The sequence below is a fragment of the Anastrepha obliqua genome, chromosome 5 (genome assembly GCF_027943255.1).
Source record: "Anastrepha obliqua isolate idAnaObli1 chromosome 5, idAnaObli1_1.0, whole genome shotgun sequence".
Taxonomy (NCBI): Eukaryota; Metazoa; Arthropoda; class Insecta; order Diptera; family Tephritidae; genus Anastrepha; species Anastrepha obliqua.
Genome location: NC_072896.1, coordinates 40,362,172 through 40,434,260, shown reverse-complemented (window position 1 = coordinate 40,434,260; position 72,089 = coordinate 40,362,172). Strand labels below are relative to the sequence as shown.

At 37.1% G+C, this 72,089-nt stretch overlaps 4 protein-coding genes across 9 annotated transcripts in view; 2 read left to right on the top strand and 2 right to left on the bottom strand.

Annotated features, from left to right (window-relative positions):
* The window catches only part of LOC129249363 (protein rolling stone-like), a 13,072-nt gene extending 12,940 nt beyond the window's left edge, over positions 1 to 132 (bottom strand). The window contains exon 1 of one of the 2 annotated variants that reach the window (XM_054889152.1): positions 19 to 132. In XM_054889152.1, coding sequence (XP_054745127.1) covers positions 19 to 132 — 114 coding nt within the window. Of the gene's footprint in view, positions 1 to 13 lie in introns of both variants that reach the window. The other variant, XM_054889151.1, reaches the window with a different exon arrangement.
* Positions 133 to 33,328: 33,196 nt separating this feature from the next.
* Positions 33,329 to 52,338, top strand: LOC129247940 (protein rolling stone). Of its 5 annotated transcripts, none has more exons than XM_054887323.1 (5): positions 33,329 to 33,345; positions 33,794 to 34,323; positions 48,165 to 48,525; positions 51,466 to 51,649; positions 51,797 to 52,338. In XM_054887323.1, the coding sequence occupies exons 2-5, from the start codon at positions 34,222 to 34,224 to the stop codon at positions 51,984 to 51,986; spliced, it is 837 nt and encodes a 278-aa protein (XP_054743298.1). In that variant the 5' UTR covers positions 33,329 to 33,345; positions 33,794 to 34,221; the 3' UTR covers positions 51,987 to 52,338. The 5 variants fall into 5 exon arrangements, with proteins under 5 accessions (XP_054743298.1, XP_054743296.1, XP_054743295.1 ...); XM_054887321.1 differs by lacking the exon at positions 33,329 to 33,345 and adding an exon at positions 33,493 to 33,632; XM_054887320.1 differs by lacking the exon at positions 33,329 to 33,345 and adding an exon at positions 33,493 to 33,649.
* Positions 52,339 to 58,139: 5,801 nt separating this feature from the next.
* On the top strand, positions 58,140 to 59,554 carry LOC129249226 (uncharacterized). The gene is made up of 2 exons (XM_054888912.1): positions 58,140 to 58,494; positions 58,553 to 59,554. Exons 1-2 carry the CDS (start codon positions 58,162 to 58,164, stop codon positions 59,462 to 59,464), a joined length of 1,245 nt encoding a protein of 414 aa, XP_054744887.1. The 5' UTR covers positions 58,140 to 58,161; the 3' UTR covers positions 59,465 to 59,554.
* On the bottom strand, positions 59,548 to 60,531 carry LOC129249227 (uncharacterized). The gene is made up of 2 exons (XM_054888914.1): positions 60,352 to 60,531; positions 59,548 to 60,279 (listed from the first exon to the last, which is right to left on the bottom strand). The coding sequence occupies exons 1-2, from the start codon at positions 60,366 to 60,368 to the stop codon at positions 59,742 to 59,744; spliced, it is 555 nt and encodes a 184-aa protein (XP_054744889.1). The 5' UTR covers positions 60,369 to 60,531; the 3' UTR covers positions 59,548 to 59,741.
* Between the last annotated feature and the right edge of the window lie 11,558 nt (positions 60,532 to 72,089).

Genomic DNA, 72,089 nt, shown 5'->3' with positions numbered 1-72,089 from the left:
TCCACTACTTCACCTCACTTTTGACACATTAAATACTCGCTCGAACAATAACCAAATCACTGTGATGCCGATGCGCTGACAATGCCAGAGTTTGGCCAACTGTTGCCAAAATATTATTGAAATTGCTTGCATTGTTTTCCTGAACATTAGTTATCTAACTTATCAACAGCTATATCAACGCCAACGTTATCTACGATAACCGTAATGTAACTGTCACAATCAGATAATTGTTGATGTTGAACTGCTCTTGTTGTAAAGTCTACAACAAGCCGGCTGATGCGCGGTAATCTAACTAAAATTTTAAACCATAATAGCCAATAAATTGGAATAGTATCAGACCCAGCTGTGCCAATTCTCAGGAATTTAATTCGGTTCGTGGAATTTATAATGAATTATTACTGCACATAGCAACATCTTACAAGAGTTTAATACTTGTTTAACGGCTGCAGTCGTGGTCGATTAACGGTCGGTTTCATATGAATTAAATATTAATACATATATGTATGTAGGTGCGTTGAGTGATTTTTGTGGGTGGAGGTAAGTCATCTATAGAAACTAGTTAGGTAAGAGTTTGGGAACTATTTGCCTTGGAGGAATAACTAATACCAATAATAGTTGCCAAGATTAGTATAATAATAAAAAAAAGATGGTAATAAAGTTGTTTAATATTTAAGATATTTATAATTATAGGGCCCGGCACTCGAAGTGTAACCAATTAAAAAGACCATAAATTTAGTTTGGAAAATTACTTTTGCCTTGACTATGGCCTTGAGACGGTCCATAAACGAATCGCAAGCTGCCCGAATGTGACTTGCAGGTCTTTTAGCTACTTCGCGAAAAATGGCTGTTTTCAGTGTCTCGAGACTGTTGAATCTTTTAGTTCGGACCTTGCAAAATGTCGCGAAGAGAATAATCCATCAGACTTACGTCTGGTGAATTTAAGAGCTATTGTGTGGACGTTATGAAGTTCGGAACGTTTTTTTTTAGCCATTCTTGGTTCACTCGTGAGATAGTGCCGAGCCCTGTTGAAACGTTAATGGTCTGCCACCGAAATGTTTGTCTGCTCACGGCTTCAAATCAACCTCCAGAATACTTTCCCGATAATATTTTGCATTTACCTCGACGCCAGGCTCGATGAAAGTGATTGGAGAGTGTCCATCTGCGGTTACAGCGGCCCAAACCATTACCTGTGGCGGATGCTGCCCCCTGGTGGCCAATCGATGACTGAAATTCTCGTATGACCGGTCGGTCAAATAAACCCTATCGATTTGGGTTTACGAATTTCTCAAATTAAAAAAAAATCCTCGTCAGAAAATACAATGTTCGGAAATTGATTGATTTTGGCCAAGCGAAACAACTCCTTCGCTCTCTCAAGTCCGACTTGTTGCTGCTTTGGTATGAGATCATGGGTCTTTTGGATCTCGTAAGGTTTGACTTTGAGATAATTTTTCAGTATGCGGCGGATGCGACGGTCAGATATTTCCAGTTATTTCGCTATTTGGTTGGCACTTCGTTGGAGATTTCACTCAAGTCGCTTCTTCAGTTTTTGAAAAATTTCAAGTTGATTCCAGTTTTTAAGTTGTGTGCAAAATATGGCGAATTTCAATGTAAAAGTACCGTTTTCTTTTATGTGCTTATTCCTAAGCGGAGACTTAAGCGATAAAATGTAGGGAAAACACTAATTTTGAATGACTCGCTGGAGGACTTCGGTCGGTATCTCGTGAATAACTATTTACTTACTTTAGTAATGTATGTTTCCAATGCCTCAATCAAATCTGGTTTATCCGCAATGCATTTAGGCTTCACATACCCGCACAAATAAAATTCCAAAAGTGTGATAAATCGCGGCCAATCCCCTAGTCCGAGACGAGAAATAAATTGCTCATCGAATGGCAAGTAGCGCCGTCTTGTTGGAACCAAATGTTGTGGAGATCTCGGGCTTCAATTTCCGGTATCAAAAAGTTGTTTATAATGGCGCGATAGCGTTCACCATTCACTGTTACATTAGCGCCAGTTTCGTCTTCAAAGAAATATGGGTGGATGATTCCTCCAGCCTATAGGCCGCACCAAACGATTGTTTCCAATGGATGTAATGGCTGTTCTTGAATTGCTTCGGGTCGCTCTTTAGCTCAAATATGGCAATTTTGTTCATTGACTTAGCTATTAAGCCAAACATGGGCTTCATCGCTGAACAAAATTCGGGACCCAAAATGCGAATATCCGGTGAATTTTTCAAGAGCCCAACGACTGAAATTATGACGCTTTGGAAGATCGGCTGGCTTCAGATCTTGGACTAGCTGTATTTTATACGCTTTCAAACTAAGACCTTTGTGTGAAATCGCCCAAGTAGTACTATAAGGTAGGCCACGTTTTTGTGATGGGCGCCGAATCGATTTATCCAGGTCTTCGGCAAAACTGTCATTTACAGCCCCAATATTCGCTTCACTTCGGGCGGTAGGTGGTCTAAGCAATCGAGTATCATCCAATAAGGTAACATTAGTGCGTCCGGTAGGACGGTCATGTACACATAAGTTGCTCTTTTCAGCGGTCAAAGTTCTAAATGTGAGTAAATTTATAAAGTTTATTTGACGTCATATATTTCATAGGAATCGGCCAGTCATCATTGCAGCTGTTCGTAAAACTTGCAAATTGTTACTGGTTTTGCGTTCATGTTTTTTTTAATTTTTAGTTTTTTTTTTGTGAGAACTAGTTATCGCAAATTAAATTACTGGATAATTTTTACAAGAACAAACCTAAAATTATGTACATAAACAGTATTGACATTATCAAAATGTGCGCAAACCCAAACTTTCGCTGTGAAAAATTTGTGTTATGACACTTGTATGGAACTTGACAAGTGTGGAGTTTGCGCTTAAACACACTAGCGGCAATAAGCCCAAAAGTACGCTGCAGTGGAAAGGTTTTATAACATTATACTTAAATATACGAGTAGTTCGAAATAAAAAAAATGTTACTGTTTTGTAGAAAATATAAGGAAAAATTGTAAATATTAAAAAGTAGTACTTCCAAATTATATAGTAACTTAATAAATATTTCAGCAAATAAATACAACGATTTTAATAAACTGTGGGGGAAAAATTTAATATCTAAAAACTTTCACCAGGAATGTCAAAGCTTAAGCTACTATGAACCTATTAGAGATTATTTAATGGAAACGGATGAAGGGAGCTACACAATAACTTTCAATAAATACTAATAGGACTATGTTTAAGTTCGTGCGGTTTTTTTTCGAAATTTGAAACTTTATTGACGTAAAATGGTTACAAATTTAATATTCAAAGTATTGTCCATCGCTTGCTACTACTTTTCCCCATCTTTCTGGCAATTCACGGATTCCCTTTGTGAAAAATTCGGTCGGTTTTGCCGCAATCCACGAATCGATCCATTTTTTGACTTCATCGTAATTACGGAAGTGCTGGTCAGCCAGGCCATGTTGCATCGATCGGAAGAGATAGTAATCGGATGGCGCAAGGTCTGGACTATACGGCGGGTGGGGTAGGACATCCCATTTGAGCGTTTCTAAGTATGTTTTGACCACTTGTGCAACATGTGGCCGAGCATTGTCATGTTGCAAAATAACTTTGTCGTGTCTATCGGCGTATTGCGGCCGTTTTTCTCGCAGTGCTCGGCTCAAACGCATCAATTGTCGTCGGTAGACATCCCCCGTAATCGTTTCATTCGGTTTCAGTAGCTCATAATACACAACACCCAGCTGGTCCCACCAGATACACAGCATAACCTTCAGGCCATGAATATTCTGCGCCGACGTCGATGTTGAAGCATGGCCAGGGTATCCATACGTTGCTCGACGTTTTGGATTGTCGTAATGGACCCACTTTTCATCGCCAGTCACAATTCGATGCAAAAAACCCTTTCTTTTGTGCCGTTGAAGCAGTTGTTCGCATGCCATAAAACGGCGTTCAACGTCTCTTGGCTTCAATTCATACGGCACCCAATGGCCTACCTTTCGGATCATTCCCATGGCTTTTAAACGTTTGGAAATGGTTGATTGATCAACTTCCAAAGTTTTTGCAACCTCTTCTTGCGTTTGAGCCGGATCTTGATCGAGCAATTCCTCCAATTCGGTATCCATGAACTTTGGCGGCGCACCCTCGCGTTCTTCGTCTTCCAAGCCAAAATCACCACTTTTAAAGCGTGCAAACCACTTCTGGCACGTTCGCTCAGCTAGAGCATGCTCACCATAAACTTCCACCAAGATACGATGACTTTCGGCTGCTTTTTTCTTCATATTAAAATAATGAAGAAGAATTCCCCGCAAAAACACATTATTTGGCACGAAATTCGACATTTTCAAGTGTAGTAAAAATATTGTTGTTTACGCTTCAAATAAAAAACTTATACTGACGTTTGTGCCTTACGACAGTAGCTCTCCAATGAATGTTTGGAAATGTGGATCGATGGAATAATAATCAAGTTACGCCATCTGTTGTAAAACCGCACGAACTTACCGATAGACCTATTATTTTATTATAACAGGTGGCGCTAAAGTAATCCTCCTATCAGAAAATGCTATAAATTTTGCGATTGGCCCCAAATGTCAGTTCGGTTTTGTGTAGTAAACACATGCGTAATACACGTTAATAAACAATGTTACGCTACACTGCTCCAGAACGCGGAATATTTCTGACTATTTATTTCACCAATAATCGGTCGATGACTTTGGCACAACGTGAATTTCGTCGCAGATTTCCTCGCCGTCCAACGCCTAATGGCGAAACACTGCGACGTTTAGCCGCTCGCCTCGAAGAGACTGGCACAACACGAGATGCTGCCAGGCGTGGCAGACCCCGGAGTAGCCGTTCTGCAGAGAATATTGCTGCTGTAGCCGAGGATGTCATGGAAGCGCCGTCGACATCGACCAGACGACGTGCCACGCAAATGGGTATCATGGTACATGATTTGAAGATGCTTCCGTACAAAGTCTAGACGGTGCATCAGCTGTTAACTGCTGACCGCCAATCGCGTCTAACATACACTCAAGCCATCCTTAACCACCACCAAGAGGAAGATGATTTTTCATCAAAAATAATCATAAGTGATGAGGCCCATTTCCATCTTAGCGGGTACGTAAATAAGCAAAATTTACACTTCTGGGGCTCTGAAAATCCGCGTGTAACCCACGAAAAGCCATTACACCCGCTCAAAGTCACTGTATGGTGTACTGTTTTCGCTGGAAGAGTCAACGGACCTTTTTTCTTCGAAGACGTCGCGGGCCAAACGGTTACTGTGAATGGTGAGCGCTACAGAGCAATGATCAACGAGTTCTTTTTGCCGCAACTTGATGAATTGGGATTGGAAAACATGTGGTTCCTACAGGACGGTGGAATGGCACACACTACACATGCCACAACCGATATGCTGAAGGATGCATTTCCCGGGCGCCTAATCTCCCGTTTTGGCGATTTGCACTGGCCAGCAAGATCGCCTGATTTTACCGCTCCATACTTCTTTTTGTGGGGCTTTTTGAAGTCGCGGGTTTATGTCAACAAGCCTCAGACTCTTGCAGCTCTTAAAGACAATATCCGTCAAGAATGTGAGGACCTATCGCCGGAGGTTTTGGCCAAAGTGATGGAAAGTGCCATAAAAAGGGCTCAAATGGCAATCAACTGTGGCGGCGGCCATTTACATGACATCATATTCTCGACTTGATGTAAAAAAAATTAAAAGACCAAATAAAAATAAACCACAAGAAGAATCAAAGTTTTTCATTTTTTTTTTAAATTACAGCCAAAAAACATCGCAAGGTTACTTTTGCGCCACCTGTTACAATGTGGCGCAAAATTAGTCACCCTATCGGAAGATTTCTAATTTTTGCAAATGACGTCGTACGTCAATAATATTTGACACTTGTGAGCTAGACAGCTGCAGTAGGGGTGGAAAAATATCGACGATACTTCAACGGGTTTGCTTTTATAAGAAATACTATCGATGGTTTAAGACGATCGATACTATTGAAACTACCCTAACTAAGTAAATTGCAATCAAACTAGGAAATTGATTTTAAACACCTAATTTGCAAAGACAACGGCTAACTTCGCACACACATATTAATTTGAGTAGACTGCAACAATACCAGAAATACCTTTGCGTTTCAGGTTCATCTATCGAAGCAGAGAGGATATTTAGTAAAACCCGGTTAATTATCAATGATAGACGCACCAAGCTTAAGGCAACAACAGTCGACAAGCTGATTTCTTTTCCAAAAAAATATTCTTTTTCAAAAGCATGTATGTAAACAATTAGTATAACACATTAAAACCCTTAATTGGTTGATTTAAATTTGGTCGATAGTATCAATATATCGATGGGGGATACAAGTATCGGCAAATATATAGAATATAATCAATACTAGAGATAGTTTTGTACCTCTAAGCCGCAATATACAAACAGACAAGCAATGGAGCGCGAGAAGTAAAGAATGCAGATTTCCATCATTCAAAATAATTTTGTTTTTATTTATTAAAATAGTTATTCAAAAACAGAATTCATTAAGATAATTAGATTTATACCACATTGTACATAAATATTTGAGGAAAATAAACAGAATTTTCATTAATATAGAGAAATATATGAAATGTAAAAAACCAATTCTGTTGTATAAGGTATTTACATTCGGTATGGAATGTTGGTACAACTGTCCTCTGTAGTGTCGCAGAGTTTGAACGTGGTCTGTCAATGAGCTTATTTTTGGCATTTAATTTCATATATCAGTCAACCGATTGTGTGCTCTGTGATTTTCACTATGGATAAAAATTTCGAACAAAGAACTTGTCTTAAATTTTGTGTTTTGAACGGGATTTGGTGTGCCGAATCGTTGACAACGTTGCAGAAAGCCTATGGCGAGTGTGCTTTATCAAGAGCAAGGGACTGCAAGTGGTATACGGCTTTTGCAGAGGGCCGAGAAGTCGTGGAAGATTTGCCCCGATCTGGTCGCCCATCAACATCTTCAATGGATGAAAACGTCGACAAAGTCAAGGAAATGGTGCTGTAAAATCATCACTTAAGTTTGAAGGAGGTAGCTCGTGACCTTAGCGTGTCTCACGATTCAATTCGCAATATTTTACACCAACAATTGGGCATGAGACGCATAGCTGCTCGACTCGGTCCAAAAGAGTTGAATTTCTTTCAAAAATTTCATCGGAAGCAAGTGAATTCGGGCCCAACATTTACCCAGCGCATCATAACAGGTGATAAGACGTGGGTATATGAGTTTGATATGCAAACAAGTCAACAGGCGGCTGAATGGCGCTATCCACATGAGCCGAAACCCAAAAAAAAAACAACGTCAAAGTCGTTCAAAAGTGAAAGTCATGCTACTCGTTTTCTTTGATTATCATGGTGTTGTGCACTCGGAATTCGTTCCAAATGGTTCTACGGTAATTTTTTTTTTTTTTTTTTTTATTTCCCTTTTTAAATTATAATCTGTTAAATTTTAACAATAAGTAATTATTTTTAAAGTAGTATTGGAATTCTTTGTTCTCTAACCAATGCTAGATAAACATTCAATTTTGCTTCAGATTATGCTACATTATATTATTATATTATATTATTATTAATTATTACTATTATTTATTATTATTATTATTATTTTTGTTTTTCTTTATTGTTTTGTTAAATTGTAAGTTCTGTTGGAGTTAATCGTTTTAATCTTCGTTTTCCCGCTTTCTCCGATTGTGGTAGTTTGCGCATTTGTTCATTTTGATGATTTGTTAGTCGTTTTATATGCTTGATGCTGTATTTTCTAATTGTGTCATCTATTGTGTCGATATTGAGGTCGCTGTGGATCACGTCGTTTGGTATATACCAGCCTGCTTTTGTTATTGTTCGAAGTATTTTAGATTGCGTCCTTTGAATTATTTTGATATTGGTTTTTTTTTGCTGTGCCCCAGATTTCAATGCCATATTTCCAAATGGGTGAGATTATAGATTTATATATCACTACTTTGTTGTTAAGGCTTAGTTTTGAATTTTTAGCCAACAGCCAATATAATTGTCTGAACTTGTTTTTGATTTCATTTCGTTTGTTTTGTATATGTCGTTTCCAATTTAGTTTTTCATCTATAGTTATGCTAAGGTACTTTGCACTAGGAAGGATTTTTATTTCATTGTTTTTTATTGTTAATTTATGTTTCTTAGGCTTTCTGTTTGTATATATTACTTGTACCGTTTTATCTTTGTTGACTTCTATTCCCCAATTATCGAACCATGATACGGTGTTATTTATTGTTTGTTGAAGAATGTCAGTCGCGTTTTTTTCTATTTTATCCGATGCCATTAAAACCGTGTCATCCGCGAATGTGGCCATCATGCAATTTTTTGTGGTTGGGATCGGTATATCTGCTGTAAATATCAAGTACAATAGAGGCCCTAGGACACTACCTTGGGGTACACCTGCTGTCATTTGCATCATGCTTGAGCATTCGTCTTCGAACTTTATAAAGAAATGTCGGTTTTCCAGATAACTTTTGAGAATGGTGAAGTGATTCCGTGGTAATATTTGGCTGAGCTTATGTAGTAGTCCTTTATGCCAAACCCTGTCAAAAGCTTTTGCAATATCCAGGTAGACAGCTATGCAGAACCTTTTATTTTCCATATCATTTAATATTTTGTTTATAACTCTGTGGACTTGTTGCACAGTTGAATGCTGTCGTCTAAATCCATATTGATGGCTTGCTATTATATTTTATTCTATCAGAATTTTGTCTAATCTGGCAAAGAGTATTTTTTCAAACACTTTTGAAAGAATGGGCAAGAGACTGATAGGGCGATATGATGTCATTTCTGATGCACTTTTACCTGGTTTGGGGATTGCCGTTATTTGTGCAACTTTCCAGAGGCGTGGGAAGCATTGTGTCCTTAATATGCTGTTGAAAATTTGTCGTATATATGTAATTGCTACATCAGGTAGTTCTTTTAGTATTTTACCATTTATTAGATCGAAGCCCGGTGCTTTTTTACTGTTCAGATTTTTCAAATGATATCTGATTTCTGCTGAGGTTGTCATTTTCATTCTCTTTTCTGGGTTACTCGTATTTACATTTTGTTCAATGTGCTGGTTGTCTTTTTCGTTTGAGAATATTGTTTTAAAGTGTTCAGCTAGTGTGTTTGCCTTCTCTTTATTGGTCTTTGCCCAAGTTCCGTGATGTGTTTTGATGGGAGGTTTGTGTGGAACTGCTTTGACTAAGTTTTTAGTTGCTTTCCATAGGGAATAATTGTTAACTGCCGTGGCCCCCAAGTTATGTATGTAATTCTCAAGCTTTTTATCCTGGTGTTGTTTTAATAATGTTTTTAATTCGGTTGTTGATTTGTTAAGTTTTGCCTTATCTTCGGGATGTTTAGTAATTTGCCACTTTTTACGGAGTTTCCTTTTTTGTTGAATTTTTTGTTTGATATGTATTGGAATAGACTCTTTTTGTTGAATTTTTATATTTGGTGTCGAAAGGGTGAGGGCTTTGATGATGGAATCGTTGAAAAAAGCTATTGCTGAGTCAATCTCGTTTTCCGTTTTCAATGAAATATTTATAGTCAATTGTGCTTCCACACTTTGTCGGAAATAATTCCAGTCTGTTTTATTATTATATAGTCCTCTAAAAGTTTGTTGGTGCAGAGATCCAAGAATTGTCATTAGAAGTGGGGAATGATCCGATGATAGCTCCAAACACGACTTAATGGTGATATGGGATTGTGGAATATTTTTAACAATACATAAATCAATTAAATCTGGTTGTTTTCTGATATCTGTAGGCCAGTAAGTCGGCTCTCCGGTGCTTATGAAGTGTGCATTATTTTCTCTTATAGCGTCTAGTAATTTTCGGCCTTTCGAAGTTGTTAACCTTGATCCCCAAATAGAATTTTTTGCATTGTAGTCACCTCCAGCGATATATCGACTTCCTAGTCCGTTTAAATATTCCAGGTATTGATCTTTTGTGTTAATGAATTTTGGCGGACAGTATACTGCTGATATTGTTATTGGTCCATTTGAGCTATTTATTGAAACTGTCGTTGCTTGTATGTTATTTTTTCTATAACCATCAAGTTCGTGGTATTTAATTGTTTTTTTGATGATTATTGCAGTTCCTCCGTGAGCCTTGTTATCTGGGTGATTTGTGTAGTGTATGTTGTAATTGGGTATATTTACAAAAGTTTTATGAGTTGCATGAGTCTCGGATATTAGCATAATATCAATTGCTTTGTCTAGAATAAAAGTCTTGAGTTCTAGTTCGTGGCGGTAAATAAAGAATATTATTTGGAAGTTGTGCGACGTTTGAGAGAGAATTTGCGTAAGAAACGGCCAATTTGTGAAAAGAACACTCACGGATCTTGCACCATGATCACGCACCGTCTCACAAGGCTCATATTGTGAACACTTTTAACCAAAAACTCGACAAATATCCACCGAAAAAATGGACGATTGTCAGAATTTTTTTTAAATGTGTTTTAGAACTTTTATTCAAATGAGGCATATATCATACTGAAGGGTAACTCTCGAAGAATATATTTTTGGTGTTTTTATTTTAAACAAATGTTATTATTTATTGTTGATATCGCCCCTACCCTGAAACGCCGTTTTTTAAATAATTATTGTAGAACATTTTTTTAGTGAATCTGAACGTTTCATTTACCCAACAAAAATTTTTCTCAATATGAAAACCGCTTTGCATCAAAAAAACGTTTTTTGAGGGGTTGAAAAATTAAAAAAAAAATTAATTCCAGCGAACTTTGCAAATACATATTTATAGAAAGTGAACCGTTCGGATTCACGACGTTGTAACATCGAATAATTAAAAAAAAAAATTATGCAAATCGGTCAAATAGTTTTTGATAAATAATGATCACCGCGACGGTAATTTTCAAAAAACACGACTTCGAGATAATCGTGTCTAAATTTTGCGTGCACTTCATTTATGGATAATTTGCGCGCTTCCACAGTCTGTAACGGTCATTCTAGTGCTCCGATCTTTACGATTTTTTATATTTATATGAATTTATATTTTTAAGATGATGTACTTTTAGAATATGCCATAAAAAAAATTTCGAGTTTTTAGTCCAACACAAGGTATGTATATAGTATAACCCCTTAAGTAGAATTCGCTGAAGGAGCAGATCTCTTCAAACACGTTTAATAGGAGCTTTGATGACTGGACTAATCGTTGGCATATGTGTATTGCTTCGAATTGAGCCTATTTTGAAGGCGAAAGGCGACAAAATAAATTTTGATGATTAAACAATTATAATATTTTGGGTTTGATTGAACAATTCCTGATACTTTTTTGACAGAATGTAAATGATTAAAAAAATGAGAAATTTTAGATTTTTGCTTTATTTCTGCATCTTAGGGATGTGTTAAAAGATCAGTAAGCAATTCAACACCTTGAGATCGCTGTGATATAAAGAAAGATCATTTAATTTACTTATAGCGTCAATCTGATTTTCTAGTTGATCTGCAGATGAGTTGGCCAGTAATTCTTGAGAAACAATTACCAACTTGGATTCGGTTCTGAATTAAACAACTGCTGATCTGAGCAACTGCTGATAGTGTAAGCTCAGCCTGTGAGGTTTAACCGCCATCGTTATTAGGGATACCTGTTGTCCTTAAACTAGCATTTCTGGAACAATTGAAAACAATAGACTCACTCGCTCCCACGCGTTGTTTGTGAAATAAACCACTTCTAACAAGTCGCTTCAACAATTCATGAAACGATGAGGAACTCATAGTGAGCTTTCATGTATTGCTTTCTCGCGAAGATCGTAAATTTATGTTAGTCTTTAATAATATTTAATTAAATTATTTTCTGAATGCCCCTTATAAGGGAACTAAAATGTCTTTGTTGAGGGAAAAAGTGTCTGCGGCCTGTTATGGAAGGGTTATCACCTCAAGAGAGAAAAATTTTAAAATCCATTTGGTTTTTTGTATTATTGAAAAAAGTGCGGGTCTCAAACAGGCAACAAATTATGAGAATCGGTTGAAATTCTTTCTTCACACATTGTGGATCGGTTGACAATTTTTATTTCATCCTGTTTGTCGCCGAGTAAACATAGACCGCGGAAAGAAAATAATTGCTATGTGATATTTATTATGAATCTTACCATTTTTTCGCTAATGTGTACGCTCCAAAATCTCAAAAGAAATTACAAAAATCGTCGAACGCAACCGATCGTAAGAAATACTATGTTTTTCCCAACTTTTAATCTGTTGAAATTGCAATCTATTCTTACCTTGTTGCCTGTTTGTGGCCTGCATATTGGGAGGTACCGACTTAAGAGAGGTGTTTGAAATCCTAAGTTATCCGTTACTTCGAAGTGTAGGTCTTATATTTTGAGTTATCCTGTTATTTCAATAAATTTGATAGGGACAAATACGTTATCAAAAGTGTAACGTCGCGGTAAACAAATTGCCTTCTTTATTTCTCTTCACACTACGTGGTCTTGTATAACTGGCTAATGCATTTATACAGTGATGGACAAAAGTCTACATGTACCCCTTGTATTCGTTGGTTTGAAGTTTATTCAAGGGATTTTTTAGTTTATTTTGATTAGAAAAAGTTTCGAATAAAACTATGTACATGAACACAATTTTCAAAAAACTTTTTGGACTTTCAAACCAACAAAAATAAGTGGTATATATAGTAGTATGTAGACTTTAGTCCATCCCTGTATTTAATCGATGACTTCTCGATTGTGTCGGTTTGAAATCGGTACTCTTAAGTAAAAGTCTCGATACTAGAGAAATATCATCATATTTGTATTACTATACTAATAGCTAATAGTGCGCACACCCACCGACGTAAACACATGATCGTGTCAGCTGTTACGATGAAACTAATGAGAGGCCCTTGTAAATGAAAAATTACCACCCTTCCGTATCGTAGTATCGCAGATTTTATCGTAGGATTTTGGAAAACTCTGTAGAAACGTGATTGCTCTCTCACCACCCAGTGTTGTCAAACAGTACACTTCGAAATCATTTACAAAATAAACTTAGAAAAATTTTAATTTTTTTTAAATAACTTAAAAACAATGTTGAATAATGTTAATTATAGATAAATTTTTTAAAATTAAAATGTTTTTAAAAATTATTTGCATTTGTTGGTTTTTGGCTTTAGTTTATTAAACAATGATAATGTGGATGGGTGTAAAAGTATGTAAGCAAAAATATCAATTGCGACATTGTGTAGATCCAACCAAACACAAACACACACAAACCGATATATTGAGTAATTATGTAACTAAAAGAACGAAGTTGTTCTCTACGGGCTGCCGTAAGGGAGTACGATACGTCGGTCAGTGTGCGCACTATAATAGTCAAGAAGGGTTAAGGCTGATAATAGGCTGTTCAGTCAAAAGTGGCCACTCAAGTGATAACAGAGTGTTAGTATCAGCTATCGATTGAGCTAATAATAAAATTGTGTTTCTTTTGATAAAGCGGCAGCCCCTGCCTCCTATGAACTTAAGAAAAAGTAGATTAGTAGATAGATTGAAATTGTACAATGATCGCTGACGATTAATACCGAATATTAGGTGGATTGTTGCCATAGAGAAAGTATTGGCGGATTTATCGTTCGAAATGAAATTTGATAACGAAGTTTGTAATGAAAGCGAAAAGAAATCCGCACGACCGCCGTATCTGCTACTAAAACAACAACCAATTACGTACTGATTCTTGCGGTCACACCTTAGCGCAAAAGAAGTGAAGCATTTAGAACTACCTTTTAGGTGGAAAACATGCAACATTTCATGCTGCCAAGTCCAACTGGGCTATTATTATTATTTTACTTATTTATTGGTTGACCGACTCGCGGGCATGTAACATAAATATAACATCGCATATGAAATCCCCTGATGACTTGCACATTTGAAATGATTGACCTTGAACGTTGTTAATAGACATAGAGAAAGGAAGACGCAGGGGAGCTGCAGTCGTGTGAAATCAAACTTCATGCCGCTGGTAATAATAAGAACAGCTGCCTCGATGACATTCGCTATCATTTACTCCAAAGCAATTCCTTCTCCGTTGCACAATCGGGTTGGACTAATGTTCCGCAAGAGATTGGTCTGTTTATGTAAAAATTATCCTGTAACTTGCCATAATTTAATTTCCGAGAAATCGCTCTCAAAGAAAAACATATCAAAAAAAGTATATGAACGCAAAACCAGTAACAATTTTATATTGTTGGCGGGAAAAATCACAAAATTTTTTTAGTTGAGTTACCTCGAAATCAATTTAACATCAGTCTTTGCTCTGACACCAACGAAGTAACAAAAGTGGTAGCTATGCAAGAATGATGGAAACAAGATTGCGCCCATCAGAAAGTGCGTGACGTCACTTTTGCCAAATTGTGCAGTGTTGCCAACCATTTCATCTTTATCTTCACAATGAATTTAAATTTTTAATTTAAAGCTACCGAAACTATAAGTTAAAAAAAAACTTTATTATTAAACAAAAGAATGTTAAAAATGGTCACTCTGAGAAGATTTTAGTGTTAATGAAAATTTGTTAGTTCTTATAAAGTTTGGTATTTTGAAAGTGTAAATTTAATTTTTTGCTCCTTTTAAGCGTATGCAAGAATGTTAAATAAACTATAGAGGTGTAATCGTTTCTTCCGGTCCTCAGTCCTTAGTGGGACATAGGGCAATTTATCATGCATACAAAGTTTTTTAAGTAGTTTAATAAAAATTTGGTATTTTATTTTCTTTAGATGGGCATTTGAGCGCGTTTTTATATCCAAAGCTAGGCAACACTGCAGTAGCGATAGAGGGATTTGACTGCTGAAAGCAGATGAACACCAACAACAACTGCAATCGCGGGCAATGCGACAAGATGTTAAAAAAAGTAAAGCTAAAGCGGCCGCCGTAGCCGAATGGGTTGGTGCGTGATTACCATTCGGAATTCACAGAGAGAACGTTGGTTCGAATCTCGGTGAAACACCAAAATTAAGAAAAACATTTTTCTAATACCGGTCGCCCCTCGGCAGCCAATGTCAAACCTGCGAGTGTAATTCTGCCATGAAAAAGCTCCTCATAAAAATATTTGCCGTTCGGAGTCGGCTTGAAACTGTAGGTCCCTCCATTTGTGGAACAACATCAAGACGCACCCCACAAATAGGAGAAGGAGCTCCAATTATATATATAAGGTTATTCAATAGGTGCGCTTCAACTTTTTTCCGATAGGGAGGGCGAACGACGCAATTATTTTTTATTTTTCGCTTGTCATTTGTAAACTTCATTAGTATACGTTTCATCATGGAACGCTACGCACTTGAGCAACGATTGCAAATCGTGCAAATTTTTTATGAAAATAATCGTTCTGTTGCTGCTACTTTAAGAGCATTACGGCCATTTTACGGTCCATTTAACAAGCCGTCCCGTTTTGGGGTTATGTGAAGTCATTGGTCTACAGTAAAAAGCCGGCGACGATTTGTGAGCTCAGAGCCAATATTGAACGCGAAATTGCTGGAATTTCGGCCGATTTATGCAAAAGAGTGGTCGAAAATTGGGTTCAACGATTGGACTTCGTAAAACGTGCACGCGGTGGTCATGCAAAAGAAATCGAATTTCATACTTAAATGTATATGTTCAAGCTCGATAATAAAAAAAAAATTAGTTAAAAAAGTCAAACCGTTTGTGTTTTATTCAAAAAAGTTCAAAAGTTGAAGCGCTCTTACTGAAAAACCCATTATATATATAAATAAAACTGGGTGAATTATTGAACTAATTTTTAAAAAATTTATATTTTACAAAATTATAAACATTACTTTTAATTAGAATAGGCTAGAAAAATGTCATGAAGAAAGAATTAAAACTCCGAGTCTAATTAAAAAAAAAATATGCTAAATCAAGTTATGAAAATGGTAATCTGGCCATACTGCTGCTAAAACGGCGTAACTCATTGTCAAATTCGTTGAGCGCAAAGTAACGGTAGCACGATAAGCGCCATCTCATTATTCTTTCCATCATGTCTATAAACCACTGTTTACGGCTCTTGTTCGTTCTCACTTAGAGTACACTGTTATCATTTGGAGACCTTACGACCAACTCTCGATTAATATTATATAATAGAGCGCTTTCAAAAATTTTTTTCTTAAGCAGGCATTACTTCCCTACGATTTCAGTCGTCTGTTCCATCCCACAATTCTCAGCTAAAGCTAATTAATCTAGAATCTCTAGAAAAGAGAAGGACAGTCCTTTCCTTTTTGTTTATTTTCAGTGTTGTCAATTGCATCATCGACTGTCCAGGTCTACTTGAACGGATAAGCTTTAATGCTCCCCAAAGAAGTCTTTGCAATTTTTATGGGGAACACTTTAAGACTAAATTTGCGAGTAATGCACCTATTGCTCGCGCACTTCGAGACTATAATTCATTATCTAATACCAGTCTGATAGATTTTGCTTTATCCAGCTCTAATTTTGTAAAAAAATTAGTTTTAGTTACTTAATATTGTATCTATATTGATTGTTAATATAACAGTTGCTAAATTTGGCTTGCCAACTTTCACATCTGGGTCTAGTCTGTAAGGTAGTTTGTACTGTCGATTATTAAAATAAATAAAAAAATAAATAAATAAAATAAATTGGTATTCAGGTACTTCAATTTTTATTGAATTTTTGAATAATTTTATTTTATCATAGAAACATAATTATATGAATTATATTTTGTCATAGTGGAGAGCGAAAATTCCAATTTTTCTTTGTTTTGGTTTTTTAATTTTACCCGTTTCACCACTGTGCAGTGCGATTATTCTGAGCTCACCAACACACTCGCAAAATCAATTTCGCCGGGTTTTGTTATACATATATTCCCCTCGCTTGCAAATTCTTGCTAAAAAAATACTCTCAGCACGAATTTGACTCAGTAAAATTACGCTCCTCGCCAAGTTTTGCAATTTGTTTGCGTAAACAAAAGCGATTTTGTAATAAGTTTGTACAACTTATTTGCTTCGCGAACACTCCTACGTGTAGAACAAATGCATCATAGCTCATAAAAAATCGCGCTAGACCAAACTCTTAAAGATTTGCGGTCAAATGCGCAATGTTCAGTGCCGCTCTTATTTTACTATCTAACAGCTTTTGATAAACTCTTCCCGGGATACGTAGATCAACATGAGCTAAATGCTTGCCTCAAAGCAGAGTTCGGCAAAATTGACTTTGCGAGAGTGTTGGTGAGCACAGAGTAATCGAAATACACAGTGGGAAAAAGAGTAAAATTTAAAGACCAAATTTACCAGCAATGAAAAATTAAAACTGCTGTACTCCACTATAAAATATAATTTATATAATATGTATTTATAATAAAATAAGAAAAATTTACTTTAATAAAAATTAAGTAATTGAATGAAGTACCATTTACATTGCACTTAATCCCTGTTTACTTAAAAGAATTTAAATTGTCGAGAATGAAACCGTATTCATCAAATCGTAGTTTATTCAATATTAATATTTATACTTTCTGCACAGTTTCTTGTTAGAAGTATAATTTTTAAATGGCTTATATTATATTTTATATATTTATTTGCTTAGAACAAATAAATTTTAAATCAGAAATAATTTATTCGCGAAACTGCGTGGAAGGAAAATGTGATAATATCTTAAAAGAAAATTTTTTGAGTTAGGGATACAAACTGTTATCTTAATTTCTCCAGAACTCAGAAAAATCGCTTATATTATAAAAATTTAACTCGCTGCGTAGGATTAATATTTCTAAATGAATTTGAAAATCATACTTGCTAATATCACAAATAAAGGGGTGATCAAATAGATCAATGCAGTTCTGAACTTCCTCAATGTCTTCAAAAGTGTTCTCAAAATTGAAGAAAAGAATTTCCAATTGTTTTTTTTTCTTTTCAGTAAACAAATTATCGCTCCGCAACCCTTGAAAACTATCAAAATCTCTATGAAAAATATTGTAATGTCTACTGAAATTATATTCAGGCATTTCTTTAATAGATGTGTGGCACAAAAGGCACTGCATATCACAAAACGCATTTTGAATCATAAAATATTTGTCTTTCAATCATTTTATTCAGACTATATCCAAGTATGTCCACTGTTGCATAAGAAAACTACCAGCGCAGCCGTCACTTTTGTTGCTTCGTTGGTGTCAGAACAACGACCGATTTTAAGAGCGTAAAAATACTTGTGCTGAGTGTATGGTACTGCTCGCACGAGTAAGCTTACATAGCGCATATTGGGCGTGAACAATGCTTGCGCTCAAGCCCATTCCATTCAGAAGAATTTTGTGAATGTGGCTGTTATACGTTCGGGTCCAACGTATGTGATAATATAATCTAGGGGCAATGGCTCAGAGGCAAAATTAGCGTGGTAATGACAGAGCCCGACACCTCCTGTTTATTTTTCAAGCTGGTAGCAAAAACTATGCGCCAGGTAAGACCTTTCTATGATACTCACCTACAGACTTATAAAGAAACAAGCGGTAATTTGAATACTTGTCAAATAAATCCAGTTTACCAATAAGTGATTTCTAAGGTCTACTTGTGATGTGATGATAAGCGAAAGTGCAACCTGAATTTATTTTGGATAGTTGGGATTTTCTTCTCGATTTTCCTACTCACCGCACTATGCCGGGAATCTTCTTTACCGCCTAACTCTCTGTTAGCATGCAAGTACAATGTGGCGCAAAACTAATCATCCTACCGGAAGATTTATAATTTTTGCAAATGGCGTCGCACGTCAATCATATTTGACGCTTGTGAAATAGACAGCCGCAGTATACAAACATTTGTTTTTTTATTTAGTAAAAAATTGATTCTTATTGTAAACTTGATTCTTAAGTAAAACTTATTGATGATTAATTTTGCGCCAGCATTAGCTCGCCAGACTTGTTTTTGTACTCAATTAGCACATTTTAATAAGTATTCTTGGACCGAAGAAATTAAATAGCATCAAATACCGATCTTAACCCCTTCAGACCTGAATTATTGTTAATGGATAATAAAATTATTTTTTTACTAATTATTAGTAAGAAGGACATCATAAAAACAAATGTGTGAAAAATCATACATACATATTTATTAAGTTTTCCAAATTTTCCGGCATGTGCACAATTATGCACATTAGGTCCCAAGTGTTCTCAACAAAGTAAAATACAAATATTATAAGGCTTTAACCATTATGTGCATAATTCCGCACATGAGGTCCGAAGGGGTTAAGGTAGACGGACCCAACTTGGATGACTTAAGTTTTTATCGGTAAATTATGGCGATCTGTATTATCTCACCTAAAATTTAGTTCACATAACGGTTGTCAGGAATCGAGTTCGATATAGACGTACATACAAATGCACATATACATATGTTATGTAAGTTAACACGTACCAGTCGCATTTGCTGCGATGCTCTCACGGTTGCCCGTTACACGTGTCGGTACATTCTACATAATTTCATCGTATAGCGTAACGGGAGACATTTAATTTCATCACATAATGTAATGGGAGACCTTGGCAACTGCATTCTATAATGCACCCGTGGGAAGGTAAGGCCAATGACGGTGGCCAGCAAGCAACGGATACAACGATGAGGCAGTCGAGTTCGGGACGAGTTACTAGAAAGCAGAATTAGGTTTAAAACTGAAATTCTAAATAAAGTTTAAGAGCGGAACCTTAATAACTTGTGTTTTCTTTTCGGCGGCTGGCGTATTAATTTTTTTAAGGGGTTATATACCTTGTGTTAGACTAAAAAATCGAACTTTTTTATGGCATTTTCTAAAAGTACATCATCTTAAAAAAAATTTAAATTCAAAAACGGAAACAATAAAGATCGGAGCACTAGTACGAAAGTTACAGAGCGTGGAAGCGCGCGACCTTTCTTGGAACGAGAAGTGCACGCAAAACTTTAGACGCGATTATTTCAAAGTCGTGCTTTTTGAAAATTACCGTCGCGGTGATCGTTATTTATCAAAAACTATTTGACTGATTTGCATAAACTTTTTTTTTAATTATTCGAAGTTACAACCTCGTGAGTCTGAACGGTTCTCTTTTTATAAATAAAAAACGGCGTTTCGAGGGAGGGGCGATAACAACAATAACAAATAACATTTTGTAAAATAAAAACACCAAATTCTATTCTTCGAGAGTTACCCTTCAGTATGATATATGCCTCATTTGAATAAAAGTTCTAAAACATATTTAAAAAAAATTATGACAATCGCCCATTTTTTCGGGCTCACAAGGTATATAACCCCTTAAATGTAGAGGATCGGAAATCCTTAACTCGTATATACCAAAATGCTACGAATGATAAGTGGAGTTGATTTAGCCATATGTGTCCGTCTGCCGATCCGTGCACCCCTCAACTCAAGCAAAAATTTGTATATTTCAATGGAACTTGCTGGCCATATTAATCTCATAGGTAGTTGAGTTTTGAAAATGGGGAAAATCGGTCAATAACCACGCTTATCGCAAATATAAGGGCAGATTTTAAAAAGATTTTAATTAAGTAATATTGTTCACTTTTGCGTAAATGAGGGTGCACCATCTTTTATGTCGGCATGAAAACATTGAATAACATTGGAAAAATCAAATGATTTGTATAAGTTTGGTTTGGTTATTTACAATTCATTAAAATTATTTTTTGAATACAATATCAATCAAGTGGCCACCTTTATATAGCAATCAAAAACTGCGATCTTTTTTCTGTGTTTGCCATCAACTTGTCAAGCATTTCGGGCTTTACAGCGTCGATTTCGGTTGTTTCGGTGTAAAGCGATCCATGGTTGAAATTGTACTGAATCGACGTATCGAAAACATGTATGTTGAAGTCGATCGGCTGGTAAATGACAAAGTTATTCAGCGTTTACATACCGTCATAAAAGATGGCGCCCCTGTTTATTTCGATAAAGATTTAATACAACTCCCACCTTCATCTTTGTGTGCTAAAAGTACGTTCGCATACGAGTATGTAGTGATCAGCAATAAATTAATCGAACCGTTGACATGTGGCAGAATTTCCTCTTTGTTTACTGCCATTGTTAACACAACTGAACTCACAACTGAATGGAACAAACAAAAAATAGCAAACTAATTTTTTTAGTGTGAAATGTCACCTTGTCAAAACGAAAACGAAGTACCTCCTGTTTTCAAACAAACAGTAGGCGCAATCGCGTATCGGCACCCACGTCACTGTTGACAGTTAGAATTTCAAAGGTTGTAAAAGACTTCGTTTATTTAGCAACCAGCATTAACACCAATAACAATGTCAGCCTTGAAATCCAAAGTATAATCTCTCTTGCCAACAAGTGCTACTTTGGACTAAGTAGGCAATTGAGTAGTAAAGTCCTCTCTTGACGAACAAAACTAACACTCTACAAGGCTCTCATCATGCCCGTCCTAAAGTATGGCGCAGAAACGTGAACGATGACAACATCCGATGAAGCGACGCTTGGAGTGTGCGAGAGAAAGATTCTGCGTAAGATTTTTGGACCTTTGCACGTTGGCAACGGCATATATCGCAGACGATGGAACGATGATCTGTATGAGCTTTACGACGACATAGACATAGCGTAGCGGGCTGGGTCATGTCGTCCAAATGGATACAAACGCTCCGGCTCTGAAAGTATTCGATGTGGTACCAGCTGGTGGTAGCAGCGGAAGGCCTCCTCTGCGTTGGAAAGAGCAGGTGGAAAAAGACTTGGCTCCACTTGGTGTGTCCGATTGGCGCCGATTAGCACGAGAAAGAAACGACTGGCGCGCTTTGTTAAACTCGGCCAAAATCACGTACGCGGTTATCGCGCCAATTAAGAAGAAGAAGAAGAAGAAGAAGAAGAAGAAGAAGAAGAAGAAGAAGAAGAAATGCCACCTTGACAACAAGCATAAACTTCTAATTGTTTGATCGATACTTTACGAGATATCGATCACTACAACGATCTACCGAGAAAATAACGTATTTCTTTGATGTTTGTTCAGATCAAAATCGTAATATCAAAGTAGCATTGACATGGATGGAAACTATTCATCATCAAATAATCACATTGAAACTATGGATCACAAATTTTTGGTATCTGGTCATTCCTTTCTATTGAATAACCGTGACTTTAAGTTGATAGAAATGAAAATAAAAAAAGCAAATTACTTCGACAGCCCTGAGCATTAATAGGCAAAAATCAACATTTTGGATACCTGCTCTTCATTGCTTTTCATCGAGGTCAAAAAGCCATCTAAGCAGTCCGGGATATTTGCACCATTTATGGAGAAGGTGTCATAGGCGAGCCCACAGTACGGAAATGGTTTGCAAAGTTCAAAATTGGCGATGACACGTCTCGCAGCCGATGAAGAGCGTTTTAAATCACTTTTGAAGGAGAACGTTCGCCAAACCAGTCGTGAATTGACGGAAAAATGAACTGCGATCTTAAAAAAATTCTCAATTTCACCTTCATTCAATGGTATTGACTGAAAAATTGGGAGCCTGGGCTCCTCACGAGCTCAACAATTAAACAAAGAAAGTCGCCTTCAAATTGCTTTTCAGCATGTTGTCCGCCTTTAAGCAACACGCGGTCATGAACAGAGCTTTTTATACCGAATCCTTACGGGAGACGAGAAATGGTGCCTGCCTATACATCAATATGAAGCAAAGAAAGGTGTGGTTGGGTCCAGGAGATACGTCAAAGCGGAGAGTCAAGCCGGATCTTCATCCAAAGAAGATCATGATATGTGTTTGGTGGCACTGGTAGGGCATGGTGCACTGGGAAATGCTCTAAAATAATACCACGGTCAACAAGGAGCTCTACATTGCCCAGCTATACCGCGCGAATTCGACTGAAAAGGCTATTCGACTGAAAAGACCTGATCGATATGGTCAAACCATACTCCTTCACGACAAGGCAAGGCCCCATGTGCACAATTTGTCAAAGCCGCACTCTAAGAGTTCGAATGGGAGGTCCTTCAGCATCCACCGCATTTTCCGGACTTTACACCGATCAATTACCATCTTTTCCGCTCCCTGTCAAACCATATGAAGGACGTTACCTTCGATAACAAAGAGGTCCTTAAAAACTGGCTCAAGAACTTCTTTGACACCAGACCATGCAATTTTTCGCGGACGGGTACCAACAAATTGGTCGAGAGGTGGGAAGAGGTTGTAAACAGCAACGGCGAATATAATATTGATTAACTTATTGATATAATTTGTTTTTTTTTTTGTTTAAATAAAAGTCTTTGGTAAAAACGCTACGAACTTATTTCCCAACATAATACATATGTACATATAATAATAATAAGCAAAAAAAATTTCCATATTAACTGAACGAGTTGAACTGGTTGACTTGCAGTCACGCATAGACAGGTTCGGTCCATAGCGATCATTATTAATTGAAAAAAGCGAGTTCTAGAAGTACAGGGTTGGCCATATTAAACTGACCCATGTGATTATTAAAAAAATATGGAAAAAGAAACATTTTTTTGTGTTTCATTGTGAAAAACATTTAATTTAGTTCAAGGAGATTCGTTTACATCACTTTTTGAATATGATATCGCGCAAGTGGTCGCCCTTAGCTCGTATAGCGTAATGTTCCCGTTTTTCGGCGTTTTCCATAGTTTTGGCCAGCGTCTCGGCCGATATGGCGGCTATTTCCCGTCGGATATTGGCCTTAAGTGCGCCTAGTATCTTTGGCTTGTTGACGTAAACCTTAGATTTCAAATTACAGTAAAAAGTTATAGGGTTACTCAATGGGTCAGTTTAATATGGCCAACCCTGTATTTGCCTGATAGGCGGTTTCTTTCCTGCTTTCGAAGGAAGTATTTGGCAAGGGTGAGAGGCATTTCAAAGGGCATTTCAAAATCTCAACTTTTCAAAATTAATTACATTTGGAAGTCACAAGAAAAGTAAGCGCAAAAATAACGGCGAATTGAAAATTATATGAAATGGAATTGTTGGAATGTATTTAAGATGAATGATAGTTATAGCGTTGCAATATAGCAAATACGGCAAAGGGTATCGAGTAAAAAAAATACTTTTTTGGAGAAAAAAGGTTACTTATAAATATTTGATCAAACATTTTTCGTTAACTTAAATTGCCTCTTGTTCACATAGCTTTCACTATGCAAGTCACTGGAGTAACGCTAAAATAAAAATCGCATTTGCAATTTCAATTGTCAATTCAATTGATTGCAAGTGCAACAGAATTAAAGACCGGAAAAATATGTAAATGTGGAAGACTGATTGTCGTGGGTCAATGGACTGAAAATATCATCGTTTCTCATCGCAAACTGCAGAGAAACCGACATGAGGCAAATGTCAACACCGCTTTGTGCAATTAGATGTTGTTTTGCGTATATGTATGTAGTGTTGTGATTCCTTGCAGGAAACCCTCTATGAATCAACAAGGGTGGACCAAAATTAATCACCCTATCGGAAGTTTGAAATTTTTGCAAATGGCGTCGCACGTTAATCACTTTCGACACTTGGGAACTAGACAGTATGCAAATAGACAAATTATTTTTTTATTTAGTAAAAATTGGATGATTAAATTTGCGTCACCTTGTATAATAAATCACACGTGCAAAATAAAACTGATTTGTTTGTTGTGACATCAGATTTTTAGCCGCCAAGAATTAAACAGGAAGATTAAGCACAAAGTAAGCTAAGGAAACAGCACTTTTATAAAGTTTTATGGTAAAAAACAACTATAAATTTGTATATCGCACTCTATTTTCATTACTATGTTTGCGTGAAAACTTCTGACATCACGTAATGCGTTACAAAATTACTGTTTCTTATCTTGCGTGATTTAAATTTGGTTAATATTGGTCAGTTGGTTAATGAAAGCCTCGAAAAGAAGTTGCAATCCAAAAAATGCCGCCGAATTAGGTAATCCCATTTGAAATCAGAATAAAGTAGGTATAGAATTATTGATAAATCATAAATAAATTTGGTATAATGATAGATCTACAATTTTCTAAATATTCAACCGAAAATTTTTCGAATTCATCCGCTCAAATTATAATAGAAACGGTATTCTCTGTAAAATTCGAAGAAAACGAATGTGTAATATTTTTGAATGCAACATTATGTCACTAGTTCGTAACTAGTGTTTGTCCGCTATACATCTTACTTCGTCTTCGACCCAGCAATTGAAAAATTAAATTTCTTCGATGGAAATCGAATTAACAATAACGAATATTAAGAACATTAACAAACACGTGTATGTGTACTATTTGTTGCTGTGACGCTGGCATTTATAGTCGCAGACACCAATTATGATAAATGTCACTCGAAATTGCCTGAAGCCGTTACAAAATTTAAGTGAGTTTTATGTCTTAATTTGTTTTTTGTAATATTTATTCAGGGTCACTTGGGTTCACAATCAATAATATTGATTTGTGTTTGCTGTGAGAAAATGCCCAGGGCTAGGTCACATATTTTGCTTTTTCAAGCACAGCTGTAGATTATGAAGAAAGTAATTGAATAAATTATAGCGATAGGCCTAGTGAGAAAAAGGTGTATTGGGTTATGCTGAGAGTAATAATTGTTTAAATATACCTTTTAGTTAACCCTTAACGGCCGAGAGCTTTTTTTGTAATACTCGCCCAGGAGACGACGAAAAATTAAGTGGAATTCTAAAAGGTTTATAAGGATAAACACTTAAACTAAACATTTAAACTGATTTATTTAGATATGAATTCATTATATTTACTTTATTTATAATTCTATATGATCAACTAACCAGGGATGTACAAAGTTGCAACATTTGTTAAGTGGACAGAAACCTGTCAAATTTAGTTGTTTTTTTTCATAAAATGTTAATATAATCATTTAAGAAATGTCAACAAATTTTTAGAACGTAAATTTAAGTATTTCTTATATCGTCCCCTTAGTATTAAAATAGCCTATACATTTTTTGATGTTTTGAGAAAATGAATTTCAAACTTTTTGTCGAAAGTATATTAGCTCTCACTCAAATCTCGTTATGTCTGTAAATATTTATTATTTTTTGACTGAAGTTTTGACCCACTTTGTGGAACTAGAATTTGACAAAATTTTGACCACATATAAAATCGACGATGGAGAATCTAAAAATTCAAAACAAAATAATAGCCTATGAGCACATAGGACGATTCTTCTGCATATGGTTCAAGCAGCTCACAACGTACGGGATTAGCCCACGTATCCTCTGGGTAGCTTCCGAACACCCGTTCGGGAGTGAGCTAACGTGAGAAGGCAAAGCATTCCAGGATAGTTGGTTGTGCGGTGGGGTTGGAACCCGCCACTTAAAAAATCCCCCCCGCCCCCGCAATGAAAAGAACTGCAAAGCCTCGGATGAGAACTACCTTTACTGATGACGACCCCTGCAAACGAAATAAGGGCATGCACCTAGAATGACCGGCCCCTTAATGGGGAAGGTGCCTCTGCCCGGTTGGTTGATGTCATCGCGAGAGTAAATGCTGACATCTCTGCCATCCAAGAGATGTGATGGACGGTGCAAGGCAAGAAAACCATAGGACCTTGCAACGTCTACTACAGCTGACATGTAAAGGAGCGCAAATTCGGTGTTGGATTTGTTGTGGGAGAGAGACTTCGTCGCCAAGTACTGTCGTTCACTCCGGTGGACGAGCGTCTTGCAATAATCCGCATCAAAGCGCGATTTTTTAACATCTCGCTAATTTGCCGCAACGCCCCGACGGAAGAGAAGGCCGAGGCGACCAAAGATTTCTTGGACCGCTTGGAACGTTCCTATGAGCGCTTCCCCCACCACGACATAAAAATCGTGCTTGGCGACTTCAAAGCCAGGGTGGGCATGGAGGGAATTTTTGGTTCCACAGTCGGAAAATTCAGCGTGCATAACGAAACATCCGGTAACGGACAGAAGCTGATCGACTTCGCCGGGGCCCGAAACATGGTAGTCTGCAGCACTAGATTCCAGCATAAAAAGATACATCAAGCTACCTGGCCGTCTCTTAACCGAAAAACGCGAAACCAAATCGATCATGTTGTGATAGATAGAAGACACGCTTCTAGTGAATGATGTACTGAGCAGTAAAGTCCTCTCTCGACGATCAAAACTAACACTCTACAAGGCTCTCATCATGCCCGTCCTAACGTATGGCGCAGAAGTTTGGACGATGACAACATAATGCGTAAGAGTTTTGGACCTTTGCACGTTGGCAACGGCGAATATCGCAGGCGATGGAACGATGAGCTGTATGAGTTTTACGACGACATAGACATAGCGCAACGAATAAAGATCCAACGGCTACGTTGGCTGGGTCATGTCGACCGAATAGATACAAACGCTCCGGCTCTGAAAGTATTCGATGCGGTACCAGCTGGTGGAAGAGGAAGGCCTCCTCTGCGTTGGAAAGATCAGGTGGAGAAGGACTTGGCTTCATTTGGTGTGTCCAATTGGCGCCGGTTAGCGCGAGAAAGAAACGACCGGCGAGTAAGCGGTTATCGCGCCAATTAAGAAGAAGAAAATAATTTTTTTTATATTATTTTAATGTATAAATAAACTGTATGCCAATTTTGAAAAAAATGTATTGACTTCTTCATTTTAAATAATTTTACTGAAAATCAGGGAAAATATGGGCGTTTACAGGTATCTGTTCCCTTAAAGAAAACTACAGCGATGATAAATAAACGAAATGAAAACTGAATTATGTTCTGAACTGAATTATTTTCATGTCCCCATATTGGGCTTTTCGTTTTCTATCGCATAAGTACGATGCCCCCGTAGCGGTGCTTTTCGGCCGTTAAGGAAATTTATTTAATTTAAGGCGGTCTTAAGGCAGATTAAAAGTTCTCTTATGATCATATAATAACTTAGAATATTTATGGTAATTAACAAAAGAATGCCGACAAAAAGGAAAAGAAAAAAAAAAAAAATATATAAAATAATATCTTTCACTTGGAACATTTGCAATAACACATTTGTTTTTTAATATATTTCTTAGCTATAATATGGTTTTTTATTAAGAAATATCTAAATTTGTACGACAACAATTCAACAACAATTGATGAAAGAAGTTCTTTCTAATAGCGGCCCCCCTTCGGCAGACGATGGAAAACCTCCGAGTGTATCGCTACCACGCTGCAGCTCCTCCTAAAAGAACCATCTGCCTTTCGGACTCGGCATAAAACTGTTAAACGGTCGTTGAACAACATACAACACCAAAAATTGGAGGTGAAGCTTAGATAGGGAAATATTTAGTATAATGGAAAAAGGCGTCGCAGGAGGAATGAAAAACGTGCGAATGTCTGGATTTTGTTATACACGTATATAACTGTTCGGAACTTGAAAAGAATGATTTGAAAAGTTATTACGAAAAATAGTTAAGTAATTAAAAACCAAAAAGTAAGGTTTACAAGTGTATTGCATTGCTTTGATAAGCTTTAAATAGAACTCTTTCTCGTCTGGGTGGCCTTCCGGCTCGTTTAGGAAAATAACCCTCATCCGTCCGGCTACACCATTTATAGTATTTTTGTGTAGAACTCCTTTCCGCGTTAAAACCATTAAACCAAAAATGAAAACGTTATATATGTGTGTGTAGTAAGGAGGCACCATAACCCCCATCCCCATCATCAACACTGAATTGAAATACTTAATTTTTGTTCATATTTTAATTTAAATTTGCGGGCATCTGGCTGTTATCAACTCCAATGAATTGTTACTTTTGGGTGAATAATAATCCAATAGTGATTGCCGAAAAACCAATGCATGCTCAAAGAGAGACTGTTTGGTACGGTTTATGGGCCGGCGGCATCATTGAGCCGTATTTTTTCCAAAATGAGGCCGGTCAAGCAGTTACTGTGAATAGTGTTCGCTATCGTGACATGATAACGAACTTGTTATGGCCCGAATTGGGAGATATGAATGTGGACGATATGTGGTTTCAACAGGACGGTGCCACTTGTCACACAGCTAACGAAACAATGGCTCCTTTGCGCGAAAAATTTGATGGGCGAATAATCCCACGTCGCGGCGATGTCAATTGACCGCCAAGATCATGTGATTTGACACCGTTGGACTTCTTTCTTTGAGGTTATTTGAAAGAAAAGCTGTACGTCGATAAGCCAGCAACAATTCAAGAGCTAAAGGATGAGATAATTCGGCACATTAACGGCATAGAACCTCAATTATGCCTCAGCGTCATCGAAAATTTGGACCATCGGAGGGAGGTGTGCCGCCGAGGCCACGTCGCCTATTTGGCCGATATTTTATTCCATACGTAATTGAGCTGTATTATCATAATAAAGAAAAACGATACTAATTTCCTAAAAGAATTGTATTTTATTCAAAATCAATACCGGGTCTTGAAACTTAACCACCCTTTATAAAGCACAACCCGCGTATTGTGGCTTTGCAAAATCTCGTAACTGACATTTGCCCCAAAAACGTCATTTGCCTATCGAAAGCTGTTGGCATCAAGCCTTACCCATTCATTCATAAGAAATATTTTTCAAAAGTACCCTGAAATGAGTTTTCGTTATATAAGTAAAAGAGGAAACCGTTCTGAAACAAGACAGTTTTTAAGCTCTTTTGTAAAATTTGTACATATTTGGATTTGCATTATCTTCATGCGTTTTTTTGTATTTTAAACGGCGATATATACATATACATATATCTACATATAGTTGAATAGACAATAGATTTTAAATAATAAAATGTAAAATAGTTCTTAATAGAAAAAAGTGAGCGCATGCATAAATATAATTAATGCATGGATAATAAATATCAAATAAGTCATTAACAGTTTCTTATTACGAGTATACTACGAATATGATATATGCATGAGCTAATTTACGCGATGACTTTTCACCCTGGGTTTTTTGCACATTTTTTTTGAAAGAAGTCTTCGAAAATTTCCGAGTCACCAGACACGATGACGCTTGTTGGCAGCTTTCCTTTCGTGTTTTTGATGTTTAAGCGGACAATTTTCTTTGGTCGTTCGTTCGCTGAGAGCAAAGTGCACTTGCATAAAAATACGTAAAGAATATTTCCAACCAGTGTTAAAAGCCAACGTGTAAATTGGTAATACAATGTGATGATGTGCCGATAACTCTTGAAAACAATTTATTTCGGGCGAACAAAAAAATACGTGTCTCATTATTTTGACCAGAGAGCAACATATTTGAGTTACATGGAAATCGAAGAACAAGTCCCGAATAGCCCGGTTGAATTAAAATGGAAAGCATCTTATGAGGAGCTTTTTCATGGCAGAAATACACTCGGAGGTTTGCCATTGCCTGCCGTGGGGCGACCGCTATTAAAAAAAACTGTTTCTTCATTTTGGGTTTCACCGAGATTCGAACGTACATTCTCTCTGCACTCCGAATGGTAGTCACGCATCAACCATTCGGCTACAACGAGGTGCGTCCAAGAAGTATCGCGAATTTCTGTTTTTTTCAAAAATTATTTATTTATTCATTAATATCTATTTTGTCCCCTTCACAGTAATCCCCATGAGATATTATGCACTTGCGCCAACGTTTGTTTTTTTGTTCTTCGAAGCACTTCATAAAATCTTTTTTTTTTATATTGTTCAGCTCCTCCTTCGATGCCGTTTTTATCTCGTCAATCGTAGCGTAGCGTCGTCCTTTCATGGGCCTCTTCAGTTTCGGGAATAAGAAAAAGTCACAGGGGGCCAGATCTGGAGAATACGGTGGCTGCGGCATCATTAGTGTGTTGCTTTTGGCCAAAAAGTCGGGCACAAGCAACGACGTGTGAGCAAGAGCCTATTTTTGTTCTTCCACAAATCCGGGCGTTTCTGGCGAATTGCTTCGCGCAAATTACATTCGATCGAACTTGGCGCGCTTTTATCGATCTTGGTTCGTGCGGCAGCTTCCAATGAGATGATTAAGCTTTGGTTTCCACGTCATAACCATAAACCTACGATGCGTCATCAGTTATGACCCTCTGGAGCAAATTTGGGTCGTCGCGGACAGAGTCTAACATCTCATTATCAATGTTCATGCGATGCTTCTTTTGGTCGAAATTGAGCAGTTTTGGTACGAATTTTGCGGCGACCCGTTTCATGCCCAAATCATTGAAAAAAATCGAATGACACGAGCCAATCGATATGTCTAGGTCCTCAGCAACATCTCTAACGGTGATTCGATGATTGGCTAATACCATTTTCTTCACTTCATCAATTTTTTCTTCTGCTGTTGAAGTGCTGGGGCCTCCGGCACGCTTTTCGTCGTTCACATCTTCTCGGCCTTCTGAGAACATTTTGTACCACCGATAAACGTTGCTTTGGTCCAAAGTAACTTCTCCGTATGACACAGTCAACATTCCGAATGCATCCGCGCACTTAAAAACCCAAGAAAATTAATCGCTCTCAACCAAGTAGGTTGAGTAAGAGGTCAGGGAGAGGTTACGCTGATGCTCTCCAGTCTATTGATTTCTCGCACTGCCAAAACACTTTCTTCTCGTAACCACTTAACGATCGGTACACTTGATTTCGAAAAAAGTCTTCGGTAGAATAGATGCCCTCATGATATTAAAATGTTTAAAAGAACAGCGCCTGCGGTAGCGGAATGCCTGTGTGCGTGACTACCATTCGGAAGTGCGCAGGTTGGAAACCTTAGGCATGAAAAAGCAATTAATAGAACAATTTTTTGCTAATACCATCCATCTCCGAGTGCATTTCTGTCATGAAAAAGTTTCTCATAAAAGCCATCTGCTGAGAAGTGGCGAAAAGGTCCCACCAATTGTGGAAAATACCAAAACGTATGCCACAAATAGGAGGACGAGCTCGGCTAAATACTCAAAAAGGGTGTAAGAGCCAATTATATATTAGTATATATGTATATATAAGAATGGGGGATCAGGCCCAAGATTTTCAACTATATTCAATCATTTTTATCAAACCTAAAATTTGGGATCAAAATTCACCTATTCAAAAGTATATTCACTAAAAAATGGTAAGTTCCCCATTACCAGCGTCCTTTTCCAAATTGCTTTAACTAAAGTAGTAAAATAATTATTAAACTAAAAAATCACATTTGCCGCAAACAAAAACAACTCATATCCCTATTAACAACTTTGAAAATAAAAACAAAAATTATAAATTATTGGATTAACATTTACAAGTAGTTCTCATTGGAAAGAAAATTGTATAGAATTAAAGAAATCTTTGACTAACAGATCTAACTTAATTTGCTACATCTCTCGAAGAAGCCATATCCACATAAATGCTTTAATACTCTTAACTAACACGCAGGAAATGGAGTTGGAAAAGCCACGCTCTTAGAAAACCGCTCACAGTATTCCAAGGATGGCGTACATACGATCTATTAGTTAATATCCACATTAAAAATCGTCATCTAATAGAGACATACTTCTACTGTTAAGTAAAGAACTTTCCATTTACAACTTCGCCTTTTTACATACTTATATACATACATACATATATACATACATAGATCACAAGCAAATTTTAAAAATGAGCTGACGGCCTTGAAGCCCTGCTCATGTACACTCTCTTAAATTTTTAATTTATTATAATTTTAATAAATAAAAATAATATAATATTTAACACACGTTTGCATGAAGGGGCTTGTACTCACGGAGAAGCGAAGAGCACACTGGGCACATGGGCGTATGCTTTCTGGTCAAGTGACTAAATGTAACGGGTGTTATTTTAGAGGAATACTTTTTTTTTAACAAGTACTCACAGAATTACAGTATCCAACATTTTTGTTCCTTAGTATAATTTTATGCACTTAGTTTCTATAAATAATTTAAAAATCAATAAAAATGGATGACGGTAGCTATAGAATACGGTATAACTCGGAACTAAATGATCTTACTCAGAGCAAGACAGATGTGCGATTTGCACTGCATAAGATGGTTAGATCACGTTACACGTATCATCATTTACTTGTAGCGTTCATCAGTAATGTTAATATTGGCTCCATCTCCAAGTTTAAAAAAAGTAAAGCCAATTTAAGCCAATGGCGCGCACCAACCGGATAAGGAATATGACTTTCGCAAGGCAAAATTTAAATTAATAAGGCACACGGAATATAAATTTTGTCATTAAATTTCCACGATTTGTTGTTCCGGTTGCCTTTGTTTTACAATTTGCCACAGAATATTGAATAGATATATAGAAATCATGTGTTTACTTGGACAGCTTTTTTAAGGAAAGATTTCGCGTATCTATCTTCACACCCGTTCCATTGTTGTAGCTTGGTAGGGGGAAGCACTGGGAGACCATTTCGTGCTGATATTGGCATTGCGAAAGGCCAGAGGTTTTGACGATCGCTGCAGTGTCGCTGTGCTATGCTGAAATGTGACACGAGAATATCTGTTGCGGATCGCACGAAAAATTCACTGCACGAGGGGTAAAAGCTAAACGTAATTAGACACTAATAACAAATTGAGCCTACCACTATTACCGTAGTATTTTTCTCATTTTATGAGTTTTTTTCATTGGATGTGCTTCTCTTTAATTAAATTAGAACACTACACCGTGATCAATTACATATAATAAAAAGTCAATATAAATATTTCGCATTTCACGTTCGAACAGTGATGCGATCGTTTAGTTCGTCTTGAAGAAGAACAGAAAGCAAGAAGATAAAGAGTCGTTCGGAGCTGTTGGTGCGCGCCGTGAATTGTTGGAATAGTGAAAAACAGAAATTGTTGAGCTACAAAGCGAGTAAATTTTGTGAAATTATTAATTTTCAAATAAAAGTAAAATCACAGAAAAGTTAAAAAAAAAATTATATAAAATTATTACATTGTGCATTTCTTGCGCTGTCTCATTTCCCTTATCAATTTTGAATTTTACATTATTTTGTAGATATTTATGCCAACTGTGCAAAAAATTCATTCTCGTTGGGCTCTTCAAAAATACTAGCCTCCTCGCCAGCTAACTGAACAAATGTGCTTTACAAGATCGTTGCAAATGTAAATTTCATACATACATACAAACATATTTTGGTATACTGCTAAAATATATTACAAACGGTTTATTTGGAAGTAGCCCAAAACGCTCAGTTCGACTCGCGTAGCTATCCCGTACCCGAGGGAAATTTTGCATTGGCTACGAATATTTTGACAACTCAGTGCAGTTTGGCTCGGTTGCTGCTCGCAGTTTATTATTGTTGTTAACGCAACGTTATACATACTACGTCATTGTTTGCGCGCCTCATTTGCGTTAACGCGTGCCTCTCAAGTGCGGTCAACAAAAATTAAGCAAACAGAAAAAAGTTGTGCAATTAAATAAAAATGCGAATAAAGCAGAGTTTTGCCCGCAGCTTTTTGAATGAATTTAAATTGAGAAAATTTGGCTTCAACTACAACCATTTGGATCAGTTTTATCGATCACAGGTAAATGTTATATATATACATGTGTGTTCACAGGTTTGATTTCCAATAAAATTTTCCTAACCTAGAGTAACAGAAAAACGTGTCTTGGGTTGAATTCCTCGCAAGAACATTGAAAACTAGAGTGATCGTGAAAATTTAGAACTTTTGTGCATACGAAATTGTTTTCAGTGTTCGTGAGGTAAATTCCGTTGCAAATAGTATTGTGTGCTATTTTTGAGTAGGAAAAATGCGTAAACAAATGCAAATACTCCCAAAATAAGCGATAATTGCATTTAGTTTGTGCTCGCTTGGCTAAAAAAAAAAGTTTTGTGAAAAAGTTGAACAAGGTGTAGCTAATTTAAGCCAATATAGTGGTGCGCGCCAACCGGGCAAGGAATATAAATTTCGTAAGCCCAAATTTAAATTCGCAAGGCACACGGAATATTTGCCATTAAATTTCCACGATTTGTTGTTCTGGGGGTTGATTCTCGTTCTGTGTAAACGTGAAATGAAAATAAACTTCAAAATGTTTTCATATGAAAATTTTCTTTCACTTACAATTTGTGTATGAAAAAATGAAGAAAGAGATCCGTGGCAAGCGTGCAAGTGCGAGTAAAGTTGCGTGAGTACATAACCCGAAATGTTTTTAAAATTTTGTTTAAAAAATTGAAGAATTTGATAACATTTTAGGCCGTTTTTTTAATTTGCACAAATTTTTTAGATAGGATTTATATTTTTATTGTTGTAGAATAAACTCTAATTTTATAAAAGTCAATATCAGGTTAATATCAAGTCGCATTCTTGATCTCCTTGCGTTTGCGACTAGATTTTTAAGTTGTTAAATTAAACTGCCTTTTTTATATTAAGCATTACTTTTTCTGTATTTATTTGAAAAACTGTCACAGTTTTTATGATATTTTTTAAAACCGTTTTGCAGATTTTTATAGTTCAAAATCACTGTCAAGGTCTATTTTTCGGGTCAGCTTTTCGGGTTATGTACCATTTGTGGAACAACATCAACAGGTTCGCCACAAATAGCAGGAGGAGCTCGGCCAAACACTCAAAAAGGGTGTAAGCGCCAATTATATAGGGGTTTTCAACAAGGGCGGGTAGATGTTGAAATGGAATAAAATGGCGTTTGCTGTGTGGCACGTAGCGCTAACTGCTGGAACCACATATCGTCTAGGTCCATATGGTTCAATATGGGCCATAAGAAATTGGAAGGGCCACCACGTCTACCGAAAAATGGGCGCAATGCGCGCAGCGTTTGCGTTAATGAACACTCATTTTGATAATAAAGTTTTATCATTTGAACGTGCTGTTCAATCGTGTAACTTGCCATGATGATTTGGCATTAACAACTGAATAATAAACAAAAGATTTGACAGATGTCACCAAAACAAAATGGCTGCCACAGGGCGCCAAAATCGACCCGCGCCAATTGAAAAACCCTTTTGTATATATTTCGGGTTGTGTTCTAGCTTTAACATGAGGAAAGTAGTTTGTGGGCGTGTGCGCTTGTTGTTTGTAGTTTTTTAAGGGGGTGTCAACTAATATATTAACTTAAACAATTAACGAAAAAACAATTTTACACGAAAACTGTAGTAAATATTGTAAAACTGAGCACTGGACTATTTTGTGTGGGATCCACTATATGCAACTATGAATATTTAATGCTTATGATTAATATTTCTTACCAAAGAAAAAGAGATTATTTAAAGAATTTTTATTTGAAGCTTAAATAATTTGGTATAATTGAATTACATTAAAAAATAGTTTCAAACAAATGTAACGTTTGTTCATACGTTTTTGCTAAAAACGAATGGAAAAACATAAATTTGTAATTGAATGTTATTGGTAAAAGCGTCTTCCACTATTTGCAGAAGTTGCCTTTTTGCAATGTTCAAAACATCACGATTTCAAATATTTGTAGGGTACATGTACTTCGGATTCCTGAAAGGCCTCTAATTAACCTCATTGTTGGTGGATTTCGTCCATCGCGAAGTGAGCTTCTCAGTACTATCAACAAATTCCTATAAATATTAAATTATTTTCAAAATAGGATTTACTAAAACTTGTTATCTTACCTTTCCTCATTACGAACTCTTTGCTCCAAATCAAGCAAAATAATTATTTGCGATACATTTCCTTTAAATTTTTTCTTGCTTTAAAGCAAATTCATTTATAATTTGAATATCACACTTGTAAAAGCTTGATGGCTACAATGGAAACGGAACATGCATGGACTCTGTCTTTTACCAAACGATTATTTTGCGATTCTCGTTTGTGAAAAGACAGAGTGAAAAGTGTCTGTGAAAACGAAAATGAAAACTTTTTTCACTTTACGTTTACACAGAACGAGAATTGACGCCCTGGTTGCCTTTGTATTACAATGCGCCAGAGTATACTGGATAGATATATCGAAATCATGTGTTTACTTGAACAACTTGTTCTAGGAAAGATTTCCCGTCTTCACACCCGTTCCATTGTTGTAGCTTGGTAGGGGGAAGCAATGGGAGACCATTTCGTGCTGATATTGGCATTGCGAAAGGCCAGAGGTTTAACGATCGCTGCAGCGTCGCTGTGCCATGCTGAAATGTGACACGAGACTATCTGTTGCGGATCGCACGAAAAATTCACTGCACGAGGGGTAAAAGCTAAACGTAATTAGACACTAATAACAAATTGAGCCTACCACTATTACTGTAGTATTTTTCTCATTTTATGAGTTTTTTTCATTGGATGTGCTTCTCTTTAATTAAATTAGAACACTACACCGTGATCAATTACATATAATAAAAAGTCAATATAAATATTTCGCATTTCACGTTCGAACAGTGATGCGATCGTTTAGTTCGTCTTGAAAAAGAACAGAAAGCAAGAAGAGCTGTTGGTGCGCGCCGTGAATTGTTGGAATAGTGAATAACAGAAATTGTTGAGTAAAATTTTGAGAAATCATAAAACTTTAATTAAAAGCAAAATCATAGAAAAGTTCAAAAAAAAAAAAACTATATAGATATATTAAAGTTATTACATTGTGCATTTCTTGTGTTGCCTCATTTCCCTTATCAATTTTGAATTTTACATTATTTTGTAGATATTTATGCCAACTGTGCAAAAAATTTATTCTCGTTGGGCTCTTCAAACATACTAGCCTTCTCGCCACCTAATTAAACAAATGTGCTGTACAAGATCGTTGCGATTGTAAATTTCCTACATACAAATATATTTTGAAAGTAACCAAAATCGTTCGGCTTGCCTCGCGTAAATGTTCCGTACCCGAGGGAAATTTTGCATTAGCTACGAATATTTTGACAACTCAGTGCAGTTTGGCTCGGTTGCTGCTCGCAGTTTATTATTGTTGTTAACGCAACGTAATACATACTACGTCATTGTTCGCGCGCCTTATTTGCGTTAACGCGTGCCTCTCAAGTGCGGTCAACAAAAATTAAGCAAACAGAAAAAAGTTGTGCAATTAAATAAAAATGCAAATGAAGCAGAGTTTCGCCCGCAGCTTTTTGAATGAATTTAAATTGAGAAAATTTGGCTTCAATTACAATCATTTGGATCAGTTTTATCGATCACAGGTAAAAATATATCCATGCGTTCATACATACATACATACGAGTATAAAATTTTCCTAACCTAGAGTAACAGAAAAAAACGTGTCTCTGTTTAAATTGATTGCAAAAACATTGAAATCTAGAGTGATCGTGAAAATTTAGAATTACTGTGCATACGAAATTGTTTTCAGTGTTCGTGAGGTAAATTCCGTTACGAAATAGTCGTCTGTGCTATTTTTGAGTAAGGAAAAGTTCTAAACAAATGCAATAATCCCAAATAAAAAAAAGTTGTTTGACCTTTGTTGCATCAGAGTGAGCGGTAATAAATAAATAAACTTTATTGTGCGCGCATTCAACTCAAAATCAAAGTAAAATATATATGTACATATGTATAATTAACAGTTATAACAAGAAATATTTGTATGAATCCTTTTTGGCAGGTAAAACAAACTGCCTATTTGGAAATAAAATTACAGTTCTACTGTAATATCGGGTGGTTTTTTAAGAGATTGAGAAATTAAAATGATAAACAAAGCAGAAATATTGTTGAAACTGATTTTTTTCTTGCTCTCTGGGCAAAATAATGAGCCACGTATTTTTTTGTTCGCCCGAAAATCATTTTTTTCAAGATTTATCGGCAAATTTGCTGCCAGTTGCTCATAATTTTGTCAAAAATGAATCGATTTTAATAATTCTGGGTTCAAAATGATCGTCATTACTTGCACGAGTGACTTCATGTACATACAATAGCAAAAAAGTAGTTGAAAATTTTTTATTTTGCAAAAAAACAAAAAGTGTGTAATTTTTTCGAAATTCAATATTTCATAAAGTGTATTTTTTTTTAACTTTTCCAAATCAAGACGGCCCCTCAAGCTTCAATTGAGCTGAATGCCCAGTTGCTAAAATCAGTTGTTTTTGAGTAAAAAACCTGTTTCGCAATGAAACAAACTGCACTCGTTATTATATCTGATGCGATAGAGACTATTTTCTTCTCTTACTAGACTCAGTATTCTTCTTTCCGATATGATTACATTATAAAAAATTTATTTGCGTTTAGCATTTGATCGATAGGACAGGGCTATTGTTAACTTGACTTATAGATCTAATGTCGAAAGAAATATATTTTGTCAAAAGCCTACAAAGTTCATTTGTTTGGCACATATTGTCCTAAACAAGCTTATAATATTTTATAAAGGTGTCAATTTTTTTGGTAGTATTATAAACTAATTAAGGATATAGCTAAATTGAAATTGAAGTAGATGAAAAGCTTTGTTCACAGGGCAGCATACTTGATCTCGCCTGCAGTATCGTGATATTCACGGAATTTTCGGCACAAATTTTGAACAAACGGAGTAATTAATTTCTTCTTGATTACTTCTTGAATAAACAAAAAACAATAAATATATCAATAGGTTAATCAACTATATTTGTTGATGTCGTTTCGCCAAAAATCGCCTATTCTGGTGTCAAAGAAGTTGTTGAACCAGTTTTTAAGGACCTCTTTGTTATTGAAGGTAAGGCCCTTCATATGGATTTGATAGGGGGCGGAAAAGATGGTAATCGGTCGGTGAAAGGTCCGGAGAATATGGCGGATGCTTAAGGACCTCCCATTCGAGCTCTTGGAGTGCAGCTGTGACGACTTGTGCATTATGGGGCCTGGCGCTGTCGTAACCTCATTCACGCGGTGTAGCTGGGCAATGTAGACCGTGGCATTTTTTCCCCGCACCTTATGCACTACCAGTCCCACCAAACACCTATCTTGATCTTCTCCGGCTTGACTCTCGGCTTTGGCGTGTCTCCTGAAGATACCCACTCCTTTCTTTGCTTCATATGAAGGAGTATGGGCACCATTTCTCATCTCCCGTGACGATGCGGTACAAAAAGCTTTGTTTATGACCGCGTGTTGTTCGATGGCAGGCGAGATGCTGAGAAGCAATTTGAATACGACTTTCTGTGTTTTTCGTTTATGATCCCAGTTCATTGTTTCCGCCAATTCACGACTGATTTGGCGAACGTTCTCCTTCAAAAGTGATTTGAAACGTTCTTCATCGGCTGCGAGAGGTGTCACCACCATTTTTGAACTTTGCAAACCATTTCCGTACTGTAGGCTCGCCTATGACTCTTTCTTCATAAACGTCGCAAATGTCGCGGCCTGCTTCGGCAGCTTTTTGACCTCGATGAAAAGCAAAGAAGGACAGGAGTCGAAAAAGTTGATTTTTTCCCCCTGGGTATTCCGTTCCTAAGTCTAGTTTTGTAGAGCAAGCAGTAAACAAATCGTGATAAAATAAAGAAAATATAAAAACGATATGAACTTATTAGTCAACCCAATATATATGAATGTACATATTATATACTATTATAACTAGACCTTTAGTTATTTAGCTCACGGAGGATAAAATCGGTTTCATTTTTCTCCCTTTAAAATTTGACTCTCCACTATAAAGGAAATAGAGCAGTTGATTTCATTTTCGGTTCCTTAAAAGGATGAGTGGAAGCATGTCACCATTGACTTTCCTTCTGTACGGATTTTTTCTTCTCCTTGATTATGATGGAGCTAACGATATTCCTCGACATCATTTTGCACAGCCGTATTAGTTGTGTGGGGATACCAAATTCAGACATCGTGGAACTCTTTTAGTGCTGTGTGTCGATTCTCTTTCCACGGGTTGTTTTCACAAACTTGATGGATTGTGAATATCTGATGGAAGGTGGATTTTTCAGGTCTAAAGCTACATCAATTGGACTGTTGGCTGAAAATAGGTTTCAGCTTTTCGCACAATCCGCTCGATGGGACTTTTTATGCGATGTTTACTATATCGCTGTAGTTGACGCAGTTTGCAGGACCACCCTTCTCGTATATTGGGCAAAGCACACTTAAATTCCAATCAGAAAAACAAAAAAGTTTTCCTTCAAAGTGTAAGGTTTAATTCAAATTATTTAAATCTTGCCATCTATGGTATTTCCATTAACTTTTCCAATTTAAGGCAAGTTCCAGGTAACTAAATAAATGCATCTACTGCTTAAGTTTACAATGTAAGCTGACAGTCAAATTCTCACGAAACTGTGCTCAGTGTCATCACATTTATGGGAATAACCGATTGCAATGGAAACGGAGTACATAGCGCGGTATATTTTATTTGAACTTATGTGATAATAACAGCGTTTCTCATATCTCTTTAGACAAGCCTGGTGCATAGGTTATATTCCTTAGCAAGGGAAATTGCAAGGTCTTACATATCTTCTTCTTCTCCTCAATTTTGTTTCAAGTCTTACATACACACGCACATGTCTTAGATAAATAAAAAATGCATATTGAAAAAAAACTCATACTATTGCCAGAGAATCAGTGGGAATCAATTTCCAGCAACACTCTCCAAAGTGCAAGTAATGACGCTTTGGTTACTTTTCCTTTCTGAATATTCAAATCGATGTATCCGTTGAAATATTTGAAACTAATTTCCTTCTTCACAGACATTTTGTTTGCATTTGAGGGTACTTAAATTCAAGTATGATATTTCAAAGTTTATACTTAATTAATACCTCATCCAAATGTCCATAGAAAAACAGTTGCCATTTTATCAAGCCTGCTGTGAACCGGGTTTTCTCAAATTTTATTTCAAATGATAGTTGGGGTAGAGCCATATTTTTGCTACGAAATTTGTTTTCCAGGGCGGATGTGAACAAAATAATTACTGAATTTCAAACAGGTTTTCCGAGAGGATACTCAACAATAGATAATCGTTTTAACCTGTCTTCAATTGTGCATCTAAACTTTAAGGCTAAGAAGACAAATTTCAATTTTTGTCAGGTCAACATCTCAAGTACATTCGATACTATTCGCGAGGTGCATATGTTTTTTTATAACCTTGCATCGTATGGCCTTTCGAGCCGTATAATCGAAATTCTAAAACTTTTTTACAAAATACAACAAACCAGATTTGGCTGCAAGAAGAGTTTTCCCCCTCACTTTTTGTAAATCAAGGCGTTAGACAAGGTAGGCTGTTAAGACCGATCTTGTTTTCCTTGTACTTAAATGACTTAAACGAAGTCCTACCGTGTGGAATAAATGTGTCCAATTGTTGCATTAAACTTCTAATGTACGCTGAAGAATTAGTGCTTCTTGCCGAGTCTCCGACCGACCTACTGGATATGGTCAATGCAATACGAGATTATAGCTTTCAATGGGGTTTTAAAGTTAATTTGCCTAAGTCACCAGAATTTCCACTTCATACAGTTGGAAGTTTGGAGAATGACTATTAATGAATATAAATATCTTGGCGTATTGATTAACTACAAACTGTCTTACACGAAGTATTTGGAATTAAAGCTTGCCGACTCTAAAACAGCAATAAATGCTACATGGCTAAAATACTTATATGTATATAAATAACCTTCAGATTTCCATTTCTAAAAAAAATACCAGTCTAACGGTTAGACGCGATAGAAGTGAAACCTTCCGTAAAACAAACTGAGAGAGAATGAGACGAAATCAGGATTAGGAGCGGGATAATTATAGGTTCATTATAATATTGCTATAAAGTTCATATTTTATTTTCTTCATTTTATTATTATTCATCCTCAATGTTTTCAATTTCAACAAATGATACGAGTGGCTTATGATAGATAAAATATGATACAAATGCTTTGGTTTCGATGTTGGCAACATATCTTTCAAATACCGCGTCAACTGTTGTTTTTCATCGTCTTTTGGATTCAGTGCGATTGTTACACATTTTTAAATTGAATGTTGTATTGAGAAAGTCAATTAAAGGAACCGCTGTATCCAATGCAAAATTTACTTTAAAATCGCCACTTAAAATCATTGGAACTTTATCGTAATCTTTTCTAAGTATCCGCGATACTTCTGGTGTATACTTTATTAAATTTTCGTGAATGAATTCCGTGATGCTATTTATTGATTGATTCGGTGAAATATAATATAAATTGCCACAATTAAAACTGTTTTTCCATTGCACAATCCGGTTTTTAGTTTTATTTTCTTTTTGTTTTTTTTTTTTCTGTCGATATTCACGACACTTTTCTGCATTATTTTTCGGCATAATTGTGGTAAATATTTAAAAATGAAAATATTTACGAATATAAAAATACGGACGCAATACAGCACACGCGGTTGCTATTATGAGCGTCGTAACGCGTATATTACACAGACGTACTAACATACACACAAACATTCGTACGACCCTTCGTCTAAGCAAGTATTAGGTAGTGTGTATAGGTATACATAATGCCTTCTCGCTCACCGTGGCTCCGTAATACGCAGGCGCGCACACATACGTACTAGCATACATACAAACATACATACGTAAGACGCTTGAACTAAACACCAAAGCAAGTAATAGACAGTGTAGTATACATACTACAATACTCACTATACTAGCGTGGCTCAGCAGTACGCAGCCACACACATATACGTACATATATCAACATATAACGCTTCGTAGTGTCGCTTTTTCGTTTCATCGAGTCTCAAATCACTCCCAACGATTCTAAAGAAGTTTTCACTTCAAAACTAAACATTTTTGATGCGTTCTCAAGATCGACTATATTTTATGATGACTAGGTTTGGGGTGTAGAAAAATATGAGCCAGTAAAGAGACTTTTGCGTTTCTCTTAAGAAAACTGATCTTTTTGCCTGCAAATACTCCCAATTACATGACCCACATTGAAACCAATCTATTTCCGCAGTATTTGCATAGTCTTAGAGCTTATATGTATTACGTTTTGAACTGTTTTTCTCTGCCAAGTGACAGACTTCACCATATCTCTGCTAAAGAGACTATGCGCCTTGGTGTACACTGGGTAAAAAAATGGAACGATTTATAGCAGACGTTAAATATGCAGACTCAAAATGTCTTTTCCTTTGCTTCCATGACGACATATATTCCGGAGTTTATAGAAAAACTAAATGTCAAAGAATACTCGGTATTTTTAAACTCAGTCAAAAAATCTACATCTCACGATTCGTATCCTGGTCTATCAGCTACACACATCAATTAATTCAGTGACGACTTGTCTGCTTATGCTATAAATTTTATGTGTCGTGCATGTGGAAAGCTACTTAATCTGAACGCAATGCCTTTTAAAAAATTAACTTCTACCGCTTGTTCAATTTGTAATTTGGAAGTCCCTGAAAATATTCAGCACGTCATTGGTTCCTGTCCTGTCTATACAAAAATTACGTTGTGAACATTTTGGACATTGGATCTCTTAAATATATTATATAATATGTAAACGTGATTTTGAACGGTAGGGATTATAAAGCTCTGTACAAATTCATATATAGCGAATTGGTTGGTGCGTGACTACTATGCGAAATTCGGAGTACGTTGGTTCGAATCTCCGTGAAACACCAAATGAAGAAAAAGTTTTTTTTAGTAGCGGTCGCCCCTTGGCAAGCAATGGCAAATCTCCATATGTATTTCTGCCATGAAAAAGTTCCTCATAAAACATATCTGCCGTTCGGAGTCGGCTTAAAACTGTAGGTCCCTCCATTTGTCGAACAACAACCAGACGAACGTCATATAATGGGAGGAGAAGCTCGGCCAAACACCCAAAAAGGGTGTAAGCGCCATGAATTATATTCTTAATGAATTCTCGTAATCTTGTTATTTGTTGTGTACTGATTAATTAATTAATTTATATATTTGTTTTTTTTAATTTTAGGATTAGTTTTGTTTTTTAAATGTTGAACAAAAAAAAAATGACTATGTGCCAAAATAATATTTTTCTTTATTATACGCCCGACTGACAACTTTCGTCATAGTCGTACGTTCTGTTATTTATTATTATGCCATTGTAAGTAAATATGAAATAAAGAACATGAAACAACAACAACAATTAGACTACCTGTTACGTCGAAAGTCTATAAGTATATATATTGCATTTTGCTATGAAAATAAGTAATAGTTAAATACAGCGAGCAGGCAAGGGAATCTGTACACTCTGATTACTACGTGTTCTGGAAAAATACAAAGTATTTTAAATGTCAGTCATTCAGAGTATGAGATTAACTTGTTACAATGTGCTTGTGAATATGATTGCATTCCCAGTTAATTAAAAAAAAAGATAATAATCATTAGTATTACGCTTTATTAAATAAATTTTTTAAATTTTAGTGTTTGTGTTATTACGTAAAAAAATAGTATCAGTAAAATGAAATATCAATAAAATAAACTTTAAACTAATATTTATTAGCCGGCCAATGGAGTATGGAATACGTCACCGAAACGAAAATCGACGTTTCTCGCAAAAATATTAGTAATAACAGGAAAATATTTCGAGGATGCTACAGAATCACACCCAATAAGAAAATGCCGCGCTAGAAGACTATCGAATTAAACTTGGTGAACCACATCGTGGGCAGTTCGACATGCCTAAAGGGCATTGTTAGCTCAAACTAAAGGTGTGCGCTGTTGTATTTGCTGAAGCTCGTGAGATTTTATGAAGCATCCATTCGATATCATCTCCTGCGACATTTCCTCTGCCTTGTAAATATTTAGCATTCCTTGTTACAAGATATTGGAGGAAATATCACTTGTCATTCAAGTAACTACGTTTGAATTCCTTTTCAAATACTCGTAAAATACTACCAAGGATTTCTGTGTCATTAGAATGCTTTTCTGGAAATGTTGCAACCAACTTTTGTTTGCAATAATAGACATCAACTCGTTTATTTGAGAATTTGTGAGGAAATTCAAATTCCTAGGCATTGAAGGCAAAGAATTTCAGGAAAAGGATATTGTCTTGTAAGCGTGGTCGTGGCGGTCATTTGCATGATGTTATTTCCCACTAGTAATGGCATGCCGCCGTAGCCGAATGGGTTGGTGCGTGATTACCATTCGGAATTCACAGAAAGGTCGTTGGTTCGAATCTCGGTGAAAGCAAAATTAATAAAAACATTTTTCTAATAGCGGTCGCCCCTCGGCAGGCAATGGCAAACCTCCGAGTGTATTTCTGAAATGAAAAAGCTCCTCATAAAAATATCTATCGCTCGGAGTCGGCTTGAAACTGTAGGTCCCTCCATTTGTGGATCAACATCAAGACGCACACCACAAATATGAGGAGGAGCTCCTTCCTCTTTATAATGAAATAAACATCCGATCATTTATATTAAAAAATAGCATTTTTCTTTGAATATCAAAATAACACCTTTTATTGGAAAACCCTTTAGTATCTGTGTACTGCAGCTGTCTAGTTCATAAGTGTCAAATATGATTGAAGTGTCAAAAATAAGTCAGTAGAATAAATGTGTTTAGTTCTTTTGTTTTTGTATATTTTTTAAAGGTTTCTTTAATATTATTTTTATATTCATTTCAGGGTTTATCAATAAATCCACAAAAATTTGTCTACCCGTTTATATTTGGCAGATTAGCTGCAAAATTGAAAATCAGCTGTCAAGACTGGTTTGAAAGGTTTTTCTTTATAGAAATTGGTTTGGTGTAACATTTGTGTGTTTGGTTTGTTTAATTATTTTTAGCGATATGAAATCAACAGCAAGTTATCGACGAAGATTCAGCGCTAGCGAGATGGTCATACCTCAAGAGTGATAGAAACAAGATTGCGCATTAGAGAGCGCGTGACGTCATATTGGTGTAGTTGAATGAGAAAGATGTGCAAATGCGAAGAAGAATGAAAGAAGAAGAAGAAATTATTGCAGAACTGTGACTTCATACACACAGCAAATAGTTTCGAGGATAAGCTCTATTCGGGTTTCCTGTGCTTTTGGAACAGTCTCGTATGAAGCAGTGCGTGTCATATCGGGGTAGAATATATGACAAAGCCAAAAGTCTAAATAGACGATTTACGGCTGACGAGCGCAAAGAAGAAAGACAGAGGAGCATGAATAAGTGGTACAATCGCTGGGATTTAGCGACAAAAGGGAGATGGACACACATACTTATCGGTAGCGTACAGACATGGGCGAGCGAAGGTATGGTGAAACAATTCCTGACGGGACATGGCTGCTTCAGTGAGTACCTTCATAGATTTGGTCAAGATGGCGCTACGGAGTGCTCGTTCTGTGGTAGTTGCAGTGAAAATGCGGAACATATCTTCGCTTCCCGCCCGATATATTATATGTGTCCGTGTATAGAAACGATAGTTAAAGAAAGAGTTACTCCAAACAATATAGAAAAGCACATGTTGCAATCGAAGTTGGTGTGGGCCAAAATGAAAGAATGGGAGCGCTGCACAGAAAGAGACAACCAAACAAGGGAAAGTAGACCAATGTGTATGTGAAGAGACATAAATCGTCCAGCTTTGCTCTGCGAAGAAATACTTGACGCCGGGACCGCAGGGCAAATTAAAGTTATAGAGGTCGAAGTTAAAGGTTTAGTACGTAGGTAGACTGTTTCGTAAGTTCAGTTTAGTAAGATGATTCTGACTGTGCGTGGTACCAAATGTGGTGCGTCTTTAGCGAGTAGTATGAATCGTGCATGCCGTCTATGTTGACGGTGTCTATGTCTGATTCCCCCTCAAGATTAAAAAAAAAAAACAAAGCAATTCTGCCAAATTCACTGAGAGCAAAGTTGCGGTACCGCGATCCTCTTCTTCTTGATTAGCGCGCAGCGCGATAGCCGCTTACGCGAAGTCCTTCTCCTCCTGATATTTCCTCCAAAGAGGAGGTCGTGCTTTTCCTCTGCTACTAGCTGGTACCGCTGCTGCTGGATTTTTATTCGCTGCGCTATGTCTATGCCGTCGTAAAGCTCACATGTATCGCCTACGATACGCGCCGTCACCAAAGTGCAGAGCTCCAAAAATCTTCCGCAGAATCTTTCTCTCAAACAATCCAAGTCGGATATTTTCATCGTCCACGCATCTGCGTTATACGATAGAACGGGCATGATAAGAATCTTATAAAGTGTGAGTTTTGTTCACCGACAGACGACTTTACTTTACTACTCAATTACCTACTTAGCCCAAAATAGCATTTGTTGTCGGTGTTAATGCTGGTTCCTAAATAAACAAAGTCTTTCACAACCTCGAAATCATAACTGTCAACAGTGACGAGTGCGCCGACTGTTTGTTTCATGTCTTCATTTTATCCTTTTGCTTTTTTTTACAGTCCACAAGCACTGAGGGTACTAGTATTTCTGTCATTAAAAAGCTTCTTATAAACCTTAAATGTCGCTCGGAGGCGACATGAAACTGTCTCTCCACTTGTAGGACAATATCAAAAATATCACATATTTAATAATTATAATGCTTTAGAAATTATATACATACATATGCATGTACCTATAAGATTGTGTAATTAATGTTTTTGCTTTTATTTTGCAGTGGCAAAGCAAAGAGCGCAGCGTCTACTTTTTGCTGTACAAATGGATTTGGGCGTGCTTCTTTATTTCTGTATTCACAGCATCCTTGGTTTTGCAATTATCAGGTGGCAAACTCTTTATCTTCTTGACAAACTGGGGCATAATTCTGTGCCTTTTGACACAGATAAGCGGTGCTGTACTCGCGACACGATGGCATTTCAATTCGGGCGGTGCACGCAGCGTGGTGATTGAGGCGCGCACTCTAAAAGAGCCACCGCCCACGCCGAAGCTCGTGCAGTTCTACTGGTGGTGTCATGGCGTAGGTTTGTCGTTGGCACTCATTATTACGACAGTTTATTGGATTTTCTTGCATGGGAAAATGAGTAAGTAATGACAAATGGCAAAAATCTATGAATTAGTTTATTATTAATTAGACTATTAAAATACTGCAGTAAATAATTAGACAAAATTGAAAAAATTCCAGAGCTGCGTATTTTATAGAACAAAATATTGTGCTGAAATAAAACAAATTCAGACGACTTGCTTGTTCATCTGTTACACGATTCTTTCTATGATCTGTGAGCCAAGTCGGGTGTAGTTTGTTTTGTTTACAGCTAGTGAAAATCGTATCAATATCGATCGACATTACTTGAACAAATTGGACTAAAGGTTTCTTACAAACCTCAATTTTCAAAAGTTGCAAAGGTAACAAATTTCTTTGTACACCCAATACCGTATCCTTACATACATACATACCTACCTTATTGTTTTAAGGTTCAAGCAATCATTTCTCTTTTAGCCTCTCGCCAGGGCATGTTTTGTATGCTATTCGACACCCTATGTGGCAGAGTTATGTTTTAAATTTCAATGTTTACGTGAAACTCCAACTGAACATTTCATTCGTTCATGGGTGCAAAGGTTAGGAGCAAACAGCCGAAGTTCGGTGGACATCCGGACATCGAGAAGAAATTAAAATAATGAAATAGTCGCATCAAGTTTTCCCAATAATCTAAATCAGTCCGTGTACAAGAGAGCGGCTACCCAAAGACTTCGAAAAACTATTATGCATTAATATTCAGAAGGATCTTGGACTTCATCCCTCCAAAATTTAAATCGTGCAGGCGCTTAAACCTAATGATTACAATTTTCGTAAGCATTCCTGTAGTGTTGAACCCCCATTTTCATGTAAATGGTAGTGTAGATAAGAAAAATTGCCGTTACTGGTCACCCAATGAACAGAACCCACTATTAAAACATAAACAGCCAAATCGCAGTCACAGAGTGACTGTTTAGTGTGTATTGTCAAGCATTGGAGTAATTCGAAAGTATTTTTAAGAAAAACGTCGGAAGCAAGCAATTTATGTGAACGTTTCCTGTTATCGGCGCGTGCTGAACGATTACATACTTTCCGTTAATAATGAGAGAACATCCTTCCTTCAATACACACACATGGTTTCGGCAAGATGGCGCCATGCCGCACACGGCTAGAGATACCAAGCCGATACTGGATGATTTCTTCTCCAACAAACTGAAAAGCCGTTTCGGTGACATATCCTGGCGTCTGATCTCTCCATCTACGATCCGCGATTCGTAGGTATTTTGAGGAGATTGCAGTCTTGATTGAACCCAGTGGTGTGAATGCCGATTCTGCAGGAATGTTATACATGACAGATCCACCTTTTGCCAGTTCGTCTGCTTTTTCGCTTTCTTCAATATTGCGATACCGCGAGACCCACATTAACACAAGGTTAAGCTTTTCGCGCAAATTGGTAAACTATTTCTACTTTATACCAGCAGGTTAGAGGTTGTTGTGGCCGAATCCAGTGCCTTGATTGCGGCTTGGCTATCTGAAAGAGTTGCGATATTGTCTTTATAAGAAAAGTCTGCGATTAGTAACCTACAAGCTTCCCCTAATGCCAATACTTCTACCTGGAAACACTGCAGGTATTAGGAAGACGCACAGATTTTTCAATTCTAAGTTTATGGGAATATATACCCATTGATCGAAATTGTTTAGTGAAAGTCCTTTACTGCATTCCTCCTGAAATGGAAAGAGAATGGCAAAATTCCTAATGAATTTCACCGTTGGGACGATATAATCAGTCCTCCGTGAGATGTACTGAGTGAGTTAGTCGCAATAGTTGACTGGCCATAAGCTGCCATGATGCACTCATGGTAGCTGTTTTCTTGATATACAGATCTATTGGAATAACGTGCATTATGAGCCTCCCTAGGACATAATCTGATTGCACCGGCCGTTATTGCGCAGGTTGATCTTTCTATTCTAATAAGTAATTTGACGTTGTAATCTCTTCCTACGCGGCCGAATGGGTGGTTGCGTAACTACCATTCGGTTGTGTGTAAGTTTGAATCTTCGCGCATTAACATCAAATAAAAGAACCAGTTTTTTCTAATAACGGTTGCCCCTCGGCAACTAATGGTAAACCACCGAGCGTATTTCTGCCATGAAAAAGCTCCTCATAAAAACCACTTGCCGTTCGAAGTCGGCTTAAAACTGTAGGTCCCTCCATTTGTAGATCACAAATAGGCTCGGCCAAACTCCTAACAGAAGTGCAGGCGCCAATTATTTATTTTATTCATCTCTTCCTAGAGCTTTCCACCAATCTGCCGATCCGTGTGATAAAATTGGTCGTAGAACCGCTCTATACCACAATGCAGTACACTAAGGTTGAAGATCCCACATTCTTTCAAGCATACGTTGAGAGGCATACAGAGCAATTTCTGGTTTCCTTACCTGTTCTTCAATGTTCAGTTTCCAGCTAAGTTTGGAGTCCAAGATTACCCGTAAGTACTTTGCGCTGGGTGAACTTGAGAGAGTTTGTCCATTAATAAGTGGCATTACCGAATCTTACGGTAGTGGCAAAAATCATGAGTTCTGTTTTACGTGGGTTCAATCGTGGGTTCACTGAGCTTATCTAACGCCCTTTGAATGATCCCTCTGTGGTGTGAGGATGCAGTCCTCATGCCATTACCACCTCATCATAAGCTTACGCCATCACTGTTACCCCACCTCTATTAAGTTTAATCAAGCTTTTGCTCATCACACATAGGCAGGTGATATTTAGCAAAAATTGAGGCTCAACAATTCACGCCGGTCTAGAAGTATTAATTGGAATCTTTTCCAGGTTCAAGCAAATATATCGTCTGCTAAATACATTTACAACTAAGTTGGCCTTGCTGAATTGGCATAACAAAAGATTTAGTTTTTACCAGCAATTACATTAATCTTTATACAGAAACGAAATCAGCATCAATATTACAACCCACATAGTAATGCTTTCTTTGTATTTTTTTTATATTAGACAAACCAATGCGTTATCCAGTGCTCAGTTTCGTTACACACTGCCTCAATTCAGTATTTATGCTGGTAGATTTTTTTGTTGTCGCATTTCCGGTGCGTGTACTACATGTCATCTATTGGATGCTACTGCCTATAATCTACTATCTGTTTACTGTAGTCTATTTTATCGCCGGCGGCTTGGATGAGTAAGTGCATACATGGGAGTTAATGAAACTTCAATCAAATATAAAAATAAGTATATAAATACTTACATAAAGCATGATTTATGTAAATTTGTATACCAGCTATTCACACCTAATTTGATTTTATTTTTCCATATTTCCTGTTTTTAGATATGGCAATCACTATGTGTATCCAATTTTGGACTGGACTACTCCAGCGCGCGCCATAACCACATTTGCTGGAGTTTTCGTTTTGTATGTGATCTATGCAATTATTTTGTTTGCGCTAAGTAAGTTCAAGCGGTACCTTTCACGAACCCTGAATGCAATGGATAGTCCACATGCCATCGGATTAATTTAAAATGCTTCTTTCAATGACTTGTATATGATTTTTATGCGACTTTTATATGATTTCATGCGACTTTTATCATGCCACATCGTAGTATATGAATTTTTTATTAGAGATATATTCATACATATATTCATTACACCCTTACACGTACACATGTATCTAGAATACATACATATATCATTGTCACGTGCATATAACTAGTAAGTATGTAATAATTTTATTTTAGTATTTTGGAATTAAAGAAAAAGACAATAGAACTTTATGAATTGGTAGTGCCTAAGAAAACTGAAAATAGTGTCCTGAAAAATAATAGCTAGAATTGATTAATAAATAATGAGTGGTGAAAGCTTTTTTCTACTAATTTTATTATTGATTTATTGATAGTGGGCTGGTCAGTTTTACATATTAAAAAAAAAAAAATAATTCAGAAAGTTGTTGCTCTACAGCGCGCAGTGGGAAATTTCATAGATTGAGCTAAAATTAACTTATAAAATCTACAAATGATGAAGCTTTGATTTAAAAATTTGGGGTTAGTCTTTTGCACAGCGACTAACGTTACACATCGCTGTCCATTGGTATACGAGGTGTGTTCAAAAAGTATCGAGAATTTTGAATTTTCGCAAGTTATGTATATTCGAATTTCGATTTTTTTGTGGCGATATGTTGGTGGGAGACATAATCACCGAGAAGATGTGAACGACGAAAAGCATGCCGGAGAAATATTCACACATTGTAACTCACACTGTCAATTTGACAGTTCGGTTCCGCCCTAAGCGTTAAAAAAGTTAGCGACATTATGGCTGGATCAAAAGAACGCTGTACCCGTTGCCACTGCTCCGAATTACAACCAAACTTTACGAAACCCATTTTCAATACTTACTTAACAATGTGCATAAGTTTGGTTTGATTCGGTGCAAAGACACGGCGGGTCCACGTTTTGACCTATATCTCGAGACCCTATCTACCAATAGGTATCCAAATTATACGGAAACCATCTTCAATACCTCCTTAACAATGTGTGTAAGTTTGGTTTAATTCGGTTTAAAGACACGGCGGGTCCACGTTTTGGCATATATTTCGAGACCCTAGTCATCAATAGGTATGAAAATTACCCCGTATTAAAGCACTTATCAACAGCTTTCATTTGATACCCATATTGTACATACACAACCAAAGGTTACCCGGGTCCACGTTTTGACCTATATCTCGAGACCCCAGTCACATAGCGGCATGAAAAATACTCTGTACTAAAGCATTCACCAACAGCTTCAATTTGATATCCATATTGTACAAACACATTCTAGAGTCCACGTTTTGGTCTCTACCTCGAGACCTTAGTCACGGAGCGGCATGAAAAATACTCTGAACTAAAGCATTCACCAACAGCTTCCATTTGATACTCATATTGTACATACACGTCCGAAGGTTACCCGGGTCCACGTTTTGACCTATATCTTTATTCGAATTTTTTTCACCTTTTAAACCTTCCCTAGACCTCCACGAATAATTCAAGACCAAGATAAGATAAATCCGTTCAGCCGTTCTCGAGTTTTAGCGAGACTAACGAACAGCAATTCATTTTTATATACATATATAGACTAGCAAACCCGGCCCGCTTCGCTGGGCAAAGACACGGCGGGTCCACGTTTTGGCATATATTTCGAGACCCTAGTCATCAATAGGTATGAATATTACCCCGTATTAAAGCACTTATCAACAGCTTTCATTTGATACCCATATTGTACATACACAACCAAAGGTTACCCGGGTCCGCGTTTTGACCTATATCTCGAGACTCTATCTACCAATAGGTATCCAAACTATACGGAAACCATCTTCAATACCTACTTAACAATGTGTGTAAGTTTGGTTTAATTCGGTGCAAAGACACGGCGGGTCCACGTTTTGGCATATATTTCGAGACCCTAGTCATCAATAGGCATGAAAATTACCCCGTATTAAAGCACTTATCAACAGCTTTCATTTGATACCCATATTGTACATATACAACCAAAGGTTACCCGTGTCCACGTTTTGACCTATATATCGAGACCCCAGTCACGGAGCGGCATGAAAAATACTCTGTACTAAAGCATTCACCAACAGCTTCAATTTGATATCCATATTGTACGAACACATTCTAGGGTCCACGTTTTGGTCTCTATCTCGAGACCTTAGTCACAGAGCGGCATGAAAAATACTCTGAACTACAGCATTCACCAACAGCTTCCATTTGATACCCATATTGTACATACACAACCAAAGGTTACCCGCGTCCACGTTTTGACCTATATCTCGAGACCCCAGTCACGGAGCGGCATGAAAAATACTCTTTACTAAAGCATTCACCAACAGCTTCAATTTGATATTCATATTGTACAAACACATTCTAGGGTCCACGTTTTGGTCTCTATCTCGAGACCCTAGTCACGGAGCGGCATGAAAAATACTCTGAACTACAGCAGTCACCACCAGCTTCCATTTGATACCCATATTGTACATACACAACCAAAGGTTACCCGCGTCCACGTTTTGACCTACATCTCGAGGCCCCAGTCACGGAGCAGCATGAAAAATACTCTGTACTAAAGCATTCACCAACAGCTTCCAGTTGATATCCATATTGTACAAACACATTCTAGGGTCCACGTTTTGGTCTCTATCTCGAGACCCTCGTCACGGAGCGGCATGAAAAATACTCTGAACTACAGCATTCACCAACAGCTTCCATTTGATACCCATATTGTACATACACATCCGAAGGTTACCCGGGTCCACGTTTTGACCTATATCTCGAGACCTTTTTTTTAATAAGAAGTATCCTATGTTACTTCTAACACCTCCAATAACATGTGTACAAAGTTTCATAATAATCGGTTAAGTAGTTTTGGCGTGAAAGCGTAACAAACAAACTTACATTCACATTTATAATATTAGTAGGGATATAATTGGCGCGTACACCCTTTTGGGGTGTTTGGCCGAGCTCCTCCTCCTATTTGTGACGTGCGTCTTGATGTTGTTCCACAAATGGAGGGACCTACAGTTTCAAGCCGACTCCGAACGGCAGATATTTTTTATGAGGAGCTTTTTCATGGCAGAAATACAATCGGAGGTTTGCCATTGCCTGCCGAGGGGCGACCGCTATTAGAAAAATGTTTTTCTTAATTTTGGTGTTTCGAACCTACGTTCTCTCTGAATTCCGAATGGTAGTCACGCACCAACCCATTCGGCTACGGCGGCCGCTAAATTTGCTAAGCTAAAATTGGGGTTTAGAAAAATGTACCTGCTTTATTCCTATTATTTGTATTTCCGTAGCCAGGATTAGGGCCATGGACCAGAAAACGCGATGCATTTTTTAATAGCTCCCCAAAAATGTTTCTATCGTCCCGAGTCTGCCATCTTTTATTGTGATTCTACACTCAAAAAATCATGTAACGTGAATAAACCAAGCTCGTACATACGTAAATATATGTGCTGAATGGCATATTTTGGAAAACCTGTAAATAATTCATTATTTTTGGTGATGGGTCAGCTTCATCACATCAAACAAAATAAAGAGAACACCAAATACTCATATTGTTTCAATATTGGAATACTTAGCAAAAAACATATACGTGCGAAAAAGATGACGCAAAATTAAGCACCCTGTCGAAAGAATTATAATTTTGGCAAATCGTGCCCTACGTCAATCAAATTTGCCTCTTGTGAACTAGACAGCTGGACTATTGTACAAACAGATAAGCAATGGAGCGCGTAAAGGTCAAAATAAAGATTTCCTTCACTCAAAATCATTTGTTTTTAGTAGTTATAAGTTATTGGGTATGGGAATAAGTTTTCGTCCTTTTTTAACCAAAGGTTCGAATTATTTAAACAATTAAATAATATATGATATTATGTGAAGTCTGTGCCATTGGAAGCTATAACTTTACTCCATTTTTCAGGCAGCATACGGATTCCTCTGACGAAAATTTCGACTTCTTTTGACTTGATCCATTCATTGAGTCAGTTGGCGATGCCCTTGTAAGAAGTGAACCGCTCTCCAATAAGGGTTGACTGCATTGATCGGATCTGTACCGATTTAGCAACGTATGGTCTGGCGTTGTCATGCAGGAAAATCAGTTTGACATGTCTGCCGTTCCGCTTTGGGGTTATCATAATAGATCCATTTTTCACAGTGACGATGTGATGCAGCCTTTTCTGCCTTTCAATAAGTACATCACACGGCACCCAACACTTCTCGATATCCCTCTCCTTTAATTGATGTGGGACCCAGTTACCTGCTTTCTGGATTATTCCCATCGTGTGCAAACACTTACTGACGGTTGATCTGTCAACATCCAACTCTTTAGACAAATCATCAAGGGTTCGACATGAGTCTTCATCCAATAATTGTTGTAGTTCAGTATGTTCGAATTTTTTCGGAGCCCCCTCGCGATCTTTATCACTTACGTCGAAATTGCTACTTTGGAAGAGTCGAAACCACTCTTTACAAATTGTATTTGACGGCGCGTGATTACCGTAAATACTGCTATCGAGACCTCACATATACACCTTCAAATAACTAGCATATTACTAAAGCGAACACAAAAATAGTATCAGCAGACACACCTCTTTTACGAGGGCGGAAACTTATAGTCCGGTCAATTTAGACATTCGAAGCTCCTAATATTTATAACAAGGTGAAAATGGATTAAATTGTACAAAATATATGTAAAAACAAAATTTTAAAGCTCCCAATCGATCCGGCTGGGGGGAAAAATTGACTCGAGGTCAAAGGCTAAAAAATGGGCTTTTCGTGAATTTCTCGTAAACGGTCAGTTTTATCGCAAAATTAGCTCAGACAAAAATTGTAGATCATAAAATTATCTACAAAAAAGGTATCACTGATTTTTTCCCTAAATAGCACCGTTTCTAAGATATAACGAAGTATCAGACGTGATATTATCGCTTACAAAGTACTCTCCATCAACTGCAACGCATCTATGCCAGTGAAAGCTTTGAACCAGTTCTCGAAAGATTTGTGGAACTCTATTTTTGTTTATATATTTATATTTTCTTTATCGCAGGGAGCATTTTAGGTGAATTCGATGGCTGTTGGATGGTATTCGTTTCGTTCTTGGTCAAAAATTCGCGGATGATGATGGCACTATGCGACTGGGCGTTAATGGTGCAAAATCCACCAGTTGTTTCTTTTTTGTCGAATTACTTCACGTAAACGTCTCATAGAAATAATAGTCCTTATTAACTGTATGGCCTTCCGGCAAAAATTCGTAATGTACAATACCGCTGTAATCTATAAAAGCCATGAGCATTTTTTGACTGAAAACGACATGTTTTTGTCTTTGGTTTTGGTTCATTCGGATCTCTCCTCTCACTCGCCTGATGTATAGGTTGCATGTCGTGCTCATAGACCTACGCCTCATCTCTAGTAATGACACGTTTGAAGAATGTAGGGTTGGGTTGGTCGTAATAATGTGTTTAGCGATATCAAGGCGGTTCCTCTTTTGCATGAAATTCAGGTCCCTTGGGATCAACGAGCAACTTTGCCGCAACACGGCCCAAACCCAAATCATAAACTACAATGTCTTTAACGGAACCATAGGTAATGTTTAAGTCCTCTGTCAGCTCTCTGATAGTTAATTTGCGGTTATTGATCACCTTTTCTTTCACTTTATTGATGTTTTCATCAGTTTTCGATGTCGACGGGCTGCCACTGCATTCGTCATCCTCGATGGATTCATGATTTCTTCTGAAGCGCACATATCACTCATAAACGATTGGCGGCTGTTTTTATTAGAGTATCATTACCGAAACAGCTTTCCAACATTTTTAAGGTTGTCGTACTATTGAAACCATTTTTAACACAAAATTTAATACAAACTATAAAAAATATTAATACAAACTTATAAAACTGTAAAAAATCAAGACGGCTTAACTTTTGTAAAAGTCAAGCAAGGGCGATAGAATTTTGGTAGGAATGTTGATCACAAGGTGGTATTATTGAACATTTGTATATTGGCAATTTGAAACTCTAATTGAGAGAAAACAGGTTTCTAGCGCTGCTATACTTAAAGAGCGCATAATAGAAGCCTGGAGAAAGGATATAACATCTTTTGAGCTGACAAATTGGCTGACTTCCTAAACGTCACGATGCAATGTGTACTGCGATGCGAAATCCATTGCGATGCAATTTTTCGATACCACTGCATTGCTTTGCATACATCTAGGTGGCAGCATTGTTTCATTTAAGAACACAGCTGATGCAATCAAAATGGATGTGACGGTGAAAAAATTAGCAATTTGCTCTTTCGCTGAGTTATTTAGTGAAAATCAATCCAGTAGTGATTTACTTATTGCAAAAAAGATGAGAAAAAGACACAAATTGATTTTTCACTTGTGGAAGACGCAGAGAATCGCGAGAAATATTCCAAAATGCAAAAAGTTTCTCGAGTGCATTGAAGAAATGCCCAACGATGTCTTTTATAGCCATTTCAGGATGCAAATACAAACATTCCAGGTAGTATACATAAATAATAAATATTAACGTAGTTTTATATTAATATTTTATATTTCAGACTCTTTGCGAAATAGTACAACCCTTTTGGCCGGCAAAAAATGCAGGACGTCCCAATATACCATTGAAGCTAGCATTGCATATTACGCTTTGGAGATTAGGAAATCAAAATAGTTTCCGTGAATTAAGTAATATATTTAACGTTGGTATTGGTGCTACTTATCGGGTATTTTTCAAAACGATTAAAATCTTATTAAAACTAAAAAGTCGTATCATAAAATTTCCCTTGACCGCATCAGAGCGTCGGATTGTTATGGAAAAATTTCAGGCAATGCGCAGCAACCCATTTCCGTTTGTCCTAGGATGCGTAGATGGGACACACATCAAAATCACCCAACCAACGCAAAGCAGCATCAGTTTTTATAATAGAAAAGGCACATTTTCAGTAATAGCGCAAGCTGTTGTGGATAGCGAATTGCGTTTTATCGACGTTTTTGCTGGATATCCTGGGAGGTGTCACGACGCTTCCGTGTGGCAAAGCAGCCCTTTACGTCAAGCAATAATAAACGGAGATATTCCCTTTCCTCCTGAGTGCCATTTGCTGGGAGATGCAGCTTATCCACTGGAGAGATTTCTTATGGTACCATATAAAGATACCGGCTTTTTAAGTGAGGGACAACAAAGATTTAATACTATTTTAAGTAGTACAAGAGTCTGCGTGGAACAAGCGTTTGGAATTTTAAAGAAAAAGTTCCGTATACTGAATTTCATTGAAATTCGCAACATCAAGCTTGTAAAAAATATTATAATTTCATGTATGATACTCCATAACATCATTATAAATAACGAAAGTTTTACCACTTCGGATCTTCCTGATATATTAGAAGATACAAGTACGGAATCCCGAGCAGACATCGAAGAGTTGGAAGGTAGATCAAAACGAGATCAATTAACCAATTTATTATCAGCTTAAAACTTTAGTTTTTACAAAGAGCAACCTGAACTTTAAATTTCATTTTACGACATACATATGTATACGTACATTCCTTTAACATAAACAAAATAAAACTAATATCAACTAAAAATAAAACTAATGTTTTGTATTTCAACACATTTATTTTCTATTATTATTCAGGTTTTAACCTATTCAGGTAACAGTTCAAATGTAGCGTTTTTGTTTCAGTCTTTATGTTACCAAAATAAAATTAACATAAAAATTGTTTTATTAAAAATTTAAATTAATAGGAAAATCACTGCATGTTTGATAACAACTCTCGCAATTTTTTCATTTCTTCTATTTTCAAGCGTTCAATTTCCAACTTCTCTTTTTCCATTTGCAAAAACTCCTCCATGTACTTCTTGTCTGTCTCACAAATATCACTCATAATTTCCTTAACATCACGTTTAGATCTCTTTGAAGTGAAAGCAGGTTGCTCCTCACTTTCAGACAATTCTAATATTGATGAATCCAAGATATCTTCAGGAACCACAATATCTGCGCGTGTGCCGTAAATTTCATCAAAAAGATCAAAAAACTCCCAATTTGTCGCACCTTGCCCAGATGTGTTGTTCCTTTTTTTAATGCGCCTATAGGTTACCATTAGATTTAAAAACTTTCGAGTTATATCGTCACGAGTGAATGTCAGTCCTGGTTCAGTTTCTTTCATTTTAAGGAGCACCTGCTGCCACAAAACTGTCTTTTTGCGTTTTTTGCCCGCAAACTCCGGTTCACTTTCCAGCCTGGTCGTGATCAATAACTTGGTCAAATTGAATGTCCACTTCTTTTCACTAAAATGTAAATAATAAATAAATTAGTTGGGTACAACTCAAATTATTTTACAATTAAGCACATTTACTTACGTTTCAACCTCTGCCATTTTAATTGCCTTTTAAAATACAAGTATCACAAAATTTAGTGATGCGCAAATTTCGATTACGATGCAAGTCGATACCTGATGCATGCATTTAGGAATTTTCGACGGTAACGTATAATCGACTTTTGCATTTAGGAACATTTGACTTTGTACTTATGCAGCGCAAATGGCATTTAGGAAGTCAGCCATTTAGTTTCCACGTCAGTTTTAAGTGGTTATTGCTGCTAACGGGGGACCAAGTAAGTACTGAAAAACAACATTATCTAGGTTTATGGATCTAAAGTTTTCACACTTAAGTAAAATATGTTTGTTTTCCCATAACTTTGTTATTTTATGTTGAGGAACTTTTTTGTAGTTTTTTTTTTGTATCAACACAGTTTTCAATAAACTATATGGACTAATATAATAATACAATAAACTAACGGAAATAGAGATGAATGTTAGCTTTTGTCTAACACTGTACATACTTTGTACGGAAGAAATTGCGTGAAACTATGATAATTTTTTAAAATTTTTGTACAATATGCTTGAAATTTGGATTTGATTAAACAACAATAAAAAAACAAACATTATACATTAAGCTGGCCAAATTGTAGACCTACTATTATTTTCACCGTAGTTGTGTGTACAAAAATATATGCACAGGGTGAACGATATGTAGTGTTACCTATTCAAAACACGATAACTTTTTTGTTTGAAATTAGTTTTTATTGATTTCAAAGACAAAATTGTTGAAAAATGATTACTATTTTAACATATATTCACTTTAGCTCGATATGACCACCTTTTGCGTTGACTATAGCCTTTAAACGGTCAAAAAATGAGTTGCATGCTGCACGAATGTGATCTTGACCCATACTGGCATATTTTTTTAGTCCTCACCTTGCTCTCCAAAATGGACCAGATGGAATAGTCCATCGGATTTGCGTTTGGCGAATTCGCAAGCCATTGTGTGGACGAAATGAAGTGTGGAACATGATTTTTTAACTATTCTTGGTTCACACGAGCTTGATGAGACGGTGCCGAGTCCTGTTGGAAGGTCCATGGTCTACGACCGAAATGTTTGCGTGTCCACGGCTCCAAAGCAGCTTCTAAAACATTTTCCCGATAATAAGCCGCATTCACTTTGATGCTCGATAAAAACGATGGAGAGCGTCCATCAGCGGTCACTGCGGCCCAAACTATTAGTTGCGATGGGAAATTGGTTCGAGTGGCCATACGTATGCTCAAATTCTCGTATGAGCGTTTGGTCAAGTAAACACGATTGTTTTGAGTGCTTATGAACTGATCAATTGTGACTTTTTTTCATCAGAAAACACAATGTTAGGAAATTCACCACGTTCGTGCAAGCGCAAGAACTCCTTTGCTCTTTCGCATCCAACTTTTTTTTGCTGGGGTGAAAGATCGTGTGCTTTTTGGAACTTGTAAACCTTGACCTTGAGCCTTGAATGCTGTCTTGCGATATTTTCAGTTCTTTGGCCATTTTTCTTTCACTTCGACGTGGATTTCGTTCAAGTCGAGCCTTCACTTTCCGAACCATTTCTGGCGTTGTTGCGGTTTTTTTTGGTCCACCTCCATAGCGTTTTGCAATGCTACCAGTATCATTGTAACGTTTTATAGTGCGATACACAAACATTTTCTTTACTTTGAGGTGACTGAGCTCACGAACAATGGCTGGTTGTGATTTTTCAGCCAAATATAACGCAATCACACTATTACGTTTGAATTCCATCACAGAAAAAAAAAATTCAACAAAACTGAGACGCAAATGCTTTTGATGGCTTATAAACAATATATTGAACTGTCTTTAGAACAATTTTGACGTTGATGTCATGAGCTGTTTTACAGATACAAGCAGTGCGAAGTTGGTAACACTTCATATCGTTCACCCTGTACATATGTTTTATATTTAATAAATTGATTTAATGAGTTGTTAATTGTTATTCAAATATGAGCGTCTTACTACATCATCAGAAATCTAATTTCTAGCACCGTTTCCGCTCGAAACTGCTCTTCATTATACTCATCCTTATTTTAAGCTATGATCTCAGTATCAAGACCAATCTGGTCTTCAATTGCAACAAGCAGCGCAACAAGGAACGCAACAAGCAACGCGACAAACTCTAATAAAGAGAAGCATTTTTTCATGTCTTGCAGCTCTCTATAGTAAATCTCTGCTTCAATAAGCCAAAAGTTACGAAAAATCTATTGCATAAACATGCGGAATCGTCTAATAAATAGTAGTTTGAAAAATTAACTTCTTATAAATACGAGGTGTGGTAAAAAAATAGGGTGAATGTTAATTTTTCTCAGAAAATATTTATTTATTCATCAATTTCTATTTTATCTCTTAATAATATAAAGTAAGCCCCCTCAGATATAATACACTTGTGCCAGCGTTTTTTCCAATCCTTGAAACAGTTCGGATATGCACATTTTGGTATGGTCTTGAGCTCGCGCAGCGGTTCGGTTTTTATCTCCTAAATCGCAAAACACCGTCCTTTCATGGATCTCTTCAATCTTGGGAACGGAAAAAAGTCGCAGGGGTCCAAATATGGTGAATACGATGGCTGAGGCATGATAACGGTGTTGCCTTTGGCCAAATATTCTCTCAAAAGCAAAGATGAGTGAGCAGGTGCATTTTTTTCGTATTGCTTCACGCGAACGGCGCATAATTTCAAGGTAATACAGGGTAGGCCATTTAAAGCGGGCCCATTTGTTTCTGAAAAAAACATTGAAAAAAACATTTTTTTTTGTGTTGATATGAAAAATCATTTATTTTGATTCAAGGAGATTTGTTCCAGCTAGTTTTTGAAAATGATATCCTTCAAATGTTTGCCTCTGGCCTTGATGGCCAAATGTGTCCTTTTTTCGGCGTTTTCCATCGTTTTGGCCAATATTTCGGCCGGTATGGCGGCGATTTCGCGTCGGATATTGTTTTTAAGTTGAGTTAGAGTCCTTGGCTTGTTGATGTATACCTTGGATTTCAGATAACCCCACAAATAAAAGTCCGGTGGCGTCAAATCTGGTGATCTCGGTGGCCACGGAAAATCACCATTTTTCGAAATCAACCTTCCAGGGAACAATGGCTTCAAAAAATCGATTGTAGCGCGTGAAGTGTGGCATGTAGCCCCGTCCTGTTGGAACCAGTAGCCTTCCATGTCATTTTCTTCGATGATTGGCATAACAAAATCGCGTATCATGGCACGATAACGCTCTCCATTGATGGTGACAGAGGCTCCATTTTCATTTTCGAAAAAGAACGGTCCGATGACCATTCCCGCACAAACACCGCACCACACAGTCACTTTTTGATCGAAGAGAGGCTGTTCTTCAACTAATTGAGGATTTTCGGCAGCGTAGAAGCGACAATTTTGCTTGTTTACGCCTCCATTCAACTGAAAATGAGCCTCGTCTGACATGATGATTTTTTGCCAAAAGTCGGGTTCATTTCGAACGGTTTCGACGGCCCATTTGGCATAATCAAGCCGTTTCGGGTAATCAGCCGGGTTTAATTTTTGTGCCATTTGAATTTTGTACGGAAACATTTTCAAATCGATGCGAATTATGCGCCTGAGTGTTGTCCTGGCGATGCCTAATTCCTGAGAACGACGATAACTCGATGTTCGCGGAGCCTCCTCAACACTGGCTCGTACAGCCTCGATATTTTCAGCAGAACGTCGTGTACGTTGTCTGGATGCGTGGCTGGTATTGCTGAGACTACCGTGGTTAATAAATTTTGCGTATAAACGCTGTAAAGTGCTTTTGGATGGCGCACTTTTAACTTTATTTTTTTTTTTAAACGCACGTTGAGTTTTCACAATTGAGAAGTTATTTTGGATGTAAAGCTGAATTATTTCAGCGCGTTCTTTTGGAGTGTACTGCTCCATGGTAAAAATTGTCTTGGACTGACGCTTCCAACGCGCTATGTCATTAGTCGATCTGACGTTCCTGTCAAAAGTTATAGGGTTGCCAGATGGGCCCGCTTTAAATGGCCTACCCTGTACTTCTTATTTACCGTACGACCTTGTTGTAAGAACTCCTGATGCACTACGCCATGGTAAACGAAGAAAACAGTGAGCAAAACCTTAACATTTGATCGAACTCGGCGTGCTTTTTTTTGGGTCTTGGCTCTCCTGGACTCTTTTATTGGACTTTGGTTTCGATGCCATATCCATATGCCCATGATTCGTCACCAGTTATGACCCTTTTAAGTAAATCTAGATCATCGTTGACGTCATTCAACAATTCCTGAGTGATGCTCATGCGTCGGTGTTTTGGGTAAAAATTCAGCAATGTTGGAACTAACTTTGTTGCCACACGCTTCATGCCCAAAATTTCCGAAAAGATTCTATGGCATGAGCCAATCGATATCCCGACATCCTCAGCAACATCTTTAATTGTGATTCGACGATTCTCCATAGCACACCTCGTATGTACCTATAACCATAAGATCAAGTAAGTTCCCTTCTGCAGCCATCAAAGCCGCGGTTAGCAAAGGGGTTACTCTAACCCACAAGCGAACTTGGAAGGCTGAAAGAGGCTGCAGATGGGCAACAATGATGTTACCTGTCACGTCCGACCGACTGTCGCAGTTCCTCCTGTCACTAAGCAGAGGGGACTGTAGGCAGCTGGTTGGACTGATGTGGGGCCACATTCTATGGGCAAAGCACATGGAAAAGGTGGTCATCTCAGACAGTGCCCTCTGCCCAGCATGTGGAGAGGAGGATGAGACGGCGGACCACTTTCTGTACATGTGCCCGGCATTCGAATCAGGCTTGAGGTCTTTGGCACTGATGTGTTAAAAAGCGACCATCTTGGCTTCTTGGCACCACAAGATCTACTCAGATTTCTTCGGAGGTCGAGTAGATTTTAAAGAAAATTAAAAAGGGAACCCGAGTGCAGTTCAATGGATTTAATTGTGTCTGAGTGCTGCACTTGCTAGTCTGTCCCGACAAAAAAAATAAGTTACCTTTGCAATACGATGGTCGGGCCAACTATCAAGATAAAGATCCTTTGTATCCGGCAAATATATATGATTATGAACTTGTTCTTGTCATAGCGTTGAAGAACATTGAAAGTCTGTTTACATTTAGACAAATTGTGGACGAAAACAAATCGAAACAATTGGCAGGGTCTCGATAATTATATAATTCATTTCCACCGAACCACAAATACAGCAAATACAATTATTCCGAGTTTCTTTTTGTTCGGACGTATAGTAGCTGTTCGCATTGGAATGAGCTCAAAGGCTTCTGATACTTCTAAAGTAACGGCGAAATTCATTTTCAAAGTAGGATGGAACAATTCGTTCAAAATAATTATTACTGACATATTCCAATATTACAATCCACATCGTAATTAAGAACATAGTCTATCTACAAAAGGTTTCCACAAATTACTGTTTCTTGCTACATATTTTGATTCGTTGAATGATTTGCTGGCCTTCTTACTGGCCAATTGATTTAGCGCCTGGTGGACTCTACTGCAAAGCTGAATGAGCTATTTAGTCGGGGTTTTTCCGAAGCGTGTGCCCGATCAATTTGCGCATTCTGCTTAAAATAATACTTAATAAAATTGGGCTTGTTTTTGGCAATCAGTATTACATCATTTTTTAAATATATCAGGGGTTTTTTTAACTGCATGAGACTTATCGACATCGATAACTATGGTTTGATAGCTGGAAATGCTAAACTGTATCGCCAGAACAACGCTTGGAAATTGTGGAAATATATTTTGAAAAAAAAAAAAAAAAAAAAAAAATCAGTTCGTTCTCTATTTTTATCGAAATGAGGAAGGAATTGGAAAGGAATTTTTGAATTTTCTATCATATTGTTTCCACAGTAGTTAGCTGTAATTACTCAGCAGTGTAATTTTTCCAATTTTGATAGCTTACTATTTGAGATTGATTGGGAAAGCATATTATCTAGCTTTGATGCTTGATTCAATTACTAAAGGTTTGCTCAGTAAGCAGCTTTCTTGTTCCCTCTTGACAAATCGACTCTCTTAGTAAGAAACTGAGTTGCTAACTCTAGGAATTTCGAGTAAAAGTGGAGAAAAAGTAAAATTTGTAGAACAGACATATCCACATGACATTCATATTTGATTTTTTCATAATCGCTGACATTTGAATTTCTGAATACGTGAATTGGAGTAAGTATTTTAGTAAATTAATATTATTTCATAAATAAGTTACAATTTTACATTGAATAGGTTGTTTCCGTGCTGATTGGAGCTTTTCCTGCCAGGTATAGCGACCCTTCATTCGCAAGTGCGTCATACAGACACAAACACGTAAAGTTAAACCAGTGGTCAATAGGCTGTGTTACTATTTAACGTGTGATCCTTTTTGCTTACAGGTCCAACTGCCCAACTACAGCGCCACTCGTGCTTTACAGCCCATATCATAATTGGTATGCATACTTATACTTATACTGCGTTATTTTTTTGTCGGGATCCTGCATGTTGTGGGCTTTCTTTAGTTTAAAAGCTGTATGGTTTTATTTTATAAATTTAATATTTATATAATGATAAAATTAGCTTTAGTATTATAAATGAATGATAATACAAATAATTACGAGTTAATCAATAAAGCAAACGGAAAACAATCAGAAACATCAGTTATGTTCTTTTAAATTTTATTGTATATGCCAACAAATAAAACCACTGAAGCATATTATTTGTCTACGCTAGATTATTTAACATTACTTATGGAGTTTATTTTAGTTTAAATATTTTATGGTCAACGAAAATTTTGCTCCGGTTATTGTGTAATTTGAGTGCAATGTTTGCACATGTGTACTTGGTAGTTAGAAAAGTGGAAAGGCTGATTAAGTTTTGTTACTAATGTAGTAAACCAAATATGCTAAAAGTCAGTTGCAAATTGTGCCGTACCTGTAAAGCATGGCCCAAAGAAAACGTGGTCCGAGTCCGCAGAGTCGAGTTGACTTTTCTCGCTTCACTTCACTTCAGTGCATTTTGTATCTGATGAGAATTGGAAAAGGTTGAAATTATCGCAAACCGCTTTGCTTGTTGCTATTGAAAACATTTGCAGTTGGAATGAAATAAATAATAATTCTTCCAAATTCGTCAATGTTTCAACCCAAACCGAGTAAATATTAATATAATTTAATTTAACAGGGTGGCCGCCGCAGCCGAATGGGTTGGTGCGTGACTACCATTCGGAATTCACAGAGAGAACGTAGGTTCGAACCTCGGGGAAACACCAAAATAAAGAATCACACTTTTCTAATAGCGGTCGCCCCTCGGCAGGCAATGGCAAACCTCCGATTGTATTTCTGCCATGAAAAAGCTCCTCATAAAAAAATATCTGCCGTTCGGAGTCGGCTTGAAACTGTAGGTCCCTCCATTTGTGGAACAACATCAAGACGCACACCACAAATAGGAGGAGGAGCTCGGCCAAACACCCAGAAAGGGTGTACGCGCCAATTATATATACATATATATACTTTAATAGAAGATAGCCGAGTAGCACTTCTTGAAGTAGAAGTGGAGAAGCTTAAAAACAACGATGTGCCTATCGCTCTCAGGGCGGCCGTTCGTTGTACCGATGCTTGCACTGTGCTTTACCTTTAGCGCATTTGCGCACAGTTCAGCTCCCTATATATAAGAGAACGGAAAGCGTGGCAGCCATCATTATTTCCCGTTTCGTTTGGGTTGGACCCCCTATGTTTGCCATCAGCCTACTGAGTAGGGATGCCATCTTAGCAACTTTATCTGCTGCGTGCTTTATTTGTGCCTCTTACGCCTAGGTACTTTTGAACCTTTTTTGTGGTTAGCGTATTTCAGTTAGTTTGCATGATAACTTCTAACGGGATGTGCTTCTTGGTTAGAAGTACTACCTCCGTTTTCTCTGTGGCTAATTTGAGTCCACGTAAATCTAGCCACGTTTGTGTCTGTATCATAACTTAGTAAAGTTTTCTACGAGCTTCTTCAAAGTTTCGTGCTATGATGACAGTTGCGATATCGTCTGCGTATCCGATTAGAAAGGTACTATCGGGTATTTCTATATTGAATATCTTGTCATAACTACTGCTCCAAAAGTCGGGATCGAGAACTGATCCTCGTGCTGCCCCTGATGTGACTTCTATACAACGAGAACCCTGGGACGAGTTTGCGGTGTCGTAAGTAATTCCTCATTATCTATACTAATATTATAAAGAGGAAAACTTTGTTTGTTTGTTTGTTTGTTTGTTTGTAACGAATAGGCTCAAAAACTACTGGACCGATTTTAAAACTTCTTTCACCATTCGAAAACTACATTATCCACGAGTAACATGGATTACATTTTATTTTGGAAAAAAATAGGGTTCCGTAAGATATTTGCATTTTTCGGACACAAACTGAAAAAAATCTTATATATAAAATAAAGTCAACTTTTTGTGTGTGTTCGCTAACCGGCCGTGTCTGCACCGAATTAAACCAAACTTACACACATTGTTAAGAAGGTATTGAAGATGGTTTCTGTATAGTTTGGATACCTATTGGTGGATAGGGCTCGAGATATAGTTCAAAACGTGGACCCGGGTAACCTTCGGATGTGTATGTACAATATGGGTATCAAATGGAAGCTGTTGGTGAATGCTTTAGTACAGAGTATTTTTCATGCCGCTCCGTGACTGGGGTCTCGAGATATAGGTCAAAACGTGGACCCGGGTAACCTTTGGTTGTGTATGTACAATAGGGGTATCAAATGAAAGCTGTTGATAAGTGCTTTAATACGGGGTAATTTTCATACCTATTGATGACTAGGGTCTCGAAATATATGCCAAAACGTGGACCCGCCGTGTCTTTGCACCGAATTAAACCAGACTTATGCACATTGTTAAGTAAGTATTGAAAATGGGTTTCGTAAAGTTTGGTTGTAATTCGGAGCAGTGGCAACGGGTACAGCGTTCTTTTGAGCCAGCTATAATGTCGCTTACTTTTTTAACGCTTGGGGCGGAACTGAACTGTCAAATTGACAGTGTGAGTTACAATGTGTCAATATTTCTTTCTGATTTGGATGCCATAAGGAAAAAACGTAAGTGCAACATGTAAAAATTGTTTGTGAATTTTTTTGGAGTGGATTTTGGAACAGTGAATAATTTCTTACGAAATTTGAGAATTTAATGTGAAATCCGAATGTTCAAATGAAATTATGTGTTCGTGGAAAAAACAATTTTTTTCGTTTTTTTTTTTGAAAAATATAAATGGATAATGGTTAAAAAAGCTCCAATGCTTAATAAAACATATAAATTGAAACGAAAAATTCATGGATGATCAGGAAAAAAGACGATTGTTTATTCATATGCGTTGATTTGAAATTTAAAAACAATCTTCTTTTTTCCTGATTTTCAATTTATAATTTATATTTACTCAAAAATAAAATAGAAAAACAAAAAATATTGTTTATGCCAAAGCGCTTGAATAAAGAATAAAGAAATAAATAATATGAAAACCATATATTTTCTGTTCTAAACCATATCTATTCTATTTTAGTGTGCCCAGCGAAGGGGGCCAGGTTTGCTAGTGCTCTATAAATATGTCGGAGTTTTGATCCTTAGCTCCAAGGCGGCCAATATGTCCGCCCGTCTTACGCTATATAAAGCGATTATTGTGTAAATTGTTATAAATAAATTAATTAATTTGGGTTCATTCTGGCTTGACTGCTGTGTATGGATGGTGGAGAAATTTATTGAAAATAATACATATGTAATAACAAAAAATCATTTTTCTTACATCTTTGTTCACTTTGAACAATTTAATAACATATTTATTTTAATTATTGTTTTTTTTCGTATAAACTTATCACGAAAAACTGTCATAGCTGTGTTTCATGCGGAATCAACAATACCAATTTCACGAATTTCGGAATCGTGAAAGGATTTCGTGAACACACCGAAATTGATAAGAGTTTTTTTATGACGTAACCCCTTTGGAATCTCCAACGAAATTAATAATAGGCCTGCTAAATTTCGAAGTTCAAGAACGACTAGGCGCACTTTATACCCATTCGGGTTCAAAAGGGTGTAATTAGTCCCTTCATAGCATATGCTCAAAGGAAACAGCTCATTCCATATAAAAAGGTCAAACATGGCTTTAGTCGCATGTTCCTTTGCGACTGATCCCGGACAAATCTGGGGAAAGTCTCATTATTGAAGCGTTTCGTCGAGGCTGATTGTCTTGTGATCTGTGATCGTGTTCAATCGACACGCCACTTTCAAGCGATGTCACAGCACCAGTCTAACGAATGAACACTTAAAATATCTCTTAACTCTTTCCGTCACGCTCTTTACTGCGACATAAAAAATTTATTTTTTGTTGTTAATTGGTGAATATGGAATACAAGTAATACACGAATGCAAAAAAAAAATATTTATCGTTAGGTTTTTGAGAAACAAGGTGGTCACCACCAGTAACCACCATGACTGAAGGGTACAAAAATTTATTAAAACTAATGCACTCAATTACTTCACTTTTTTATTTATTTTTAGAAAAAAGATAATACAAAATTTGGTAATAAATTTACAAACAATTATTTCTTGTGAAAATCTGAAAAACATGTATTTCCTTTTCGGAGGCAAAGTGGGACGTGGCATGTTCTGTATTGCCATACTGTGCGGACAGGGACGCTTTTGGTACTGCAAAAGGCGCATCTTCTAGGTGTGCCTCTAAGCGGTTGGTGTCGATTACTCTCATGGCGGATTTCAGCAGGCACGCTAGGCTTATACCGTTTTATAGCAACTGGTGCAGGAGATCTTGGTCTTGAACCATTGCTGATCGCGGAATTTCCTCGAGCTCGCTTGTTTACGTAGCAAGCTGCTAACAGCCCCCGATAAATTGAGCGGCGAAAGTCCTTCAAAGTCATCTCATCCAAATGAGGTCTGTTAATTTGAAGCTCTTTGTTAGCTATATAGCTATTGATATCGCAGCAATCCAAGAAATGAAAAAAAAATCGGTGCCACCACTTTTGGGATTTTCCGTCGATGGAGTAACACGCTTTTAAGTGATCGAATTTATCAACGAAGTTCATATTGCTATTGTATTTCTTTACAGCGGATGGTTTATAATTATTTCTGAAGTTGCGGCGAAGAATTTCAAGCATAGGACGGACTTTACATAACTTATCATAGTCTAGATGCTTTCTAGCAGGCATGAGATTATTGTCATTCAGATGCAAGCATCCAAGAAACCAGCTGAAGCGATTTAGGGGCATACAAGAGGAAATGTAGGAGTCACGTAAATCAGGAGCAGAAGACCAGTAATCTTTGTCGGTAGCTTTCCTACCTATCACCATATTTATGGCCAAGAAAGTTTGTATTTCAGAAGAACTGGTAGGAGAAAAAGGTTTACCTTCTTGTGTTGCGTATAGGTTAGTTTGAAAGCTTATGACCTCAACCAAGTCCTCTGTTCAAAACATGCGAAACAATCGGAATGGTGTTACATCTTCCAAGCTGATTATATGATCAGCTAAGCCCACACTCTCAACAAACTCGCCAGGTATATCCATAGAGAAGGTCCTTTCCATTTAGGAGGCAGCAAAATCGTAGAGCTAACATTATTATTCTGACTTACAAAGTTTGATAATGGTATGATATGAATAGCTCTTCATGGATATTCTGTACATCTGCCCCACACACATCCAATATCGATTTTGACACTGGCCACTCAGGCGTGTCTAAATTTTCATCCTCATCGGAACTGGCTTCACAATCAGGTCCT

What these genes read in the sequence shown, in the direction of transcription:
- LOC129249226 (XM_054888912.1), top strand. Translation starts at nt 58,162, where the DNA reads ATGCAATTTTTCGATACCACTGCATTGCTTTGCATACATCTAGGTGGC. An exon ending in TGCAAATACAAACATTCCAG is followed by an intron (nt 58,495 to 58,552) that starts GTAGTATACATA and finishes TTTATATTTCAG; the next exon opens with ACTCTTTGCGAAATAGTACA.
- LOC129247940 (XM_054887323.1), top strand. Translation starts at nt 34,222, where the DNA reads ATGCGAATAAAGCAGAGTTTTGCCCGCAGCTTTTTGAATGAATTTAAA. An exon ending in ATCAGTTTTATCGATCACAG is followed by an intron (nt 34,324 to 48,164) that starts GTAAATGTTATA and finishes TTTATTTTGCAG; the next exon opens with TGGCAAAGCAAAGAGCGCAG. An exon ending in TTTCTTGCATGGGAAAATGA is followed by an intron (nt 48,526 to 51,465) that starts GTAAGTAATGAC and finishes TTTTTATATTAG; the next exon opens with ACAAACCAATGCGTTATCCA.